Source organism: Falco cherrug, chromosome Z (genome assembly GCF_023634085.1).
Source record: "Falco cherrug isolate bFalChe1 chromosome Z, bFalChe1.pri, whole genome shotgun sequence".
Classification (NCBI taxonomy): Eukaryota; Metazoa; Chordata; class Aves; order Falconiformes; family Falconidae; genus Falco; species Falco cherrug.
In genome coordinates this window covers 45,902,242-45,974,330 of record NC_073720.1, presented here as the reverse complement: position 1 = coordinate 45,974,330, position 72,089 = coordinate 45,902,242, and the positions used below count along the sequence as shown (strand labels likewise).

The following is a 72,089-nucleotide window of genomic DNA, read 5'->3' as shown; positions in this document are numbered from 1 at the left end:
GGAAGACATACTTGAAGGTCTTGCCAGCTGTGCAGGCAAAAAGCTCCACACCAGCCGATTGTTAGTAGCAGTGCACTAACAGTGTTATCCATTACCAGTGCAGGTTTAAGCAGCTGAGCTTTGTATTGTTGACAACAGCAAATATTAAAGGTGCCACAACCGTTAAACATATATTACCTTTCAGTCTGTCAAGCAAACACTACAAGAGGGGGCAGTGGCAATTACAGAAGGTAATTACAGGTGGAGACAAAGCAGTTTATCACAGCAGATGATGAATTGCAAGAAAGGATGAAGGACCCTTGTTCTGTCTGGGCAATTCATACAGATTAAACAATAACTTTAAAATAATTGACCTAGTGGAATGTAATGATTTTTAAGAACAGTTTAAATGGTGTTTAATTTGTTTAAATGAACTATCCCATTAAGACCAAAATTTATCATTTTGATTTGGAAGGGAAGTTTTAATAAGCCCAGCATTTAGCAGAGCTTTAATAACTGTATTATAGATAACAGATGAATATCTGAGGTGAAAAAGATCCTAATACAATGAACTTGTAAGTAGAGCTGGTAATAATTTTTCAGAAAGATTAAAATCAGATATATTGGTAATAATTTTAATGGAAATATTTTGCTATGGTTTTAACTATTTCCAGCAACAGATAAACATACATTTACACTAGGACTGTAAGACATTGTGATCTGTAGGAACAAAATTACAGGCTTCTAACACAGGTATTCAAAAAAGCATATGAAATGCTTAGGTACTACAATGGACATAACAAGAAAAAAACTAACATCAAAAAGAGGAGAGTTATTCAAGTAGCATTGTATAGATAAACATTGTGCTGAAAACACCTTTTAAGAAGGTCCTTTCAACTCCAGGGTCTTTTGAATTTAGTCCTCTACTACTGCAGGCACCATTCAGTGTTTTTCACAAGCTGATCAAACTCCACCAGCACTATTGAGAAAGAGGCTCCCACATCTCATTTTGGAGATGAGGACCCCTCTCCTTATGTCCTACCCATGATTACTCAAAGCCAGTTTGTGTTGGGACAGATTGCTGGGTTGTACAGAGGTTTGCACAGCATTGACCCACTCCAGCACAGGAGCTGAATAAAAGATAAGTTTGTCAGATCCCTTGGCTCTGCAATAATTACCAAACAACACAGGATGCCAGGACTAAAAGAATTATGAAAAATATATACTGTGTGGAAAACAGAGCAATTAAAACTTACATTCCTCCGTACATAAGAAGACAAAAGAACTTAAGCAGCACTTTGTATCTACAAGCACTGGGTACCAAAAAGAAAGGGAGACAATAGGTTGTTTTCTTACCGTCATTGATTCTGAGGTAGTTTGTGTTTTAAGCAGTTTTTCATTAGCTCTGATAAGGCTAACCGGAAAACTGTATTTCAGAGATTTGAGATCTGCATTACAAGCAAGTAATGAAGGAACATGAAAATAAGATAGGTGGTTTTTAAAAAGGTGAAAAGACACTTTGTGACTGATTCAAGTTTGGAGAGCCTTGGGTTTTTTTACTAGTGGAGGACTACGTTAGTCTTCTGCCAGGAGGCAGAAGAAAAAGCTGGGATAAAACCTGCCAAAAAAAGAAGAACATGTACCAGACCTGCTGCAGTCATCTTATATTTTTCTGTGCTCTGGAAATGTATCTCTGCCCTTCTCTTCTGCTGGCACTGGTATCTGCATAGCTCCAGAGACAGCAAGTTAAGGGAGCTAAAGCACCTGGGTGAAAAAATCCATCTTTCTCTGCAGTGCTGGTTTCTGTCTGGTTAACTCCCCACCGGGCAAACCTCAGTCTCAGGTGAGCGCAAACAGCAGCAGAAGGGAGGTGTCTCACACAAGCACAGGTCTAGGGAAGCAGGACCATGGCAAAGCCAACTTAGATCAGTTCTTGGGGAACTGAGGTTTCAGCATAATCTAGGACAAAAAAACACAACTTATTTGGACTGCTGACAAGAGAGCTAATCACTGTACCACTACTAAGCAGATTTTAAAAGAGTCTTAGAAATGCCTTCAGGGACCTGAAAGACAATTCTGGACTCTATCAAAAGATTGTGCATAGATATTTGAAATTCTGTATTTTTAATATTGACTGTTGCCTATAAATATTGATAGGTTTGGCTAAAGTGTGGTTGACAGTATCTTGAAGAAGTTCCAGTAAAAACCGTTGAGAACCACCTGCTGGGCTGTGCTTGTCCTCTGCAGTGATTATCAGTTACATACATACCAGGCAATGAAAGCATCGGACCTTTGCTTTGCTCTAAGTGATTTCTGACCAACGTAACCACAATATCTCTTAGGAACAATTATTTCCCTGTTTGTGCCTGATCCACATGAACAGTCATTTGCTGTCATTTTCTGGTATAAGATTTTGGGAGCCAAATTCAAAGTTTTCCCTATATCTTCAATGATCTCTTCTGGAAAAGAACAGCAAACACCATAGCAGTTTCTGCCTGAAGACCTAAGGTCTGAGTAGCATATACAGTGTCTGCAGGCCTTATTTCTCTGTAATGGCATATAATCCAAGTCTGAATGTAGGGTTTAATGCATGATTTCATGATACAGGGTGAACTGACTTGAAGGTCAATTTCATTAAAAAGGAGAGGTCCTGATGTCGCTGTTTAAGTCCTAATCCTTTTCCTGCTCCCAGCTGGATGCTCCCACCATTTACTTGGTGCCAGCTCTGGCAATCATCAGTTCTTCTCTGTGAGCTTCTTATTAACTCAGAAAAAAAATCTGTTCCGGCAAAATACACTGGTAGTTTTCTGAGACAAATGAGTTTAGTATAGGGTTTCTAGATATAACTTACCAGCAGAACTGGGCTTCTCAGCTGGGAGTGGGAAGAAAAAATGCAGAAAGGCAGAAGGAGATTTACCTTATCAGTGGCAGCAAGTTTTTATATTCATTCAGCAGGATGTGAAACTAGTTTTAAAAAAAGAGAGGACGGGGAGGGAGGTGAAAAAGAATGTCATGGCATTGTTAGTTTTGTCTGAAGTCATAAATGCTCAGTACATTCTTGGAAGAGATGGCATTCACTTTCTCCTCTGAAGTCATGTTACTTCACTGTCTAACTCAGCATCATTTAACACTCCATGTCCAAATCACCCCCTAGGATTTAAATGTATTTCTATTTACAAAAGGAAAAAACTTCACAGCACATTTACTGACACAGATTATGTTGCTTGTTTTTTATATCCCGGCAATTGCAAATGCAACTGTGGCTAAAAGAAAGCAGGAGCTCTAAGTTACTACATGTTTGATACATTCATGGCACCCTGTCATAACCGTTTCCCAAAGAATACAGGAAACATGCAGAGAAAAACATAGTTTATTTTATTCCAGTTTACATAGCTAGCTGGCAACTTAACTTATGCAGTTCCATTGACGTCAGCATGTACCTATTTTTTAACATCTATGAGGCTAATGTAAAATGATAATACCTCTTTATAGATATGAACCATATAAAAAGATGCTGTTGGCCTACTGGCCAGTTCTTGCCCAGTGCACTCACTGGGAGGTCTTAATAATTGTGGGTAAGCATCACACTGCAGATGAGAAAGACTGTAATGTTTCTGACCCAGTCTTTAGGCTCCAACATTCCATATTTACATATTTAGCCAACTCTGTCCCCAAGGTGAATTTCAGTGGGGTTGCTGAGCTGGTGGTGAGCTACAGAGCTTGCTGACAGCAACAGAAGCCATGCTTCCCACTCCTTCCTTTTCCAAGTACCCTTCCCGCTTCCCCTGCTTTTGACCAAGAAACACCCAATCTGTTACCAGTTGAGCCAATTCAAGTCACAAGCTAAAGAAAGAAAAAGACATGTTTTCTTGTTGTTCAATGTGTTTTCTGTCTGAAGGGATGGGAGCAAGTGATCATACTGTGACAAGGAACAGATGACTGGACAGGAGCAGCTCATATGTTCCCTATAAACTGACATGAACTGCCCTTCCTTATCCAGAAAGAACTGCATCACATTCAATAGCAAGGAATACAAAGGGAAGAGAAAAATCTCTGCCCTCACTTGCACACCAGGGACCTTCTGTATTTTCAGCAGGATATGAATGATATCATAACCAGTAAGCTGGCATCACTGTTGAAGCAAAAGCCTCTTCCAGTTCTGGCACAACAGTGAAATGTGCAAACGGCGTGTGAGATAGTATGAATGTCCAGTCCAAAACTGACTGAGCTGTTTGAAATCGTGGTTCGCTGTGGGAAAACTGGGTATATTCAAATGTAAATCTGTCTGAAGGGTTTTAACTGGTTTATATATATATATATACACCTATCCATATAAAAATATCTATAAAAAATATTAATCCCTTATTAATCAAACTTGGAAAGGTTAACACAGCTGAAAAACTCAGGACATTTGTGTGGAGGAGCTGATAACTGCTGTGACTGCCTCCTCATTGACTCTTCATTGGCAGCTTCACATTTCTTGCCGTTCTGCAAGCATCGATTTAAAATGCCCTGTAACACTGCCAGCTCAATTTAACACCAAGAAGCCAAAGCTAGCAAAAGAAGAAGATATGGAAAAACTATGCAAGTGCTACAAAGGAGCCTATGACTTGAAGTTATTTCTCAGTACATCCTAGAAGAGACATTGCTGCTCCCTTCATGTAGATTTCTCTTTCTGTTTTATATGAAAACCAGGGAAATGCGGGAGCATCCAAGGAATGTTGATATCTCAGAGTAAAATTTCAGTAAACACCTATTTATGTTTGGCCTTTAAAGTTTTGTTTCCCCAAGTTACCTAGCAAGTCATTTTGCATTTAGCTCACGTAGCTTTGCACATAAGAAAAAGAGATCCTTGCTTTTCCAAAGACTGCAGTACAGTCATTCTGTTGTGTGCTCAGGAAACTGCACAAATTCTGTGAGATCCATACCAAATAGCTGCAGATGATGGCATACTCAAAACACCAGCAGTGGTTACCCAAGGGGCCACCACTAATTTCAACTGTGGCAGAATTGGCTTATTATTAGCCCCCATATGAAATGACAGTGTTTCCTTAATGTAGGTATGGCTTCTAGACCTTTATTCTCTATTGCCTTGACCTTGTGTTGTGCCCTTGTGTTGCAAAATGGGCACATAAATCCATATTGTCATACGATTTCTCCCAAAGGGCTGAGGCCTTTGACATGGCAATTTATGTATAATTTACAATGCCCACAAAGCTTCAATGACTTGTGTTAGACTTAAAGAGCTTTGGCCACCTGCCTGACATTCACTTGATGATTTGTTCAAATTTAAACTTTACAGGTGCAGATTTCCTTGAGGCAGGCACCCTTGTGCATACAAGGCAAGGTTTGTTTAAGGAGGCTTTTTGTTTTGTATTGACTTGGCAGATCCTTAAGCCTACCTGGAGATACTGTGATTTTATGAGGCTTTGACAGTACTAAAGGCTTGCGGGTTTGTAGCAGCTTTCAGTTCCATGCTTAAGTAATGGCAGAGCCCCTGTTTGGAAAGGAAAGTCAGACATTTCCTTGAATGTGTTACAGATGTGGGTTTTTTTTCATTCACAAAAATCTTTCTGCACTACCTGCTGGCTTTCCAAAATGTTCCTGGGGCAATTATGCCTGCATAGGTATAAATAAATCTTCACTCCATGTATATTAGTAAAATTGCTCCTGCCTCTGACACCTGCTGCACAATGTGTGCAGTACGTGCCAGAAAGGGGCATAGGCTGCCTCTGTCTGCTGTGGCATATGTTCACTCAGGTGAGCTGTGGTGGAGATATCCATACTGGGAGTGAGGGGTAGACAGGTGATAATTGCCTTTCAATTGCTTACTGACTAACTTGCTAGGCAGGAAAGCAGAAGTAGCAGCTTTTAAGTATTACAGGACACAACTTGGAAAGCTGCTGCAAGTTCTGTTCTTGAGACAGATGATGGTAAGCAATGGCTAGGGGGACTTGATGCCTGAGTATGTTGCTACTTCTTCCTTGGTTTTGAAAGGCTACAGAAGGATAGTAAGAGCGTCCCTACCAGGCTAGAAAGGTTGAGATACTCTTTACAGCTCTGTCAGTGTTCTTGGCTGATTTTTTACTAGTTGAAAGGTAGAGTTTTCTCTGTTTTTTCCAGTGGGCTGAATTTAGATAACATGAACATTTGCTAACTAATTTTGTTTTAATCAAATATATGCCTGCTTTGAGGGATTTCTCCACCTTTCCCACCTATGCTGCAACTCATGCCATCTGCTAAGCCACCTTTTATGTCTTAGATTCGCTTGAGTTCTGCTTCTGTTTTCTGGTGCAATGAAACTGGGACTGGGTAACTGGTAAGAGCTTTTTCACTGTCAGTATGCTAGGAAATATTTCCCTTTCTTTTTTCTTACAGTATATTTTCACTTTTTAAAACTAAGAACACAACAGAAGACATCCACAGAACTAGACAGAGAAAATTACTTTAGGACAAGACCACACCTGAGGTATTTTGGATTCTCCCTAGAGCCAATTAATGGAACAAATATATTTTCAAAGGTATATCCTCAGCTAACTGTCCTTGGCCTCACAGCCAGTAAGTTCCTGTGCTATCCTATAATTAAGAAATATGCACTGAAGCAATTTTGCTGCCATAGGAATTGTGGCAACATGGCTGAATAATTCACACTAACTACCTTAGTGACTTTCGTCTCTCCCACTTCTTTTGCTAATTGATTGTGAGCAGATTTCATTCCTCTTCAGATAGTTAGCAGATTTCATTCCCCTTCAGATAGTTATTAAACAAACTAAATCTCCATCTGTATCTAATTTCTAAAGTTTTGTTTGACCACCATACTTGCACTCCATGTTTCAAAACCTTATTTTAGATCACTTGTTTTTATTTTAAAATCATTCTGACATAAATGCTTAGGATTTCTGGGATCATTCTTGTAGGAGAGTATTTCTGCTGCTAGTAAGTTTTCTCACTTTAGAAAACTTAGGATAAAGGAGGACCACCAGTTATGACAATTCACATGTGCAACCTTGCTATGTATTCACTAGCCTCTGCTTGAAGCGGTTAAAAGTCTTTCACGCTGGAAGCCAAGGAGAGCTTGCTGTTTCAAAGAACCTATTTTCCGATCACTTGAAGCAAATATTTTTTTAAAAGGAGAAGTCATGTGAGAAATGAACTATACATGCTGTGCTTTGAAAATAACCTTTCCTGTATTAGAACAGATTTGGTGTTGATAAGGAAAGGCCAGTAATGGGTGAGGGAACCAACCTAGCCTTTTCATGATCGTATTTTAAAACTTTGGCAAGATCCTAAATTTCTTCTCTCAAAACAATTTTTTAAGGTGCACTCTTACTTGAAAAAGACTCACGACTTTTCTCTGCATCCTTGCCAAAGCGATGCTGGCAATAAATTAATACAGGTCCCTGACCACAGCAGACTGGGTTGATTTTTTACTAAAAATGGTTTTAGAGAGACATTTCCTACTTTCACCCTGACTTCAGTCTGTGTTAGACAACAGCATTAGGAAAACATAGTACTGAAAGACAATCCTTTTTCTCAGCTTCTGCTGAAAGAATATCAAGCAATTACAGAGCCACAAAAAATACGGGAGGCAAGGCATCAAGAGATCATCTTATCATCCTGCCCCACGGTCCAGGACAGGACAAAGAATACCCAAAAGCTTTATAGTCCTTGTATGACAGACATTTCCAATATTTCATTTTAAATTTCTTTTTCTTCCTAGTTCGCTCTGTTTCAGTACAGGTGGAGGAACATCATCATTTGTAACTCAGATGATGGCAGATGTAAAAACATGCATATGTGAAGGTAGGATGGTCCACAAGCAAGTTGTTAAAGCTGTTAAATTTTGCTGCAAAAATGAACTTGTATCTTGGGCAGTTTTTTGTGAATGTCGTAAACACTTCTGTGACTGATACCATGACTGATGAACAAAACATGTAAAGGAAATTTTGAAAAGCAGTCTATATTCTACTGGTTTGTCAACACGCTCATTTAAAAAACGCTGTACTTTTCTGTGCTTACTTAACAGAGACTGTGACCTGTTGTCTGTTGTAGAAAGAAAATGACTCCTTTCTATACAAGTGTGTTGTAGGACTCTGCATAGCATAGCACGTATTCAAGATCACTGTGCTAAGTCAATTAGCTTCGGAGGTTGAGACAGCAGATATATAGTATGCATTTTCTTACTAAGAAGGATCCTAAACTGCTAGGTTGCAAAAGGCAGCTGACATCAACATTACAACTAGAACACTAAACATGTCAAAAAGCATATTGGAGAAATCTGATACCACAAGAAAACTCACTAGTTAAGTTAGTTGAAGGGGAAAATGCTAAATCAAAAGCCTGTGTTAATAAAACAATGAAAAAGAGAAAATCTAGGTTTATAAAAGGATAATTCTAATAATCTTCCTAGAAGTCCAAGAATCTGAGTTTTGCCTACCAGGTAAAGAACAAACTGCTGCTCTAGCTTTCCTAGCTGCCACTATCTTCTCTCTTCTGAATGTAACAGTTAGCAGCTATTCACAGCTCCTTTCAAATTTCCTGTGCTCCTGAGTGCCCGCCAGAAATGCATTCCAATGGCTCAAAAAGGTTTTTTGAATAGGAGAAAATGTGCATGTTCACTGCTGAAAGAATTCCTTCGTTTGATTTAGCTTGCAGAGGAAACTAAGGATGAAGAGATTCTCAAAATACTTTCCCCAAATGTTACAAGCAGAAAACATCTGTGTTTTTTTCACACTGCTTGTATCTGCCTTACAGTATGGAAGCAGGCCAGAACATTTCCACTTGTCTTTGGGCTTACAAGTGAGTTTTCAGAGTGGGGTTTTGTTCTTTTAAAAGAAACGTTTTGTAGAACCTAAGTAGCAATATCAGCTTCTCCCAGCTGTTTTAACAGTCCCGAGAAATGGAAGGAGATATTTCTTCTAAAGCTGTGGCTTTCTGTACCTGCAGGGATCTGCCTCTACCACCATGTAAGATGTTACAGAGGAATCAAGCCGACTGTCAGTAGACCTCCAGTCACTATCCAGGGATCTTCACACTCTTTTGTGAGGTGAAAAAAAAAGTGGGAGGAGGATGGAATTTACAAACAGAGATTTTGACAGAGGATGTCATTTTCTGCAAATGTATGGAGAATATATTTTTCCCCTTAAATATCTGTAGTTTTTTCACTGATGTCTAGACAAGCCTGTTAGTTGTGTCGCTTAACTCCCCAGATTACCTTCCTTGAGAGGAATGGAATTTTTTCAGTAGTTTTTTTTCTCCCAAGTACTGCAAGGTAAAAAAGAATATAATTTCTTTAGAAAATATTCTAGGGGTAGAATATACTAGTTTCGGTGACTGATATGAAAGTTAAAATGGCAAATTAATAAAGCAGTACCCACTTAAAGAGTTCAAAAAACTACTTATTAAATCTTTTTTTCCTAGGCAGCTAGGTGACTTTTCTTATGACTGTTTTTCAGATAACTGAGGTGACTGTTTCTCACACCTTGGAAGTTTTCCTTTCTCTATCTCATCAGGAAGTTTAATTTGAATACCACTTAGCCTTACTTTAGACTTTTCCGTGTATACATGTCTCCTATTGTCAGAAACACTCCTGCCATGCATGTGCAAATGTAATGGAAGAATTACAAATCTAATTGTGTTATAACCTTTTATTTTAGCTACCTCAATTTCTGTACTTCAATCACAGCAAAACAAACCAAGCCCATATTTTCCCAGGGACTCCCTTAAATCATTTATCTCTTATCAGAAGCCTACATTTTTAATAAAGAAAAAAAGGCTTAGCATCCTTAGTTTTGTGTTTCCCCTTGTTACTTCTTGAACTGTTAACAATTTTCAAACTTCCTATTTGTCTACCTACTTGTGCTTTAAGAGTATTTTCTGTATAAAAGCATTTTTACAACACAGCACTTGCTGGACTTTTTGCTGAGCTGCAGACTTTTAAGCATGGTTGATCTTGATCTCGGTGTCACCATTTCCTGGTTTGCATAGTTCAGTGAATCAGACTTTTCCATGTGAGTACACAAGCAGTCTCTTCTAAGAATGGCCAAAACGGGCAATAGCTTGTGTTCACAACTGCTAGTAGGCTGTAGTTTTCCATGAAAAACAAATTCCTTGCTGCTGTAGGACAGCCAGTCTTTTTTTCAATCAAAGCATTGCCAAAATATAGCTACAAAGACCTATTGTAGAAGCCCTAGATCCCTAGCTTCCAATAACATCCTAAACTGCTGATTGAAGGGATTCCCTGCAAATTAGCAACTACGGATTTCACATCTATGCTTTACAGTAACACCTCCTTGCCTACAAGTGACAGAAAGATCTCGTGAAGATAGGTCCAATATAAAGAGACGTAGAAACAGATCGTGCTCTTGGGAAGATGACAACTTGTATCAGGCAAAACAGACTAGGGATAAATTAAAATTTGTAATAGTTTTAAAGCTGTAAAACTGAGATCCAGGGACAAAGTCACCCTGGAACAAAACATACTTTTGGAGAAAGTGGCACTAGTTTTTCAAGCACTAGGAATAGTGCCTCTGCCCTAGAGCAGTGGATGACAAATTAAGAGCCTGATGGAAATCCAATTACTGAGGCAGGCTTACACTTTCTGTCATTAGTAAAAGTTTGGAAAGTACATCTCTTAGGTCTTTGTAATCCAGAAAAACTAGTTTTATTTCAAATACAGTGCTCTCAAGAGCTACAGTTAGTCTGTGAGGAGGTGTCACTGCCTTCTAATCATTTTGTACTATCTAGGCATCAGCCTCATTCAGAATCTAGCTAGTACATGACTGTCTTTGGAACACCTCATATCAGCTGGCCAGACTCCCTTGTGGGACATTATGATCCTCACTTCTAGTGCTTTTGTCAAAAATAAGGACCAATATTTTAACCTGCTTTTAAGTTTCTTGACTTTTCTTTCTCTCCCAGTTTCCTTTCTAGTTTCTAATCTCATTATTACTGTAGGTACCATCCGAACAGGTTAATAGACTGCCACTGTGGAGCACTGAAAATCCATCTAGGCAATCAGTCTTCTGTTTGAAGCAGTCAACTATAGCTTCAAATTAAAGATAGGGCCTGAATCAAAATGTTAGGTCTAAGCATCTTTACCCAGTGGGACAGACTGGATATGGGGTCATGCTTTGTGGCCCTTTTCTGAGCTGTTCATTTATCTCACCTTGCACACAACCAACAATGGGGATTTCTTACTTGCTGTTCAAGTGTTTCTAACAGAAAAACAAGTGTTCAAACAGAGGTATATTAAACAGAAATGACCACTGCTAATTAATTAATGTCAGACCTAATCTTTTCAGCAGGTGAACAGAAAAGTTCAACAACCTGTTTATGTAACACATAGAATCACAGGAATGGTTTGGGTTGGAAGAGACCTTAAAGATCATCTGCCATGGGCAGGGACACCTTCCACTAGACCAGGTTGCTTAAAACCCCATCCAGCCTGGCCTTGAACACTTCCAGGGATGGAGCATCCAACATGCATAATTAGGTTCAGATTCTCTTTGGTGATTAGCCATTGGTCCCCCTTCAGTTCAGGAGGAAAAGTAAGACATGTGAATGCCTTTGGGTGACCCATGAATTATATGGAAGAATACAGTAGGCCAAAAAATGTGGAGTGAGAAGGTGCTTTGCATCCCCTGTTGTTCCCTGGTGGAAACCTCAGAAAAAGGAGCAGACACAGACACAAAGGCACTCAAAAACCACTGTAGGTTCAGACTCAGCTTCCAGATGTTGAATGGTAACAGATGGAAGAGGAAAACAGCAGCACTGTTATCCAGGCAGCCTTGCACTGAATACTGAGGGACATGACAGTCCTGCTTGAAATGACACAGTTATTAACAGCATTCCTGTTTTAAACTGAAACAAAGCAGCTTCCAGGGACAGGATGATGGGAAGCCTTCCTTCAGTAATTCCTTTCAGGAGACACAGCTGTAGCAGGAGGTTCTGGCTATGACAAACCTCATGAGAGTCTTCATTAGGTTGTGATAAACTAGAGGAAAAATTGGAGGAACCCCAACTAATACCCCACGTCTCAAACCTGAACAGGACAAAAATGGCTTAAAGCCAAAGTTTGGGACATAGCCCACCTCTTTTTGTTCTTCTCCAAAAACCCTCCAAAAACCTTTGTATCAACAAAGGCCTAGAAGCAGCAAGAAAAAAACACCACACCCCCACTATCAGTATGAATAAGTGACTGCAAGGACATCCAACAGCAGCACAATGCTGATCTTGAAGGGATTTCAGTAGTACAGGTCCAGCTGATGGAACTCTCTCAGACACTTCTCGTTCTGACCCATACATTTTGCTGCCTGTACAAAATGGCCTTCAGCAATATCTATCAACTTCTCCACTGCAGCTTTGACCGCACCATGGATTCTGTATTGCTTTATCTCTCTACTGAGGTAGCTGAAAACACAAGTATGGATTTTGCTGACCCTCAAGGGGAAAAAAGGGAATATTTTGCTAGTGTGATTATACCTACAGGAGATTTTTCTCTTTTCCACATTTCTAAGAAAAATCTCTGTACCAGAAGAACTTTCACATGGACACAGAGAAAAAAAGACAGAAAGATAGGAAAACAATCTTACAGTGTTTTGACTGGTTTTTGTGTGCTCACTTGCGATTTAGGGGTGATTTTTTTTGCTAGCAAAATTCGGAAGTAACATCCTTAATAATGACTCTATGCTTGCCTTTTTGTTGTTTTTGTTGGCTTTTTTCCAATCCCATTTCAGGATGGACCTATATCCTCTTGACAAAGCCAGAGGTAATATGTGTTCCTCAATGAAGGATCTGGAGAAATTCTGATCCTCTTTAGTGTCTTGTGAGTACATGCTGTAGTTTGGAGGGGAAATGCCTGCTGTGCACAGCAGGAGCTGGTGCCAGGCTGCAAGCTCACAGGATATTTTGTGACAAGGTCTGTTTTTTCCCCCATATGTTTAAACTTAACCCCCTCCCTGCAAAACCATGGCAACTGGCTTCATAATTTTCAGTTTTTCATTGTAACAGAATGACTTGCTGATTTAATAATTTGTTGCCTGTGTGGAGTTATTTTTCTTTCTTTCTAATGGGCAGTTACAATTTTTTTTGTTAATGAGGAACACCTTTTTCCAAAATCACGATACAGAAAATATCATCCATCTTATGAGCTGACTGCCTCTTTGAAGAGACTGAGTGATTGTCTTGAACCGCTGATGCTGGTGTAAAGACTTAACATAAATTGTTTGCTTGACCTTTTTATGACTGAAAGTCTTACATTTTTTTAAGCTCTTAGCAATGGATTTAGAAAGAAGGCTTCCCCTCCCTTTCACCCTTTGCTCCAAAATGAGAAAAAGGGATATATGCTGAGGGTTTGTAAGTTATATCACTCTAACTACCTCATTATGGATTGGTTCAGGCTTTCGAAATGAGCAATCCTTCTTGTGAGAGTCATTATCATTCATCCTCCAGTTCTGAAAGAGGTGCCATATTAACTACATAGTTAATATTTATGTGTTACCTAGTCTGGTAGGCTAAAGCAGTACCAATGACTTACAGATCAAGTTACAGCAGTAAATACAGGTTTATAATTATTCCTGAGCAATTCTATAGCATGAAGTATCTTTACTGCAATACAAGTGCAAATTCACATTAAGATTTATATCAGGAAATCACACTCCTTACCACAGTGATTATAACAAAACACTTAAAAGTTTAGGCCAGTCAAAATTATCTTGCTGAGATATCACGTATTTCTTCTCTGTAGGAAAGTTTCCTCAAGGACTTAAGGTTTCTCTTGGAAAGTTATGCATAATGGAATCAGAATTCACCAGGTATTACCCTATGCAATAGCATCCCAAGTGCAGAGACGCTACACTCCTCTCACTGAGGCTGATGTAAGGTGCATTGTTCTTTTCTCTAAGACCTATACATCTTAGGTTTGGAGGGAAGGGGAAGGTTGATGCACCTATTCTATGCCTCAACTGAAAAACTTGAACAGAATTGAAAAGCACGTCAAAATTACTTACGTTTTATGCTATTTTACCAGCCCCACACTGCATGGCAGTTTTCAATACAGAAAGAACTCTTCAGCATATCAGGAGTACCTCAGCTGCTCATAGACTGGGCAAAATGTTGCGTGAAAACATTAGTAGCCTTATTGCTTGTCCACATTTTCCTTTGTTCTGGTCATAACAAGGTTAAATAGTTTGAATAGGGAGAGGCTGAGGACCAAAGTCCCCTTCCAAAAAATGAGATCAACTCTTAAACGTCTCCTTCTGTTGATACATTTATGTCAGTATGTCCCAGTGAGTATGTCCAGGGACTGCAAAAAAAATTGTTCATTCTATATTTCCATCAGTTTTGATCACCAGGATTAAATCATTTACATATCATGGCTTGATAACAGATCTGTGGGAGTACAGGTTTTAGAATGAATGAGACTTGACCTCCAAGCAGAACCAATGTACATGTGCAGAACAGAACAGAATACCTCCAGTTGGAAGGGACCAACTTTGGATCATCTAATCCAAATGCCTGACCATTTCAGGGCTGACAGAAAGTTAAAGGATGTTATTAAGGACATGGTGCAAATGCCTCTTTTTAAGGCACTGGCAGGCATGGGGCATTGACCACCTCTCCAGGAAGCCTGTTCCAGTGTTTGACCACCCCCTCAGTAAAGGAATATCCTAATATCAAGTCTGAACTTCATGCATTGTGTGGCCTCCAGAGAAGGCCCATGTCTTCTAGCTGGATTCTCCTCCCAGGGCAGATCTCTGGCCCTCTGTGCAGCCACAGAGCAGTGGGGCCTGGCCTGCTATGGTTGCTTTCTGCAGAGCCTCATGCCGCTCTGCTTCTCCCCAGGTTCCTGCTGTGTGCCTGAAGCATGCAAGATCACCTGTGGCCCTGGCATTTGGTCATGGGTCTTTCTTTGGGGCCTAACAGCAGCTCTTGGTGCCAAACCCACCATCACCTTCTGTCCCTCTTCTCATCTTGCACAGCCATCTTGGCTGCAGAAGGGGTCCTGTGTAAGAGGAGGGTGAGAAGCCTTGGGAAGCACAGAGAAGATGAGCTGCCTTTTCTGTGGAGTCCACTTGCAGGAGAGAGGAGCTATGTGGGGGAAGTCCTGCAGAAAGCATGATGGAAAGGGGTGATTGGGCTGGTGGTGAGGGGTGCTGGACAACTGATGGTGCCCATCTGCTGAAGGCATGTCCTTTCCAAGCAGGCAAGAAGAAATGTCAGTGTCAAGGCTGGGTCTGGAAAAGCAGGAAGAAAACCTGTGCTCGACGGCAGCAGCATGGTCACCTTTTCATGGCTGCTTTCCAGTCAGGCAGCCCGCCGCATGTGCTGGTACCTGGCGTTGTCCCTTCCCAGGTGCAGGACTTTACACTTCCCTTTATTAAACTTTGGACTCCTGCCTTGGCAGGAGCAGAGAGCACCTCAGACAGATACAGAGAACAGCACCAAGTGGTGACTCTGTGCAGGAGGAGGGATCTGGGCACCGCCGTGGCCAGGCTGCAGCCAGCAGTGCAGGCTGGTAGGGGAGCAGAGCCGCGGGACGTGGGAGAAGAGGCTGCGGTGCGGAGGAGGACGGGCCTGGGGTGATGAGCAGTGGGGCACAGGCTGGCCCTGAAGAGCCCCCGGCTGGAAACATCTGCCCCAGGACCAACTGCAGAGATGGAGGCCTGTTGCTCTGCTACACAGCAGCACAGAAAAGCTGTTGCATGAATTTCAGTGTGCGGTTTTGGAGGGAGACCCCCAGCATCTGGACCAGCAGCTTTTTATCCATCCCATGGATGGTCAGTATGGATGAAAAGTACATGTCAAGTCTAAAAACCTCCCTGGCACAGTTTTGAACCATTCCCACACATCCTGTCACTGGATCCCGGGGAGAAGAGCTCAGCACCTCCCTCTCCACATCCCCTCCTCAGGAAGCTGTGGGGAGCAACAAGGTCACCCCTCAGCCTCCTTCTCTCCAAGCCAGACAAACCCAGAGTCCCCCGCCGCTCCTCACAGGACATGTCTTCCAGCCCTTCCACCGGCTCTGTTGCCCTCCTCTGGACACATTCCAGGACCTTAACACCCTTCTGAAACTGTGGGGCCCAGAACTGCACACTGTGCTCGAGGTGAGGCCGCACCAAGGCCAAGTACAGCGGGACAATCCCCGCTTCTGACCGGCTGGTCATGCTGTGTTTGATGCCCCCCAGGACGCGGTTTGCCCTCCTGCCGGCCAGGGCACGCTGCTGACCCACACTGAGCCTGTGTCAGCCAGCACCCCCAGATCCCTCCCTGCAGGGCTGCGCTCCAGCACTCCTCTCCCAGTTCATACCCGTGTGCAGTGCTACTCCATCCCAGCTGCAGAATCTCGCATTTGCGCTCATTAAATTTCATGCTATTGATATCTGTCCAGTGCTCCAATCCATCTACCCTCTGATAGTTAACAGCACCTCCCAGTTTGGTATTATCAGGAAACATGCTAATGATGCATTCAACTTCTGCATGCAGATTGTTGATAATTGTATGGAACAGAACTAGACATAATGAACCTTTTAGCTCTGCCCTTCAGCCAGTTCTTCACCAATGCACCATGTACCTGCTGAGCTCACACTTGGATAACATATCCAGAAAGATGCTGTGAGATACAGTATCAGAAGCCTTACTAAAATTGAGAAAAACTGTATCCACCACCTTCCCTTCATCCATTAGGTGATTGACCTTATCACAGAAGGATATCAACTTAGTTAAACAGGGTTTTCTTTTTGTGAACCCATGTTGACCATGCCTGATTATTGCAATTTTTTTCTAAATGTCTTTCAAGGACTGTGGCAGCTGCGTTGTGACATACCTTAATTTCTTTTAAACTAGTTGGTAGCTAAAGACTAATATTTTTCAGCTTAAACTGCCCTTTCTTCCTTTGTGTCTCCTGAATTTTGCAACACATATCCTATCATAATACATTCAATCCTTCTCCCTGTTAGGCAATGAACTGAAAATGACAGAGAGTCAAATGCTAAATTCCACCCCAACTAACAACTTTCTTATAGCACCTATAAATATAAGCTAGCTATAGATAATAAACTGGTTGTCTAATTCATCCTTCCAATTACTTTTTCAGAGATCTGAGCAATTACACAAGCATAATAAATCCAGACAGATGTCATTAATTTTATCTCTCAGACTGGACATCCACAAAACGTAGAAAATCTGTCTTTAAATATCTGATATTTACAGTGATTACAGTCTTAAGTCTTTGACCTTTTGTCACATTGAACTCTTACAACCACAGAATTAACAAGTGTTTCATAAATTTCTAGTTCTTTCTATGGTATTTTTTCCTATTTCATGGACACCCCAAGAGTTTCCTTCTATAAAAAGTTTTATACTTATCTTCAAAAAGCCAGAACTAAGTAAAATCATCAAAAAGCTTAAGTCCACAAAAATAAATAAAGGAGAAATTCAGAATTCAGCATTTCAGTTTTCTGAGACAGGATAAGTACAACATAATCTAGCTACAAGATTTTGACTACCTAAGTATACATATGCAAAATAATACAGAAAGTAAATTTTTCATGCTGCTAGTGGAACATTTCTAAAGTGTATTTACTAATAAATCCTTTATATATATAAAAATTAAATTATTGGCTTTGACCTAAAGCAAAAAACCAAAGATCTCTATAATGGCTGTTTGCTGATTTTTTTCACCAAAGAGCAATACAGCTTTTTCAGCACATCTTCAGTTACATTCAGCTAGATTTCAGCAGGTGCTTGCATAAAGGAAGAGTCATTCCACATCTTTCCCACTACTTGAGACCAAATAACTTCTACAGAAGTCAATCAAGGGAGCGGAGACCATAGAAGATGCTAGTTAACAAGCACTAGTCTCTAGCTGAAGACAAGTTTCTTTCTAGGAAGATTAAACTACAATGAAATTATGGATAAATCCATGTTGGGCATTAAATACTGAATGTGAAAAATTACATAAGTGTAAAGAAGAGCTATAATCCATAGTGTAGGTTACCTGCTCTTGACTTCCTTGTCACTATTCATAGGCAAGCACTACCTAGATCAATGTCAAAACTATGTTGTCAGTCTGTACCTACCATATCTCTGTGAATGGTTAACACAAGTGCACAATGGTCTTTAAGGAATCAAGCCATCATACCTCTTCAGCTGACTGAAATAAATTTTTTGATTCTGAGCTGATACCTATCTTTAGACAAACAGCTGTTCATCTAGAAATAAAATATCTATTCTTCAGCATGAGCAACTCCCATACATTTACATTTACTGTGAGGGTCATGAGACACTAGGACAGGTTGTCCAGAGAAGTTGTGGATGCCCCATCCCTGGAAGTGTTCAAGACCAAGTTGGATGGGGCTTTGAGCAACCTAGGCTAGTGAAAGGTGTCCCTATCCATGACAGGGGAGTTGGAACTATATGATCTTTAAAGGTTGTTTCCAACCTAAACCATTCTGAGACCCTATGATTTTTTGATTAATAGATCTTACACCCAAGCTGAAAGCTGTAAGCACCATGTAAAAGCTCAGGTATCAGAAAGAGCATCCTTTACTGCTGCTACTGAAGCTATGCCAGCACACAAGTACACTGGACTAGAAAGAAACTAGAGAGTTATACTTTTGATTTACTCTGGTGTTAAGTGCATTTATTTTCAAAGCAGAGGTCTGGGCTGCCAGTCTCCATTTACAGATTTCTTTCTGATTTACGTAGAGACAGTTGACATAAAAATGCGTACATTTGTCACCAAGAAGTACAAGATTTATACCTCATGTTCTGTATAGATCATGGGGCTCTTTTGTACATATGAACATAGCTTCAAAAGAACAGTTTACAGGTTTAGACCCACTCTCTGCTATGAATTTAGCCTGTAGTTTGGTGGCAAGGTCATTCTCACCAGATATGAGACATAAGTTTAAATTGCTTTGGGCTAGAATATATGTCTCCAGCCATCTACTGCCTAAAATTCTGGTATAATAATTTATCAATAAAACATTCAAAAAGGAGGTGTACAAACTTCCCACAGATCTAGTGTGCTGAATCTCACAGCTCATGAAACACAAGCACAGCTAAGCTAGGGAAGCACTCCAAACCCTAGCTGTATGTGTCACAGGAGCAAATTAAGCAGAAGAGTATTAGAACTCCCTCAGTACTCTCTGATATTTAAAAGAGTGAGTTATTTGTCCTTTTGCATTATAGCTGTAAAGTCTCTCACCTTGTTCCAATAGACACAAAAAGGAACCAATCATTGCCTTCAGACTGGCAAAAAAAAAAAAAAGAAAAGATGAAAACAGAAGTTTTGATTTTCTGTGACTTTTAATAACCTTGCTACAGCTTCTTCTCCTCGATGCAGCCCTGGCATATCTCAGACCCAGTGATCCTTTTGCATTATTAGCAAAGATTTTGTTACTTCTGTGGGAACTTAACAAAAAGCTGTTCAGCTTTTTTACTGCAACAAGGAAATCTTAAACCTTTCACTAGTCAAGACAGTAGCTCATGCTGTAGTTGGAGCTACCTCAGTAGCCCCAACAGATGAGCTGCTGGGAGGACAATCAGTAAAAACAGACATTCAAGCAGAACCTTTTCTTGTGAAGGGACAAACTGATGGTACAAGCTTTGGGCAATTTGTTGCATACTGTGTAACTGCCCCAGCTGGAGCAGTAGGATTGACAGGATTCCATGAGGTATGGAAATCCTTGATATACACACATTCAAATCTATTATCCTTCACCTGTATCTCATCAAAGTATGTGATATAGGGAGCTTCTATTCTATATACCTTCCACCCACCACACAGATCAAATAGTGTGTCCCGGGCATTTTACGCTCACTGTACTTATATTTTGGAAAGTTATTTCCCACACAAAGATGTAGAAGCCCTAAAAGCAGTGTAACAAGTAATCACATGGTAGTTGTTTTGCAGTAATTACACAGATACTTGTTCTGATTGCGCTGTGAATGTGAAGTTCACTGCACTCTGGTGAAATGAGTAATTTTCAATTCCATAAGATAATAGTTTACATATGAGCCTGTCTGTACTTCACAGTAAATATCAGGTTATCCAAGGCAATGTGCAGTTTGCGTCTGTTTAATTTGAAACATTTGAGAAAAGTAGATATTATTAATCAACACTGAAATTTTTAGTGTCCCCACTTTCAGGGAAATCATGGCTTAGAGTAAAATGTTTTACAAGGCATTGCCTGTATAGGGCTGCATGGGTGGAAAACCTGACAACCTGGTGAATTCAGGTTTTTAAACCGAGCACCCAAGTATATTGTGAAGATTATTACAATAAAGGACAAGTTCTACAGATAAGATGTGGCAGGACAGACCAGGCTCAAAGCCAAGAAAGGCATTTACAAGATGTGGAAGGGGCAGCACCTGTCCTGTTTTCCTTCTCTGTGTTCATGCTGGGCTCCCTCAACTCAGACTGCCACTTAGGAGAAGTAGCCTCAATGGTGGAGGGGCAAGAAGAAAAGCCCACTCCAATCCACACTCCACTTTGTCCTGAAGCCTGTGTTCGCTTGTCCCAAACACAAGAAATTGCCTAGAGAACAGACTGGTTTCAAAGAAGTCCCAAGGCTTTGTGATTTGTTTCTACTGTACTTCTTTATTTCCCTGGTGTGAAAAAAAGATATCCCTGGACACCTCCAAGTAATCTAAAGACTGTGGAGGTAAAGTTGCATGGCTGGACTTGAATGTAAGGTTTTCAAATTTATAACAAGGTATTTAAATTTCATTCTTCCCTGTCCTCAGGGTATTTTTCATCTTTTGTTTTGTTCAAGGAAGTTTATTCTCCTCCCACTCTTTTCCAAATATCCAAATGCAAATATGAGTTGAACCTGGATTTCAAAATTTTAGAAGTTTTACTGTCAAAAAAAGTAAAGCTCAGTGAGCATATGTGCATGCACACTCACCAAACTGCACAACTGACAGGTCTTTCATGATGGGAGTGAGGAAGCCTGATGGTTACAGAATAAACAAACTAGTTAATAAAAGTTAGTTTTAAAATTCCATCCTTGGAAAGCAATATCACAGTAAAGAGATAAAAACCTCAGTTCAGGGTCCTGCAGAGAGGGAAACAGATCAGATTTTGTTTCACTTCCTGTAGGCTTTTCTTTAAACTTTTTTCTAAATTTCCAACAAAACTTCATCCCTTGGTTCCTCTGACAGCTTCTGTTGTTTTTCATTATTAATTCATCCTACATTTTATCATGTTTCCGAAAAAAGTTCAAAGCCTTTTTTGTTTTCACAGTTTGTTTACTGGGACAGTGAGTAAAAACCTGTGCTTGTGCTGACTCTGTCCATACATTGGAATTCCTGTAATTTGTCCCGGTACTCACTGCTGAGGCATCATCCTTGGCTTTGCCCAAAAAACACTGCCTAATACAACTCCAGGGCCAGATTCAGCCCCAACACAAAGAGGGCACAACCTTGGCCATCTTCTTCATGCACAGCTATTACATGATAGAACTCTATCTTTAACAGCTGTGCTGCACTACATTTTGCCTCCTTCTGTCTCCCGAAATCTGCACATGGGAATCAGAAAAAAGAACTGGCAGCAATGTCAAACTAATAGCACCAAAAAAGACCCTTGCTAGAAATTTGTCCCTGGATGTGACCTGTCCTACTTCTATCTGGTTCACTGTGACCGCAACACACTGCTTGCATCAAAGCCCTTAACTTCCACCATGACTATGAACAGGTTGATATGGTATTGCTAGCTATTAATGAGATTAATGCCTTTTGTTTGCACTAGGTAGTTCTATCAGAATAAATTAAGAGAAAAAAAATTAAAACCTGCTTACATACAAGTTCAGTTGCAATTAGCTTCTGTGGGAAGAAGTGGCTTTGACTTACCCGGCAAAAGAGCTCTGCATTTCTGTCAGACATCTGTCATGACTGCATACCATCACCACAAAATCATGATCATTACTTTTTTTTCAACAGTAAAGTAAGTAGATAAAAATAGAGCTAAATGATCATTTCTTCCTCACGTTGACCATGCAGCAGAAATAATCTGTCAAGATGCTTGGCAAAGACAATCTACCCATAATGCATTTAATTATGTACAAAGCATGCTAAAACAGACTGAATACAAGTACTGTGCTATGTATGCCCTGGATGCCAGACATGCTCTGACATGAGAAATGCAGAAGCTCAGAAATGGCCTAGAAGCAGCCAAAAATGTAAGCCCACAGTCTGTGCAACTGTATCCTACCCCCTTTCTATCCCTGATTTCTGCAGCCATTCAGCAAAGCAGTTAACTTGAATGAAATACTTGAAAAACAAAACTAAACTCATAATGGAAATAATTGCAGTCAGCACAGTGACTTTTTAAGGCTTTTTTCCTATGTTCTGAATCCAAAATAGGTATAGAACCTATTTTTGGCTTTATGCTGCCTCAGTTCTTACTTTTTAGGCCAGAGCAGATATTTTAGCAACCAGTGTGAGTGTGAGAGTAGAGAGTTAAAAAATGCGACTAAATGAAAGGCAATGGTTGCATTGGGGACTGTGAAGAGAATGGGAGAGGTTTGGATTTTTGCTGCAGAAACATTTAGAACCTTATTTCCTTCTCTGTTTGGAAAAGAATATACTAGTTTAAGTCACCTGGTAACTTTTATTTTGTGTCAGTTTCTTTGCCAACGTTTACACAATAACAAGTAGACATGGGTCAATAAGAGGATCAATAATAAGAATTAAAGCTAATGATATTAAAATTGCCATAATTATATTCCAGACAGAGCTGGGCAGAAAATTGATTCCCTGTCCTGCAAATGTTGAGATGTAAAACATATTCCTGCTTTGCATCAGGACAAAGCCAAGTTTTTTCTTTCTTTTCTTAAAAAATAATAATAATCATAATAATAATTAAAAAAAATAAAATAAAATAAACAAAAAAAACCACCCATACAAACAGAAAAAAGTCTGCAAGACAAAGGACAGAGGAAGGCAGAAACAGATGAACAGAGATGGGCTTCAAAATAGCTAATAGATTTTTAGCTAGGACACTAAAACTAGATTTTTGCAAAAACCCAAGTCCATTCCTTAGGCTAAATCAGAAAAAGCAGGAATTCAAACCTAGGTCTCACAAATCCCAGCTGAGAGTTACAACTGTCAAGTTATTTCCCTTTTTTGAAGGTGAATGCCTGTTCCTGAACAGTGCTCTGTCAAAACAATACATTTCCACAACATCTCATTTGGACATCGGGCCTTTTCCAATTTGTCAACATTTCCAACCAGCCATAGTTACAGGACTGCATCGTGACTGTCAGACTCACAGACTGGTTGCCTGAGGCTACCTCTATGCAAGCCCAGAAACTCAACCTGGCATAAAGACAGAGCATTTTAATTCTTTTTTTCTTTGCATCCAAAGATGAGTCTTCTCTTTGCTAAATGGACACCTGGGAATGGATATAGTTTCTGAAGAGTAAAACCTTGACACTGAATAAGCAATACTGACAGTAGGACTCTGCTTTAAAAACAATATAACCAACCCTTTATTTGAATTTTTGACAACAGATCATTTTTCAATGTGTTTGTGATTTTTCTGTCCTTTACTCCCTACTAGAGGTTCAATTCCCCTTTCAGGAGCAATAATAACTTACCATACTCCCATTTCCTCTTCTTCCTCCAGTCTCCATAGCGGGGTACACCTTCCTCTCAGACATATTACTCAAGTGTTTGGGAGGCTATACTGTAAATTAGATGGGAGAAAGTGATCAGACTGACAAATAAGCTCTAGTGCAAAATCTTTTACGTCTCTACCTCCCTTTTTTTGGTACAGATGCATAGGCAGCTCTCTACAGGACAGAAAGTTAAGTTAGGGTAGAAGCCAGGAGGTTGTAGCACACAGTTTCACTGACGTCTAGGGTGGAGTTGTTTCATGCTAAGGCTGACCACTCCTTTAGAGGCAATGTAAAGCTCATATTCAATCCATGTTGTCCCACAATAGCATCACACCAGCAAACCTAGCTTCTTAGAACTGCATTGAAGCACAGTGTAATCCTATGGTAAAAACAACCCTGCACCATTAAGGCCAGCCAGGTTAGCATTGCCCTGTGTGGTCTGAGCACCACTCACCTAAAACAGACAAACTGTTGTGTCTGTAACAGTACCGTATACAGCCTACAGGTTTTGTCACCTTGGTTTCTTAAGGCTCCTCCTTGTTGGATATACATTATTTTCCATTTTCTTTCTTTGCGTCACTGCTCTGTGATTTGGTTGGGGTTTTTTAAGTGTAATTTCTTAATCAGAAAACTCTTACTGTCTAATATTGCATCCTAGTGCTAAGAGTTTCTAGACAGAATCTTTCTGAGATGACAATCTATGCACAAAAAATCTTTTCACAGTTGAGGAGAAGGGAGGTATACAAAGTCTGTAGAGCAGTAGCAAAACCCTCTAATATCAAATCCCCAACATATTTTTTTGCATATGCTTTGTGTTCTATATTATTAATGTAAATATATATAAAAGCCTCCTGTTAGAAGTAAAGTGACAGGGTGGATGTAAGAGAACAGCTATGGCATGGCTCATTGAGAGGGGTGTTTCATACAAAGTGAGATATTGTTCTGGCCCTTTGACCTGCAGAGCGTTACAGATGCTTCCCCAAAGCCTCTCATGCTGCAATGTCAGCTACCAATGAAGAGTTAGACTGACACATCAGAGTGACTCTGCACTGAGAACTGCCTCTTGTCCCTACTTGGCTGTGCTCCTCTGCACAGCCTCTGGACAGCAAGTGCAGGCACGCACCAACATCTGCCTTCTAATGCACAAGTCTATGAAAGGTGGAAACAGGGAACATCCAGGAGAGGTTAAGCGGGCTGAGGAGTGCACACTGCTACATTAAAGTGTTAACACTGGGGCAAGTTTAAGAGAGAGAGAGAGAATAGAGAGATTCCATGCTAGAGAAAGAAAAACAACCAGACTGAGTATCAGGCTTATCAGGAAGTAGAAGGAGTTGTTAGATCCATGCTTTGAAAAGTAACTGTTCATTTCCCCTTATCTTCTTCGTTAACTTAAAATAGAGAAGCTGGAAGTTATTCTAAGTGCCTAATGATCTATAAGTTTTATGGAGCAGAGACTTTCTTACTTCTCAATATTTGGCTGCACCTATCCCAACAGGGTCTAAATAATGATGAGGCTCTGGCTGACAGCCATCAAATTGAGCAGTGGTAATGCCCAGCAGAAACGTAAAATGAAAACTGTATTGATTAGTGAGAGGTTAGCCTTAGGACATCCTGATGAACTTTCAGCCGCTGCGACAAATTCCTGCCAATCCGCCAGCTTGCTCAGTGCAGGCAAGGGTAAAAAAGCAAAATTTTCCCAACATCATTCTTTTCTTCTTCCTTTGCACAAGTAAAGGAAAGCAAACTCACTTTGATACTTAATGTGTGCAGGAAGACAAAGACTAGCCTCCAATCCCCACACAGAGCTGTCCTCAAGCTCTGCAGAGGATGCAGCTCTGCAGAACTCCAGCCAGTACCCACAGCATTAACACAGCAGTGTGGCTTCACCTCAACAGATATATATGTACTTACTTGTGGTATTTTTAGGGAAAACACAAGCTAACTGGAGACAGTTTCCTTGGAGTAAAATCACAGTGAAGCCAAGACACATAAAAATTATCATGATGTAGTCACTCAAGGTCAGGCATGCATAGATGAGTATTGGTTCTGATGGGTATCTGGGTGCTTAAATATATCTGAGAAAGCAGTGCTAGACTAAATATTCATTAATGTAGCTCTGCATCTAATTAGTAAATTAACTTGATAGATGTTTTACAGTAGCTTACAGATGGAAGTCATAATTTAGGTAACAGCACATAAGACATGCTTATGTAAGTGCAGATTTATCACTGTGGGATTGGTAGGGACAGGTGCTTCAGTGATATTAGCCCCAGCTGCACAAGCCCTATCCCCAGATAATACAACATTTCCATACATCAGAGGGCGTATCATGATGGCACGATTTCCTTCACCTAGATTAGGGATCATGTTCCTCTCCCACAAACATTTCTGGTTTTATTCTTGCGAACAGAACCTGTTCTGTTGAATAGATTTAACCTATTACAAATAAACACATAGCCAGGGAAAGGACTGTGGAAGAAATTTTATACCACTAGAGAAACATCAACACAATTTACTAAAAAAAGAAAGATTTTTTTCTTGTCAATTTTTATGTGTGGAAATGAAGGACAGTTTTCCAAATGATAAACTGTCATAGGCCCCTGGAAATCTGTACCTCTGTAAAAATAGGAAGATTTAGCAGAGGAAATGGTAGATTTCCACTTAAAGAGGAAGTTTATAAGTGTTCCCAGAGCATCCATTAAGCACCACTTGAAATGAATTAAGCTAGGCCAAGTTTCACCATAAATGTTAAACACATACTCATCTCAAGCTGTAAAGTCATCCCAAATTCAGAGATATTTTCCCGGCTGTCATTGCCTGGGATGAAGTTTACTGCTCTCTAGAATTCCCCAACTATTTCTTTTTCATCTTTAGCCAAGCAAAACTGCATTAACAAAATGTGCACACATCATGTTCTCATTTCAGGCCTCTGTGTCCCTTGGAGACTCAGGATGTAGTAGTAATCTATTAAACTGGTTCAATCTATTTTACACCTAAAGGTTCTACCAGCAAACACTGGTAAATCACCATATTTACAGAAGTTTAGTTTTCTTCAGTCATTCAGGTGTGTCATATTCAGAGGAGCTGAGAACACATGCAAAGGTTTTATTTAAATACTGTTATATCAATTCAACTTTTTTGTGAGTTTCCCTCTGCATTTGATCTGTAAAAGGCCCAAATGTAAATTAAATAATTGGAAACCTGAATCTTTTCTCTGCTGTCAATGATGACCTGAACAATTTGGGCAGCACACCTGAGGAGACAGAAGTCTGTGGGAGGAGAAACAAGGCAGGAAGCTCATAAAAATCAGCTTTTCTGCCAAAAAAAGATGTTACATTTGCAAAAATATATGTATGTATCACAGTGTGAAACTGCAGCTGGCATCCTGTCTTGTGTCTTTCCTAATCCTTATTATCAAGTGAAACTTTGTGTTCCAGAAAAGCCTTCTATCAATTTACTGTTCCTGGCTGTCAGAAATTCCTCCTCAGAATGTTTAACATCAGAGCAGTCACGCCATTAATATAACTGCTTACAATATGCCCATGTTAGGTGTCTTAGACTATTTCTACTCTCTTGTCTCCAGGGAATTATACTAACAACATTCATGACATGACCAGTGGTTTCTATGGCAGAGTGACTGTCCTACTATGCCAGTGTTACATCATTCCTAACCTGCAGAATAAACAGAAAACTGGGGTTTCACAATGCATCTCAACAAACAAAAGCCATCAAGCAGAGCTCATCATAACTGGTTATGTCGCTCAACTGTTTCTTCACTTCACTGCATAACCGTGCTTAAAAAAAGGGGAAAGCTTTACTATTTGCAGACACTTACTAATAGACTACGGAAGTACACCAGTCACTTTCCCTTAAATCTGTAATCACTCTTCCCAAGCCAAAAAAGAAAAATTATGTCAGAAGACTAATCCCCAAATCAAGCAGACGTTGAGATGTGCTCTGTCCCGAAGAACAAACCCCACTGTTGCTTTTGCTTTCATTTTCCCCTAGATTAATCCCACTGTCAGGACAGAGCCCTCCAGCACACTGGAGTCAACTGTTGTTGAAAGACAGATGAACTTTTTCCTTCCGTAACCCCATGTGTAATCTACCTGCTTAAAATAACCCTTATATTCCACACTTCACTCATGGGGTTTCTAGTTTGCTCTTTATCATGGGATTTTTGTATTCTCAGAAGCAGTCCACAGACTGTCTCTAACACCCACAGGCTAGAAACTTTTATAACTGCCTTTTGATATGGCAATCCATTCTGAGTGCATGGATGAAGATATTAAAATTTGGCCTCTGTTGACAAATGCAGCTTTCCCCAGGCGTCATTACATATGCTAGCTCTGGTATACAGATGTGTTTTAGAGACACCAACTTATGTAACTGCAGTCCAATTCACACAAGTTCCCCAGTTAGTATGGGGCAGAAATTAAGCCATTTTAATGGCAGAAGTTCAACTTCAACAAACTCTCTGCAGAAAAGAAAGCTGGAGCACAACCCATCTGCAAACAGTGGCATATGCAACATATTTTGAGCTGTTGGGCCAGGGCCAAGCTGGAACCCAGGGCTGGCACAGGGGACAGAAGCCCTTAAGTGGAGCAATAGACTGGAGACAAAAGGAAGGCCTGGACTGCTGACAGCAGCATAAATTATGATATAGTGTTTTGTTCCTATTTTAATTGATACTAACATTGAACTGCTGTTATCATAGATTAAAATAACCACTGGATCTCATTTTTGCCTGCCAGCTCTGGTGCCTACAGGGATAACTCTCCAAGACATGCCAGACCTGTTCCTTACACACCTCTCATCAATATTCAGTTTTGCAAAGTGACTTGTGTACATATATATATACACATATATACACACACACAAGGTACTTTCTACTTTGTATTTGAAATAACGAATGCAAGAAGGAGAAAAAAAAAAAAAAAGAAGGATGAAGCAGGATGCTGTGGTTTAGGATGATCTAATAGCTCAATAACACCTGAAAAGACATCCTGACCAACTCCTTCCTTCAGTGCCTGGCTCCAAGTCACACATTCCCTCACCCCCCTACATGTCAGCTCCAGTGATCACTGCACCTCTTGCAGAGATGCTTCAATTCATAAGCCAGAAAACTAGCCCATAAAAAGAGGTAGATAGGTTTATTCCAGGTTAACAAAGGATTCAGCTCCATAAAAGGTCCGGTGTCACTAGAGTCAGTGCAAATCTCAGCATATGCTTGACTTGGGAATTAGCCTTCTGACATTGGCTTGGCTTTAACAATGTAGCTTCACCTTAAAGAAATGAAGGTCAAACACAAGATGTGTGCAGGGGTTTCCATTCACGGCTGCCTGGGACATGCATCCATGTCCCTGGGTTAGGCTGTGGGATCACCACTTCATCTGAGACTCCTTCAAGGCTGCTATGAAATTCCTGGTTTGTATCATGCCAATAAGCCCAGATGGCTTTCTAGGTTCATATCCTACTGCAGCACTGTTAAGAATAGGTTAAGCCACACTGCAATACTTCTGAATGAAAACAGCAGGGGAAACACCTGACAGCTATTCAGCCTTTGAATTGCTTCTGTCCTTACTGCTGGGGTGGATCACCTGACTGACTGAAAATTTCACTCTGGTTTCAGCTGACAGCACCAAACAAGACTCATGAGCTTGGTTAAAATATGCCATCAAACTCAAGCAATTGCGTTTTGTATATGGAAAAGATAGATTTTCAGATAGATGCCTAAGGTAATTTTGCAAGAGAGATATATCTTGAGTGCATGACTGCACTCATACAGTGTCCCCAAATGGCCCCTTAGTAAGACAGCACAAGACTTGTTAAGCCTGATACAGCCAAAAAGAGCCCATTCTCAAACCTGAAATCTTGACACAGCTTCCTGAATGGTGGACAAGACAAAGACACACACCTGATAGCATGTGGAGGAGAAGTGAATTCAGCCAAAAATGTGGTAGACCTCAGCACTACTAACTCTACAAAAATACTTCCTGGCTCTGTACAGAGCCTGGGGTGATTAAAAGCATCATCTTTTCAGACTTCAAGACAAATAATTGTGCAAAAATTCCTTTTCCTTCAATAAAATAATAAAACTTGTTTTATTTGAAGCCGAAGAGTCTCAGTCTTGCAGTCTCTTGTATTGATTTGTTTGCCAAACAACCTTCCCCTGAGAGGAAGATAACCAGGATTTTCTTATCACTTCCCCTGTGTACTGGCAGAATTATTTTTTTTCTGTACACAAAAAACATGAACTACATTAATTTTCATTACAAAATCCTTTCATTATCATATTGATTTTTTTTCATCATGTTTAATGACTAACCATTAGACTCAGTAGAAGGAAAGCCTACAGGATGCTCTCTTATGAGGCTGGTTTTATTCCATAAATTTATGTCAGTCTGTGACAGAGCACTACATCTTTGTACAATATCTGCATAAGGTTCCCTCTCCAAGGGACTGCTGTAGGTGTTTCCTCTAATTTGGTAATATCACCCCCATCTTGTTTGTACTAACCTTCGTGCATATGCTGTCAGAGAGATGTGGGATGACTGCTCTATTCCTCTGTATTAGTAAGTGCTAATAGGATGAGACCATAGAAGGTGGTATCATTATCATATAGATATATTGGTTGTGGTTTATTTCCTAGGGAGGGAAATACCAGTTTAAATTTATGAACTGAAATCTATTTACAAATTCCACAGTCAATTTAATCTGGTATAAATCAGCTGTGCTACAGAAAGGATCTGCCCATCACACAGCCATGGCTGCTTACCCCTGCCTGCGGCTTCTGCCAGCACTATTGCTCATGTGGGAAACCACAGCAGGGAATGGATCCAGCTGAAAACTAACATTTTTTTTCTTTTTTTTTGCCAGCTGAGTTTTCATTAAGATAAACTCCCTGCTCCAGCTCACTCATGGCTGCATAAACAGTAATGGCAGTGTGAGGGAGGAAGTATGAACAAATAGCCCATGGTGTAAGACAAAGTGGGACTCATCCTTTTAGCAGCAGCAGCCGTTTGTCCTGCTTAAGTTGATCATGGACCCGTGGCATTAGTTAAACTGATGCCAGTCACTATATGCATTCATTATCTTATTTTCCTGCTTCTTATTTCCTCAAGTCAATTAGCAGCAGATTCCAACTAAACTAATGTAAGCCATTTTTAACCTGGAGTGAAACCAGCTGCCCAGGGCATTCATACTGCTCATTTGAACAAGTGCAGGTTCTGCCTGTGTAAGATCTCCTCTTCATACCTACACAGAGATAAAGAGGTTAAAACAGCAACCTGTGCACGATCCTCCAGGAAATTCATGACAGTAATAAGAGCTGGTCTGAGCAGCATCTGTCAAGAAGGTTCTGTGACAGCATAAAATTGTTCAGTCCAACTGTGTTTAAGTTTTACATAGCCTTTAGAAACCAAGAACACCTAAGTAGCTGTCAGAAGTCCTAGTAGCAGCTGTAGCCAACAAAAAATAAACAAATAAAAATAAAAATCTTGGGATGGCTAGCATCAGGTCTTTCCATCCAGAATCCTTACCATGTAATGAGTTATGTACTCTCTGAGAGCTCCCATCTTAGACTGCCTGGGGTTTGCCCTTTCCTCAGGGAACTGTAAGTCACTCAGGCTGACAGCTTTGCTTCACAGAAGTCTCTATTCCCAAGACTTCAATAAATGTCCAGGGGAGATAATTGCTTTCTATTGTTTTCCATAATATTCTGCATAACTGATTTAACAGTGCCCAATCTGGTTAGAGATCTGATTCTAGCCCTAACATGGAATTTGGGAACCTAAAGCTTTTTAGTCAGCAGAAATTTTGGTTGCATTGGCCATCACTGAACTATCCCTGAGCAGGATTTTTAGCTCTCAGAAAGCCTGGGACATGCACATTTTCCTCATCCTTGTTTCTTTTTTTTTTTTTTTTTCCTCTCTTTTTCCAGTGCAACTGCCAGTCCTTAGGCATCTATTGATTCTGAAGCTGTCAGAAATAATGAGTATCTACACAGGAACACAGTTGGTATGAAATACTAATATAACAAAAAACACCTGTTATCCACACTTCATCTTTCAGTGTAGTGGTCCACTTGCATGTTGGGAAAGAGTGCCAGAAGATGCAGGCTACAACCTACAGTTCCCTGGATGAAGACAAGAGGGGTCATGTGGACTAATAAAGTAAAGCCATCTTTTCCTACCACCCTTTTCCGTATAGGCTACTTGACCTGCTGTCAGAACTTACAGCACTGAAGGCCCCCAGCTAATGGTTACTCATCTCCTGTGTACATAGGGCTTGACTGAAATGCTTAGGACCAGCTCTTTGGTTGGCTCCACTCTTATCTTACTTGAAGCTGATAAAGGGGGTGCATCTTCCCTTAGTGTACCTCCTCGCAAATCCCTGGGCAGAAGCAATCGCTTTCTGGCACATTCTGTCAACAACAAACAGCAGCACTTTTCTGCAGTGTCACAACAATCCCACCTCTAGGGCAGCCAGGCAACAGCAACATCTGAGTAGTTTACATTGTCCCCATTCCTATGTGTGCCTTGCTGCTGAGACTGTAGGAAGAAAGGAAGAAACAAGGTATCACAGTGAGAATGTTTACCAACCACTTTACAGTTCTCCAGGTTGTTCCCTCTTGCAGTTAGAGAGACAACTCCTGGTCCTAAACAAATGGCACAGGGTGTGAAAATAGATCAATATTTCTTTATCAGCATCCTCATTTTGAAAGTTACCTCTAGCGTGGGGCTGGGAATCCGATACCCAGGAAAGCTCTCCAGGAGAACTACAGTGACACTGCATTTAGTAAAAAAACAGTATGGGTGATGTTTTCTGAGTTTACTTATCTCTGCTTATTTTTTCTGCCTTGAATCTATGGAAAAGGGAAAACCAACAAACTAGATGCTAAATGGCAGCATTTCAGCATTTGACTGTTGTAGCTCAAAGTGATACTACCAGTTAGACCAAACTGAAAATGAGTATTTTGTTCCTAACATAGTAACAAAAAGCATGAACAAATATAACTACAGATGCTCTTTTTAAACTCAAAATACTAACTCTGTTTTACAGCTAGAGAACTCAAATGAAAGCAGTAGTTGTTTGTATTGTATGTATTTTCCACAAGTAAACATTTTTATATGTTGATAAAGCATATGTGTTTTGTGAATACATGCAAAAATTACATCTCTTTCATTTTGTGTGAAACATCTTACAGTCCTAATTCAGAAAAGCATCTGTTGTTGCAGCGGTACTTGAACATGTGTCATAGATTTTAGGCAAGTACCTAAGTCTTAACACAGGTTTGGTTTAGAAGTTCTTGTGAACCACAGCAGGTAGAGGCAGACAGCATAATGGTGAGAGTAATCTGTCTCTTCAAAACTGTTGCTATTAAAAACAGGAAAAACAAAACCCCTTTCTGAATTAACACATGATTTTTATTGTAACACTCTTTATATTAAATATCTTACCTACCGCATTAGCGTCTAAGTTCTAGCACTGATTTAGCTGAATTACATGTAAATGTACATCACAGACTCTCAATTCCAAAAGACATGGTACTTCAATGCTTTAATGAACACTTTCATTTAAATCAGTTAAAATGAGTAACAAACATGAAACATACCATGAAACAAGTTAACATGAAGCTAAAGGAGTTAGCCTACACCTACAAGAAAACAGAGTTGACTCAATTGGAGTCAGCAGTTGTACCAACATTGGGAATGCCTTATCCACTAAGACTGATGAAGCCCAGCACAGCACTCCCTGCAGAAACAGCCATTCCACATCTTCAGCCACACACTTCTATCCACTTGTTGAAGATCGGTGTCCGCTCAGGAGGCATGAAAGAGCATGTCCTCAGAATACTCCCCATCTGCTTCAGTGCCAAGGGGATTGACTCAATTTGGACAGCTCTCTGTAATTAAACCAGCTTTTGCACTGAATTAGATGAGGGATGTTCACAGCTTCCAAGCCATTAGTTTAAATGGGGCAAATCTGACAAGTGTCAACCACAGGGAGTTACAAACATAAGATGACAATATCTTTAACCAGTACAGCTGCTTCTTCAGTGAAGGTTTGACTCCTACATCTGATAGGATCATATATCTAGACAAGGTGTAATTTGTACTAGCATGGTAAAAGCATCCTTCTCTGACGTGCCTCACCAGACCCCCACCCCCCCAGCAAAACAAAGCTGTATTGCTGCAGTTTCCTGTTACAACTTAGGTAAAGGCCATGTGAACTCTGAGGTACAGGTAAAGCCATTTAAGAAGTCTGCCCAGAGCTGTTTTTTAAGACTGTTCAGCTGCAGGTCTTTTTGTTGATGCTGCTGAGCCATAGTAAAGCTGTATGCGTAGTTCTAGCCTATTTCAGTGCACACAGCAAATTAAATCTAGGTATCTGCTGATATTGCATGGACTCAGACCAGGAACACTCACCAACGGGTCTAATCTTACCAACAGTAAATAAGTTTCAAAAGGTATTTCAAGAGTTTACAACAAGCCTCTGTCAGCAACCGTATACTGCTTCCTGTAGTACTTTTGCTAGAAATCTCTAGTGCAGGCTCTGAGGATTATCTGTGCTGCAATGTGGTACAATTTTATAAAGTAGAGCCCCCTGTGGGAAACACTGGTAGAGACAAGGCATATAGATAGAGTTAAGACTTTTTAACCTTTGTTCCATACTTGATACAGTTTATTATATACCTGCTACAGCTCCACAGAACAGTTTTTTCTTCCCCGTGCAGCATGTTCTGTTGCAAGGTTTTTCATGTTAAGAAATAAACTGGAGTTGAGATCTTCCTGGCTTGTGCTTCTTGTGGTCATGGGCCCTCAAGTCTCTTCCCAGTAGTAGGTGCCCCCACTTCGCTCCACCCTTCAGCAGTGCATGTAAATCAGGGGCAGGCCAGGGAGTCCCAGCTCAGAGGGATGGTCCCTGCCTACCAGGACCTCAGCGAGGGCTCCGCCAGCAGCACGGCTGGCAGCTATGTCTTTTCGACATTGTTCTAAGCTGGACAACAAGCGAAAAGTTTCATCCACCCTACTCTCTCCTTTTGCTGTTGCCGTGTGTGGTGTGAGGACTGCTGCATGCAACAGCCCTCAGTAAGGGGCTTTGGACCGCTTCCTTCTACTCAAGCTTTCCTGGAAGATCTCACGGGTGTTTCAGGCTGCAGGAAAATGTATTGGGGAAATCATATTAGGTAAGCCTGCCTGAGCTGCCAGGGACTGTCTCTAGCCACGGATGCTTTTCCTTGTAGCAGTGGGTTTTTTTGGTAGTTAATCGGGTTTAGAAAGCCCTGAAAGGAACAAATGTACCTGCGGAACAGAGGAGCTGCGGGTGAAGTGAAAGCTGATGTTTTCCTCTTGCTTTTGCTGCCTTTGTAACTGCTGGCAACAACCTGGTTGTGGCAAAGAAACGTACAGAAAAAGACATTGTTGACTGGTTGTCAACCAGCAAATGTATGGAATCTGTAGCTTTCTGGAAGCAAGCCTAATCTGTATGTCTCTGTTCTCCCCCCTTTCCCCTCACCACCACTCCCCAGTTTTCAAGCTTAGTTTGAGACTTTTGTTAAATAAAATTACTGCCGTCATAAGAAAAACATCTCATTCACATCAATGGTTAATAATGCTTCTCCCCGTCCCCTATCTTCGTTTTGGTGTTTGTATTTTATTAACACAAATTTATTTTAGCTCTTTGTGGTTTTTCGGGGGTTTTGTGTTTTGTTGGTTTTTTTTTTTTTTTTTTTAGAATTCTTTTCACTGTGACTCTGGTCTGGCAGACTGTTCATTTAGGAAAAGGTAAGGAAAATTTCGTGTTTCCCCCACCCTCCCCTGTTTCTTTTGTGCATTTACAGTATGCCTTGTTTCATTACAAGCTATCCTTCTCTTCCATACTTGCACTTCTTGTCAAGGCCATGAAAAGGAAGAACATGAAGATGTCAAAAGTCTCAATGCCACAGCACAAAAGCAGCAGCCCAAGAACGAAGGGACTATTATAAATGCTCTCAGTGACATGAATCAGAGTTATGAAAGCAGAAAACAACAGAATTTCAGGGCATTGGTACCTTTCACTGGGATTACAGAGAGTAGGTAACATTTATTTAAACAGTGCCATAAAATTGCTTTTTAAAATACTATAGCACAGCAATACTTTGATTGTTGTCCTGGGAGATTCCAGCCACTTGGTTTCCCGTGGCCGCTCGCTCGTTGAAGTTATTCCTGTGGCTACTTAGGAAATGGTGATAAACATTTAAGGTAGAACCGGGGATCTCTTACCTGTAAAAGGTGGTAACCGAAATCAGGTCCCTTGGATTTGCAGGAGTGTTTGTAGAATTTTGTAAAATTCTGGTAATTTTTTAAAATTCACCGTTTTTCATGACCAAAAATTACTGAACTTAAAAATAATTAAAAAATCATTCAGTTGTATGAAAGCAACAGTACAAACAGGAAAAACACCAATGAGTGATTTATGTTTCCTCCTACATCTATAAAGTTTTATATTGGGAGTATGAGAAAGGCTTAAGGGAGTGCTCCCCTCCCCTCTCAAAACTAAGCAACTCTTCCCAATAACGGAAGCCTCCTTTCCTCAAAAATAAGAACCACTTCCCAGTAATAATGCCCCTTTTCTTAAGTGTGACTGAAAACTGACTCTGTCAAAGTGAAATATTTCACTTGAATATATGCTGCTACTACGGGACTTGCCAGGCGTTGCTTCTTGACCATCCTGTAATCCCTAGCAGTTGGTTTCTAATCCTTAACTAAACAAACTGGGTTTAACAGAACAAACACTCCTAACAGGCAGATAATTTTATTGTCTCTAAAGGCAATAAAACTAGATATCCTTAAGATCCTTTGGCAACTGGAAAGACCTGAGAGAACAAGTGAGAAAAAAGGGGAGGTCCAAAGCCCCCGGGATGCTTGGTAACCTCTCTAATATTGTCTTGCAGGTAAAAAGCTGAACAGACATTGCTGCCAAAACGGAGGGACCTGTATCCTAGGGGCTTTCTGTGCCTGCCCAAAGCATTTCACTGGCAGATACTGTGAACATGATGAGCGGAAAAGGTAAAAAACCAGAAAGAGTAAACAAGCTGCTGTGAATGTTTTATTTTCTGTGGTGGCATCAGGAACATACCAAATGTCTCCCTTGTCCTTGACAGCAACTGCGGCAGCATTGCCCATGGCACCTGGGTGATGAAGGGCTGTTGGCTGTGTCGGTGTGGCTATGGTACTCTGAACTGTCTTTCAGAAATAATGCACGATAACTGTGGTAAGGAACGGTGTTAAATCAACCATTTTTATCTTGCCTTCTGCAAAGCTGGGGTACTCAGACGATGCTGTATATGCTCTGTTTAGACTAAGGTAGTGGCCTGCCTTGCTTCAGAGAAAGCATGAGAGAGACAGTAAATGATACTCCTGTGGCCTGTATAGTATATCACAGAAAATACTTGGAGATCTTTATACTCCTGTGCAGTAGGAAACTTCCCCCATTTTAATGGAAAATTAGAGGGATTAGAGGGATTTCTGTTCTGCAAAACCTGTACACATATACAAATTGTCCTGGTTGAGTGGGAAGTCATACAACTAAACCACATCCAAGCCTACAAAAATCTTTCTTAGATGAGGAAAGAGAAAAAACAGTAGCATAAGCTGGTGTGGTAAAAAGTACAAACCAGTATTACACTAGAGAAAAAAGTACTGAAAATATGCATGTTCTTGCATAAGCTATTTAACACATAAATAGCAGCAAACTAGTCTGAAACTTATTTTAAGATCAGTATATTAATCGTCAAAATATTCTTGTATGGAGGTCTAAGACTGAGAACACCACCAAAAAATGCCTAGCCGTAGTCCAGATCAGTGCAATGTAGTGGCACCTCGTGTCCTCAAAAGACTATATTACTTCAAGACAAGCCTTTGTACATCAGCCTGTGAAAATCCCTGTATAAAGGTTTGAGCATTTTGAAAACAGTATATCAACTAGCATAAAAACTTGAAGGATTGCTTTATAGGTACTTATTTTCCATTGAAAACTGGCTGCTGAGATCCAGACTGTTCTCAGTACTTTGAGATGACTAATAAGAGTTTAATATTATTTTCTCTCCGGTGGCAAAGTTAGTGCAAAATACTCTTGCCCTTCATGAATGATGTCTCAACACAGCCGTGTGTTGTTGTTTACTTTCCTTCAGTTTTGCCAACAGCACTAGTTAGCAGGGTAAGAAAAACAGCAGACCTAAATAGCTTCAAGATTTGTTTGCACCGTAAGGAACTATTAGCCTCTTCTTTTCTGACCAGACTCCTGTCTGAGTAGCAGTGTGTTGAAGCTGTGACTTCTGAGTTATACCACCAACTCAGAAGTAAATACAAATTTCAAAACTTGAGCCTCCCAGGATGTGCCCTGTTGTGTGATAAGACCACAAATCCAAATAAGTGAAATGCAAAAGAAAGGTGACATTCCTATCTTTGCAACCACAGCTAAAAATAAATAAATAAATAAAATTTAGCGAAAACCCACCACCAAAACCATTTTTGCCTTGAAGTCTTATGTATTTACTCTGGCAACCAACTTGCTCGTTAAACTCTTCAAAAGAGTTAAATGCTCAAGTTACCTTGGGCGTTCACCTTTAAATCAGCCCTATTGTTTGCCCTTACTGGAGCAAAAGACCTAACAGGCCTCAGCCACGTTCAGTGAAAACAGTCTACTGCTTACTAATTTTGAGCTCAGCTTAACAAAGGCAATAAAGGTGGCAGTGGAGAATCATCTCCTCATCCTCTCTGACTCAGCAGCTTTCACAGGTGTGAGGGTATGGCTTTCTGCTTCTGCTAGTATAGTGAAGCCCCTTCTTGTTAAAGGAAGGGTTAAAAGGCTACATGCAGAGCTGAGTGCATACCTCTTGTGAACATCTTGCACTTGCTTTTGCTTGGTATTTACTTTTGATTATTCTGAGATTAATGCCTGCCAGAGCTGATAAGTGCTGTCATTTGCTCCTCAAACGATCATTGATGGGACATCTATTCAGATCTCTCCACTGAGAATAGCCTCTTTGATTGGCTTTAACAGCTGATACCTTTAACTTAAGTACCTGTGAGATGTCAAAGGACTTTAAAAGTATGTTCAAAATGCTTCTTTTACAATTTGCATATTTTACTCATTACCAATTTTATTTTCTTGATACTTTTTTAGAACTGAAATCAGAAAAGGAGGAAATGAGGAGGCTATATTCTAATGGACTGAAAATACAGCAAACAGTGTTTGCACTGACTTGCCTGCTCACTGTCCTCCTGGAGCTCTGCTGCTGGCAGTTGTGAAACCGGACAAAGGCAAATATTTCAGGGCTGATGTAACCTTTGCCATGAGTCACACAACTTTTTTCTTCTGTGAGCTACAGAAGACACTTCTGCCTACATGCTGGAGACAGATTAAGATGTATTAGTTAATGGTGGAATGCTTGGATTATTTTAAATTCAGATGATATGAATGTGAAGTATTTATTATTATATTATTATTTTATTACTACTACCGATGTCTGATTCTAACGATACTAAAATACTGTTCTTCCAGTGGAAGCAAAAAAGCCCCAATGTTCTATGCCTTAAGTATTGTAAAATATAGTAATTTTCTTTGTACACAGTACAACTATTTAACTAATAAAGCTGATTTCATTTCTGAAGAGCCTTTCTCTTGGGGATTCTTTAAACTTGAGAATTCTTATCCACCATTTGTCATTGTATTATATCCTGTAACAAAACAGTAAGAAAAGGGCAGGGTGGAATGAACAATCAGAAATTTGAAGAGATAAGAAGAGTGTTAAGGGTAGGTATATTTCAAACCCTAATATACAGAATAACTCTAAAAGTTGTATGGTCTTTCAGTTTTTTGTTATAGCTAAATTGTAGGTATGCATAATCTTAGGCAGGAAATATCTGTTTCTTAAGAACACATAGCTGATGTTTATTTGTCTTTTGACAGGTTATTTTATTTCACATCCTAGAAATATAAGAGTTTTTCTTTTAAAAGGATGGCAAAGAAAAACTTTTTAAAGCTTTTTCTATAGGAAGCCTATCTTGACTTATATACCATTTAAATATGAGTATTTCTAGGTTGTAAAATAAAAAAATGTTTGGAACGTGTAACTGCATTTGCAATGTAAGACCATAAAACATGAGAAACATGTTTGTTTTTAAAAAAGTTGCAGAGAAAAGCCTAAAATATATCTTCATTCTTAGGCTGTTGAGATACCACACAGAAACAACCAGATTTATAATTTTGTTGGTTTACAAGGAATTAGTGATTTATAAAAAACCTTAATGACTTTAAAAAGTTCAATATATTTAATTCTTAAAATTTCTTTATTCATTTCCTTGGCCACACAAGCAAAGACAAGGATCCAATTATAAAGCAGAGATGGATGCATCAACAACAAATTATATGTAATATTGTGGCTGCCTTTGAAACTATGACTATTCAGTAACAGATTTTTATAAGTCATTGTGTAAAAACATTCATTTTAAGTATTACAAAGGATTCAGACTATTCCTTTCCACACTCTGGACTTGAGTGGAAAGAGTAAGGTTTTTCACTCTTCACATAAGATAGACTAGACCAGAAACTGCCCTTTTATCATTTCCTGCAAACTCATCTGCACCTGTATGCCTGTGTTTCCACAGACTTTGAAAAGGAGGTACCAGCCTGGGACAATTACATATCAAAGAGACCTGGAGGAAAATAGTCATACCTTTATTTATCCAATGTTGAAATTGAAGGCATTCTTGAAATGTGAGCAACATCTTGGCTTGCCATAAAGCATACCTGATAAGTCTGTCAGCAATACACCTTGTAACGTGCTTCAAATAGACATTGCTTTTTGAAGGAAAGCAGCAAGATATGTAGACAATATATAGTACAGTAAATATTAGAAGTAACACTTTTTATCCCTACAGAAAACATACAGAGCCATATAAGATTGCAATTAGCAAAAGGAAAGGGTAGTCTAATATATGTTTTATAACAGAAGAGCAGTTTCTGTTGCAGTAACATCCACAGAAGACTTAATCAGAAAAAGCTGATCTGGATAACTCCTTATGCGGATGAGCCTATGTGCCTGCCAGAGTCACCCTGATGGAGCTATACATTATTGGGTTGTTATGACTTGAAGAATTAGAGTAACTGAAAAATCTAACTGAGCAACATTTTCTTGCTATACCAAAACATCAGTCCAAGGCATCTAATTAGAAGCAGCAAGGTACAGCTTCTACAGTTTTGAAGCATTGCATGGGGAACTTAGCTCAGTAAGTGATTGTAATTAATGTCAGTGTAAATCATTACTCACTCTGAATGCTAGGATTTGAAAGTTTTTTCCTGTGTACCTAGAAGTGATAAAAGGGTTTTGTTTGTTTGTTTTTAAGATAACCATACCTTTTCTATCTTATGCCATTGATTCTGTTACTGAAAAATCTGAAAATGATTGCTTCAGGACTGTTTTACAGCTACTATACTATGGCGAAACATATCCGTAGTGATGGTTAGCTGTGGAAGATGTTTATCTGGTCTTTGCATCAGGGCCCTGGAAGTTGCCATGAGTAGGCAGAACAGAGCAGAGTCTGTTATCCTTGTACACTTCTGAAGTAGAAGTAGCCACAGGAGTTGAATTTGAGGAGAAACAGGTATCTCCTTAAGTTACAGAAAAAAAGAAGCAGCATTCAGAAGCTGTCCCATGCATAGTCTCATTTGCAAATAAAAATATAACTAAGAAGGAAGAAAACAGAAAGCATTGAGGAACAAAGGAAAGCACACAGTCACAATCTTTGCTTAGGTTAAAAGTGTCTCCACTTTTATCTGTCTCCAGCTGTTTGCAAGAACAGATAAAAGAAAGCATTATTTTCCTCCCCTGCTACCATGTAGACCTGGCCAACCTTCTAACACTGCAATTACAGGCACTTTGGTAAGGTTTGTTTACAGCAAACAGTGGTGTTTGCTCTCCAGCCTCCCGCTAACTCTTGGGCCATGGCAGTCACAGCAAAACAGACATTTCTTGCCACAAGCTCATGCATGTGCCCTCTCTATGTGCAGCAGCAGGGCAAATACCCTCAAAGAGAAAGATCTATCAAATGCTTCACAGGACCCAGAGTTCGCTCCTCACAATTGGCTCCAAAACTAAAACAAATGGTGCAGCCCATGACTGGCCTTCTCCACTTCACCTCTGCAATCACTCCAGCCTCCACCACTCCTCAGGGCATGCCGCTGATAAGGACCCCAGATGGGTAGCAGTGTGTGTGTGGGGGGGGGGGGGGGGGGGGGGGGGGGGCTGCCTCCTCTGCAGCCAAGAGCCGCCAGAGCTCCAACACCCAGCACAGCCCCACAGGGTGATGCTGCCATCTGCCCTTAACGTCCTGCCTATTTAAAGGAAGCAACTCATTTTGCATAGGCCATTTAGTCCACAAGGTTTCCTCATACAAACCTGAAAAACTAACTTGCAGGCACCAGGTGCTGAGAAAGTGTCACTCATTCAGCTCTTTGCATATCTGACTCTTATCTCTCAAGATTACCTCATTCCTAGCAAGAAAAGATGAATTTCTGTTGTCCCTGAGGAGTGTTAATGCTGCCTATAGGTGCCAATAGCCTTCCTTCACCTAAAGAAAATGGAGGCGGGGGGAGGCTCTGGCCAGCCAAAACAGAATCAGAAGTAATTTCCTGCATTTGTTTATCCAGTTATGTTTTTTGGGGTTGTTTATTATTATTATTATTATTATCATCATCATCATCATCATCATGCATATTTGAAGTCGCTGAGGTCTACCTTCACACGTTTAATTATTTGGCTTTCGTTGACACTGTGTGTGTGGTGAGGCTGTGTCTCGATCATTACACTCAATTTCATGTGCCTGAGCAAGCATATAGCAACTTCATACCTTGCCTTCCTTTTATTGGAAGGGTGACACAGTACAGTAGGCTGGCTTACGTACTGAGCACCCTGTGAATTGCAGGTTACAGCTGTGTCTTGTGGAGGCCTAACCGGTCACCCTAAGATCATCACCTGTAATTCACTGCCTGTCTCACCTTTTTACAGCAGTCATGTAGGAGTGTGAGAGACTTAACAACTGAGCAGCTGTATACTCCATGCTGCAAAATTACCTGAGTACTCCTTGTGATTGCAAGGCACATTCTTGGTCAGAGAAGACATTAAAACATGTAATTCCCTTCACATTTGGCTGATTGACCTTGCACCTGGCTGATGCTGCTGTGAGGGTAACTTCTTGTTAAGGGCATGAAGCTGCCATATGTCACTGGAATACAAGCAGATGCCTTATGCATGTTGGGCCTAGCATTTGTCTTCAGGTATATACGCTGGCACAGCAATAACTTTCATTAGCAGCTGTCTTCATCTGTTGCATCCCAACCACATCTTTACAAAACCACAATTTATAAACCAGCCTGTCAGGCTTCAGTTCAGTCCTTATTTCTATGATAACATCTGCATGAAATGCTGGGAGTGTACCATCAGGACTGAAGCATGGGTAAAGTTTCAAAAGCAAAGAGCCAGAAAGGCATCGACATTATAGTCCCACTAGTTAGAGAAGACAGGTTGTCCTGGCTGAGCCTCCTGGCAGCTGGCCTTGTGGACTTAGATCTCTTTCTGCCAGCTAAGACACTTCTCTGTGCTTCACACACTGTCCGGGACATACCTGGTCACCTTTCACTAGGCACAGAGACTTGTGAACAGAAGTAGATACACAGCCTGTGAGGCAGCAGATCACAGGACTGGGTCTGGCAGGGCCATGGGAAACATTTTCAACCCATTGATACAGAGTTTTCTGTCATCAGACAGCACAATAATGCTGAACATTAGGCTGAACATTAGCTTCCTTTATAGGCATGACACATTATATCCTGCATCTCTTACCAGCAGCATGTCTTTCGCCCCTTCTCTTCAACATGCTGCTTGTATCTGCCCACTAAACAGAAAGCTTTATGTGATTCATCCCGCTTATAAAGCATTTCAAAATATTTCAATTAAAAGGAAAACTCATACATAGACCAATGAAACAAACAGTTCTGTCTCCTGTACTGACAGAAACTATCTAGTCAAATTCTAGGAAGTTTTGTGGGGAAAGCTGCGTTTGTTTTGTATCACCAAGATTACGTCTTTCCAAAAAGCATGGAAAGGAGTATCATGAAAAAATTAATTAAAGCTTAAGGAAGTGGTACAATGCTGGAAGGACAATCTTTGCAAGAGCATCTTTAAACAGAGTAAGCAGAGAGCCAGGATAAAAAAAGAATAGGTGTCAAAGATCCTTCCTACCTGACTTTGTACATCAACTCTTCTGAATACTGTTTCTTGGACTAAAAAGTTTGAAAAAAGATTAACAGACTTGTCAAGGCCCATGCTTTACACATCAGCCTTGTTCTCTGTCACAGCATTATGTTCCCTCATGTCAAACCTCTATGATGCAGCACCAGTAACAAAGCTGTTTCTTGTTCACAGAAGAAACCCCAGCTGGAAAACAAAGTGTCAGTAAATACTGCCTTTAGCTTTGAAGGTAGATTATGAAGGCCATGTGATGCTGAAAATTAGTTGAGGTCTGTTTTCCTATCTGTTATGCTGGCATTGGTTTGCTAAATTTAGTCAGTAACATTTAAGATGCACATTGATAACACAGCTGGAAATTTCCTATTGCTTTTAACATCAACTTTCAGAGGAAACAAAATACAAGAGTGTGCTCCTTCCTCTGTGTCTTTCCCTTCCACTGCTCTTCATAGAGGCTATACCCCAGCTCTGTCTGTGTGGACATGTAATAACTCAGTGGAAAAAAAGATTTGTGCCAAAATGCTGTGCAGCACAACATCTCCAGCAGTGCAATGTGCGACAAAAGCCAATTCAGTACATTCCTATACTGTGTTCTCCTTCTCTTTGAGCACACCCTCTCAGTGATATACCTGTCATGAGTGATACACCTGTCATGAGTGATACTAACCAAAAACAGCTATGCAAGTTCAACAGTAAGCATCATTGCTAAAATATATATAGGCCAACCTCCAGTCCAACAGCTCCAGCAGGGAATCATCTATGCAGATAAAACTAGGTAGCAAATGCAAATTCCAGGTGTGTATATGCCCAATGCTGCAACTTTCTCAAGTAGTTTGAGGTGATAACAATACCACAAAGACATCTGTTTCACCCTCCACTCTGTACTGGTATTAGGCACAGCCATGTTGTCAGCCAGATATACTCACCCATCCAAAATTTTCTCTTCTGATTTTATTGGCCTAGTTTCCAGCTAGACCATCTTCATTGACACAGAGATGTGGCACAGACATGCAGCAAAGGTAAAGGGGAGTCCAAAGGTAGACAAGCTGAAACTGGTTACATAATCACTGCTTTAATGCTAATAGCTTAGTTAGTTAGAAAGATTGTAGGTCCTATCTTCAAGAGGAGACAGCAACCTAGAACTAATAGAAAGACAATGGAAAGAACTAAATGTCAATGGGCAGAAAATCTGCTCATGAATTCCCATTACAGTGTATAAGCAGTAACAACATCCCACAGGGACAAGAGAAAAACGTAATCATGTATTTGGCAGTAAAGACACTCTTAATGGAATGTTACATGCCATTTGTCATCTTCACTTTATAAAGGATATTTAAATTTGTAGAAGTTCCAGGAAAAAAAAGATGTAGGCATCACTTTAAGATATGCAAATACACACAATGAAAAATGTAGCAAGTTCAGTTTATTATGAAGGCAGGAATAACCCATAACTTGATCCCCCATAGGATCACATGGGAAGATACTCAGTCCCTACGTTGTTGAATTGACAGAGATTGACAGAGCCTTTTTCACTGTTTTACACAAAGGTGCCCCAATGCAGCCAGTGTACCTTTCAGCAGGAGACAAAGATGCCACTCATTACAAGTATTAAAAATTTAGATTAATCTAGTATTTGCAGAAAGGCTGCTGATTAGAAGTCTATCAAGCCAATGAACTGGCACTATTGCATGCACGTTGGTGTGTGTACACACATGCCCAGTGAATGAAGGCAATTCTGGAGCAGGCCTTGGTGCCACAGTCACTGAAGGTGCTACAAGCAAAGAAAGAGAAAGCACAAAGAAATGGAGTGAAAAAGATGAGACATTATTAGCAATCTGTGCACTGATTCAATGCAAGAAATAACATTAAAAGCCATGAACATGAATTCAAAGCAATATCATTCCCTTAAAACATGGCTATATTGTTAGTAGAGTGCCTACAAGCCCTGACCAAGATTGAAATTTTGCCATGCTAGGCACCATACAAGTGCATAGAAAGAATGAACTGCCCCCAGCAATTGACAAAAACTGATGGGTTATTTTCTGACAGTTAATAAAGTATGTGTCACCACAGAGTCTGGCTTCATATTCCAAGGCAAAACTCTTAGTGTGTGCACACTCCTACTTCAGTCATGTTTTTGTCAGCCCTGTTGATTTTGCTGTTTATTTTCCATCTTCTCTGTACTGCTCCTAGATCACAACTGTAGCACAGGCGCTGCTCACCAGGAGATGGCATCATTAGAAGTTAGTAACACTGACTCAACTTTGCAGTCAGATACAAGTGTGAGCCTGAATATAACACTAATGAATGACTTCCTGAGCCTCACACTACTGATGAAACCTAACACACTCAAAGCAAACCACAGCTAGTATTTAAATGCAGGGTGTCAGGTTTTTTAAATGTAATTTTCAAAAGATGAAGCTGCTATTATCTGCTACTTTGGCTACAAACTATATAGCTCCCGGTATGTACTGAGGCTGAGCATACTGTCAGCACTCAGCAAAGGATGTTCTTGCTCTCACATTTACTGTAGAATAAATGACAGACAGTTTTTCCTAGGCAATTAAGAGAAAGAAAATCTTAGGCTGGTAAAAGGACCATACAATTATAGAAAGGTTATCACAGAACTAAAGTTACGGGCAAGAATACATTATTTTTTCAAGTGGTTTTCATATCACCGTTCCACTTGTGTTAAGTCAAACTTGCAGTGAGCAAATAAGCACGATCCGACCTACTGCAGGGATGAGGAGTGATTCTTGTATCACTGTGCGAAGACTTACAGAAAGTGAAATAATTACCTTTAATCTTACTGTTCTATCAAAGAGACCAAGGAACCCACTTGCTGGGTTAAGTGTGTCAGAAAGACAAATTATACCAGCCCTGCGTGCATGTATTCTGAATACTAATTTTAAAGGAGCTTTATCAGATAGCCAGATGAAAAGAAGTAACAGGGACTTGTTACTTTTCAAGAGTATATGCTTTGCCTGACTGCTGGTATTCAAAGTTTGACAGTGTGCCAAGATACGCATGTGAAATAGGCTTGAAAATATTTGTTCTCAAAAATCACTATTTTGTATAAAGATTCAGATCTTGGAATATTTTATAGAGCAGAGGGAGAAAATAGACTATTGTATTTTGATAATATAATTTGGGGACACCATAAATAAGTACATGATGATAGCTTAATTAGAGCACTTCACAGAACTCAGACTTATAGATTGATGCTAATAAGGAAAATGTGTCAGTGCGTGAAATAACATTCCCAAGAGATAAATCAGTTATCTGCTGCATTTACTGGTTTTCCTCAACAGTCTCATGCACTGACCTTGATATGCTGCATATGTTATTGTCTTAGTTACAATAAAAATATTTCTTTAATAATTCAAAATCTATTGAAACAGGTACTGTGTTATAAGCTGCCTTGTCTCCTTCACTGTATCATTCTGCTCCTGAATACTGATGAGAACTGCTGCTAGGCAAAATAAAGAATTGCTTTAACCTGAGAAAAAGCTATAGGTAAACAGCTCTGCTGTGGTAATGTTCTCAGGAATTAAGACTAAAAAGAGACTGGTACTTTAGTTATGCCACTGTACCCCAAACCACAGAAACACTAAGGTCAGGAAACATTGTACGGTTGTGAACTGCCTTCTATTAATGACTTGAGGAAAAGTCTATGCGGGATGCCCGTTTTCCAGCTTCATAAAAAATCCTTACAGTACAGCTAGGCTGACACCAGACCTGTACCACCATTAAACAAAAGGCAGCAAAAACCTGCAAGTATGTACCTCTTCTGCCAAGAGTCTTCTGCATATTGATACAATACTGTCTCACTATCTGTTCGTTCCCTGCCAATATCTACCTGCAAAACCATATACATTCCACAAGCGCTACCTTTTCATTTCCTAATAGCATAGTCAACTTACTTTCATTTTCAAAATATAAAAGTGTTTTCTGCCCAAAAGGCTTCTAGCTGGCACACAAAGCAGACAAACATTCATGGATTTGTGGAAGACCATCTCCCACAGTGCCTACCCTCTACTACAACTTCACTTTAAACTTCAAAGATCTTCTGTAAAGAAAAGGCACCAAGAAGAGGCAAGGGAGCTTAGTTTCAGGAGCAGCCTGGAGATAAGGTAGGCAAAGATCGGCTCTGATAGCCAATTGATCGAACAAGAGATTTGAGTAGCTTTTCTTTTAAGGGCAGGTCTAAGGAGCAATCTAGATGAGATGAAATGCAGAAGCAGTAACATACTTCAAAGCCTGGTAAATGCTACTCCCCATAGAGTACCACCAACAGAAACATAACAGGAAGGGATTCTTCAGCTATGGCTGATTATTGCGACAGATGTTTTTATAGAAATATAAATCAGGGGCTAGGATTTCATTTTGGTTGAAGGGTCGTTGCTTCTCCATAGAATGGCTTACAGCAATCCTTTTAATTCTCCAGAAGCATTTGTGATTCAGGCAGGAGTAACAATGGAGAATCTATGACTACTAAGGTTTTTTAACCATTTTTGCAGTTACCTGATTAAAAAATAACCCCTAATTTCTCCAGCATAACTGTTGGTACAGTGACCCCAATCCATTCCAGAAGATGGGTCTGGAGAGTCCAATTTCCCCATAGTATGTGATGAACTAACTCCTGCAGCATCCCTTTCTGTTGTTAGTGAGGTTCAGGAATGCTGAGATATGTAAAAAACACATGGGAATATATCATGGGGACAGATGTGAAGTCACAGGGTATAGGGTATATGTGATTTAAAGAAGGAGTCATTAACATGAGTGTTAGATTAGCACATTTCATACAGCCTTACGTTTTGCCTTGTCCATGCAGTTACCTACAGCTAGCTTAAGGACCCAGCCTCACACACTGTTAGTAGGTAACTTCAGCACCAGCTAAAGGGGAAACCATGGCAGAAAACGAAGTCATATAAGAGCAGCCACTTTCAAGGAACATAATAGGAGTTCACCAATGTGAAAGGAAGGTACCTCCAATCAAATTTCCCAAAAAGGTTCAATGTCCTGAAAATAAATGGTCACCTCCCTTAAAGTCTTACAAAAGTCAATTTATAAAGAGTGTCAGGACCACTGGAAGACACCTGCAAAGGATGAACATCAACAAGATCTATTTTTGTGATGAGTATCACAGATGTCTCTCAACTGCCTACACATGATTGTGAATATGAAGTCAAATGGGGGAGTTACAAGGGATTCAAGCTGCATTCTCAGCACTGGCAGCCTTCTTGCCAGGATCAGAGGAGCCATTGGTACTGATTTCATGGGGCTTACATTATATTGAAGGAGGTTACTATTTCAGGCCTATTTCTTTTATAGGGTCATCACTTTACATAGTTACCTTAACACTGACACTAAGGGAGTTTTTGCACTCCCTGCATCAATGGTCTCCTTTGTCCATGTGGCTTTTCATTTTCAGAGGTGCTAAGCACTCATGACTCATCAAAGTGTGTTCTGGCTGCCAACCCCAAGGCCCCAGGAATATCTACATGGCTTGTGACACAGTTTGAAAAAAGAGCAGATGCTTGGCCCAAGATAACAGGACAACCCACTTAAGGACTTCTCAGAAATTGCCACACTTTCAGGTCTTCTTCACCCTACTAGACCAAAGGTCTCAAATTAATGCACTTCCATTAGGAACTTCTACAGTCATCCAATGCTTTCACCCATAAGGCACCTCCCTCACAAGAAAGTCAGGTGCTGATTCATCCCTGAGATCTTCTTGAAAGTCAAAATGTATAACATTATTTAAAGCCGGAAGGCAACTTATACATAATACAGTCCACTAGGGCCAGGTTCTCTTGTCACATCACAATAGGTAGCGTTCCCAGAAAAGATTGCTCTGGTAGATTTGTATGTATATGTACAACATAACAGCCAGAAACCCTGCATAGTTAGTCTATAGAAAGGATTAGAAGGAGTGGGGTGGGGGAGAAGACTTGCTTTGAACATTAAGCAAAGTAGAAAATGTCTTCTTTGCTGAATGGTGAAGTTCAGGGGGTACTGGGTTGTTCTGATCAGAAGTGACAATGACATGAACACAAATAAGAATAGTCTTCCCTTCAAGACAATTTTTAAAAATGGGTGGAAAGCAAAAAGTATATTGCCTCCTGCTGCTTATATATCTTGTTTCAGACGTAAATCACCTTTCTGTACTTAGAAGATTCTAATTTAGCAAATTCATTTAATGATGTTATTAATTCTACTGCAAACCTAGCAGAAGGTTGTCCCTATCCTCAGCAGTCAGATGGAATCATAGAATTATAGAATACATTAGATTGGAAGTAACCATTAAAGGTCAGCTAGCCCAACACCCCTGTAATAAGCAGGGACATCTTCAGCTAGATAATGTTGCTCAGAGCCCCAGCCAACCTGACCCTGAATGCTTCCAGGGATGGGGCATCTACCACCTTTCTGGGCAACCTGTTCCAGTGTTTTGCCACCCACGTCATAAAATTTCTTCCTTATATCTAGTCTGAATCTACCCTCTTTTAGTTGAAATTCATTATGCTTTGTCCTGTCGCTACAGCCCCTATTAAAAAGTCTGTCTCCATCTTTCTTATAAGCTCCTTTTAAGAACTGAAAGGTCACAACAATGTCTCCCTATAGCCTGCTCTTCTCCAGGCTAAACAACACCAGGTCTCTCAGTTTTTCCTCATAGGAGGTGTGTTCCATCACTCTGACAATTTTTGTGGCTCTTCTCTGAACCTGCTCCAACAGGTCCATGTATTTCCTGTGCTGAGGACTCCAGACCAGGGGGTATCTGAAGAAAGTGTAGTAGAGGGGTTGAATCACCTCTCTTGACTTGCTGGCCATGCTTCTTGTTATGTAGCCCAGGACACAGTTGGCTTTCTGGGCTGCAAGCACACATTGCTGGGTCATGTCTGGTTTTTTTACATCAAGATCCCAAAGTCCTTCTCTGCAGGGCTGCTCTCAGTCCCTCAGCCTGTATTGATACTGAGGGTTGCCACAACCCAGATGCAGGACCTGCACTTGGCCTTGTTAAAACTCACAAGGTTCACATGGGCCCACTCCTCAGTCTTGTCCTGCTCCCTCTGAATAGCATCCTGTCACTCAGGCATGTCAACCACACCACTCAGCTTGGTGTCATCTGCAAATTTGCTGAGGGTGCACTCAATCCTACTATGCCATTGATGATAATATTAAACTGTACTTGTCCCAATATGGATCCCTGACGGACACCACTCACCACTGATCTCCATCCAGATACTGAGGCATTGACCACTACCCTCTGAATGCAACCATCCAAGCAATTCCTTATCTACTGAACAGTCAGTCCATCCATCAAATCCATACCTCTCCAATTTACAGAGAAGGATGTTGTGGGGGACCATGTCAAAGGCCTTACTGAAGTCCAGATACATGACATCCATAACTCTTCCCTTGTCCACTGATGTAGTCACTCCATCACAGCAGGCCACTAGATTGGTTAGGCAAGACTTGCCCTTGGCGAAGCCATGCTGGCTGTGTCAAATCACCTCCCCATCCTCCATGTGCCTTAGCATATCTTCTAGGAGGATCTGTCCCATGATCTTCCCAGGCACAGAGGTGAGGCTGACAGGTCAGTAGTTCCCAGTGTCCTCCTCCTTTCTACCCTTTTGAAAAATGGGTGCAAGGTTTCCCTTTTTCCAGTCACTGGGGACTTCACCTGACTGCCATGACTTTTCAAATATCATGGAGAGTGGCTTGGCAACTACAGCAGCCAGTTCCCTCAGGACTGTGAGATATGTCTCATCAGGTCCCCTAGATATGTACATGTTCAGGTTCCTCAGGTGGTCACGAAAATGATCTTCTTTTATGATGGGAGGGACTTCGCTCCCCCAGTCCCTGCCTGAGGTCCATCCACTCAAGAGGTGTGGAAAAAGAGGCTGACAGTGAAGACTGAGGCAAAAAGGTTGTTGAGTACCTCGACCTTCTCCACGTCCATTGTTACCAGTCATGTTCATCAGGAATGGGATCCATCCAGATTTGTAGCTAGAGTAATAATGGCAGACTGGTTGGTTTCTTCTGTCAAAGGTAATCATGGCCCACCTCCTGGTGCTTTCATCTGTATCTAAACTGTGTGCTTCATCCATCAAGACTTAATCTCCACTCTGCAGACAGCAAGGTTCTCAGCTGCAGAGTAGCATCACAAGAGGGGAACAAACACAGGCCAGAAGCAAGGCATTTAGTGACTACCACCCATGTCTCTCCACTAACACTTCTGTGTACATAATGTACAGGAAAGGAAACAAGACAATATTCCAGGGAGCAGAGCTCAACTGAGTCCAGGGATGTGTGAGAACATCCCTTCAAACTGACATGGTTGTGAAGAATTCTCTGAGCCTATTCAATCTTGTATTCAATTTCCCATGAAAAGAGATTTTAAAGGCTTGCTCAGCTAAGATTATTCTCTTGATAATTCAGCTCCAGAGGAACTTTAGCACAGCTTAAACTGAAAAACTTCTGCCTTCAAGTTAAAGACATCAGATAATACATTTTATTAAGGTACTTTGCATACTTGCTAGATATATAATGGCTCTTTAGATTTATTTGATTGGTATGTTTGACACATTAAACATTTTAAAATTTCATCAGCAATCCATGTGTACACAAAAAGCAAGGAAATAATTTAGTCTGCTTTTGTTCAGAAAAATGTCCCTAGCCAATGCAATGTATTATTTTGGGGGTTTTATTACATTTGAAGTCACTGTGGTGCTCTTGCAACAACTATGGACAAAAAATTCAGTTCTTGGTGCGTAATATTAGGCATTTAAATCCATACTTAAGAAGTGGTCTAAGTGGTCTAATTGGCCATAGCACTCACACTTAAAAGTACTTACCATCTATACTAATTTGCATTAGCTATAGGAAGGACTGAAAAAGAATAGGAGCAGAAAAACATTCCTATTTGCTTTTATCCATCCTTCATGTTTGGCTGTTTCACAACTGGTAGATCTTTGTCTCCAAACTATTTACCTAGCTGGTCTTGCAACTAAAGGAGCAGAGCTTTTGCAGTGGTCTGAATGCCCATGTCTGCTACTATGTAATGGCCCAGGCCATTCCCTGCTGTCATGAATATGTGATCTTAATCTGCCATGACTTAAATCTTACTTAACACATAGCTGGTACCTTTGTAATCTTGCTAGCAATCTTTGCTCACTGAGAATTGATTTAGTCAGAGACTTTTATAATGGTAGCTTCTAAGAGCTAATGGTTGGTTTGGGTCTCAGTGTTTACATGAAACTTGATGGTGACAGCCTTTCACATCTGACATTACTTTTCATTACTGGATTGAGTGTAAGAGTTAAAATCAGAGCTCTTTCCAGTAAGCACACATATGAGACAGAATGGGCCCTGAGATCTCACATTCAGGTTCTCCTAAGTCTCGAGCCATCCAGAATAAAGTCTGGGCTGTCTTTTTAATACTAAATGATAGAACCTTAACAGGAGCCAAGAAGCAGAAAAACAAAGTCTGCTTCTAGTTTGGTTAATTGGCCATAATAAAGCACAGTAAGGCAGCACAGAGGTGCCCCGAGATGTAACGCAGTCACATCGCTTTCCTCTGATACACTGGTAGAAGGAAAGTGAGTACATCTATGTGCATCTATTCTGGGTACTTGGCTGAGTTTTAATTGAGTTAAAACTGGGGTTCAGCTGGGGTACAGCTACACCAACCCCTGATGTATTTACACTACCACAATTTACAATTTATGTGGTAATTTACAATTACAACAGATTTATTCATAACCAAATTTTACTTTTAAAAGCAAAGAGGGATGTATAGCGACCTTAATCACCCTTCTTCTTACCTTACCTTCCTCCCAAGTAAAGTTGTTCAAACTAATCCAAAGCTGATCTTGAGGAAAACTTGAGCTTCCATGAAGAAAAGAGTGAAGCAGTATTTGCCTCTGTCACAGGCACAGAAAGGTCAGATGCTTAAGTTCTGATAAATATTAAAAGAAGATAAAAAGCCATGCAATTAATATGCTGCCTTAACACTCTGCTTCCCAATCATCAAAGTATCTGACATCGTCCCATGGAAATTAATACCAATAGCAAAATCTCTGTGGATGTTCATTAATCTTCCAGCAGCAAGTCTGAAGTCTCCAACAGCTTCAGTTCATACCATTTGACTGAAGCACCTCAAGTTTGGCTATATAGGGAGCATAATGTTATAAAAAGACACTGAAGACTGCGTTACCTGCTGAAATATTGTCCTCTCTCCATGGTTTGTATGGAAGTAGAACAGCCCCAATCCCAGTTCAAACAGTATGTGCACTGGAGCATGCTCTGCACTGGCTGATTTTAACAGGGGATCAAAACCCTCTTTCCTGCACTCATTAAATTGATGCCTCAGGGTGTCTAGAGCAATTGAGTTCCTAACTCCAGTGACATAGTAAGATGGAAAAACATTCAGGCTAAATTTGCAGGCAAATGCAACACATCATCTTGTGTGGCCTTTCTGGACAGGTCCCTATAGAAGTTCATTTGATGTGGACTTTAAGGTAGTTTGAAACACATGGAAATGCTGAGAGAGAGCAGGTGACACCAGCAGCAGCCTTTTCCTTTCTTTGTAGCAGAATTCCCCCCTGCAGTGCAAGGAGCCAGGCTAATTACACTTACATGGGAAAGCATCTGTGTCTCTAGCAGCTCCAGCAGATAAATTTCAGCCTGATGCAATTTAAACTGCCTGAAAACTTTACATTCCTGGAAAAATAGGATCATGAAAAAGCTGCAGGCAGGCAACTAACAAGAGAATTACCGAGAGGTACCAATGGATCTTACATATCTAATTTTTCTGTTCTGTATCACAAAGGCAATATCACGATTGCAATAAACACTAAACGACCTCTATAAATGTTTCAGATGTCATGTAAGTGGTGTCAATAAGAAATTTCATTTGGCTAATAAAAGACGTCAGTTCTTCAATTTGCTGCTTTACTGACCTTGAGACTGTCCTATAAGAGGTATTACAAAGAAAACAATTATGTGTCATAGACGTGGATAAAGTGATGTATGCACCATCCAGAATGCACTCAGAGGAAAAATCCAGGGTACATAAGTGGAATTCCAGTCCCTACTTAATCCTGAATTTTTTTCCGTTATTTAAAAAAGTCCCTGATGCCTTCTCACTGCCCAGTCCAAGGCTCAGCCCAAGAGAGGAAAAATGGTTTTGAAAACCGTGGTGAAATTAATTGACCCATTCAGTTTTCCAGGAATTACAATTTTTGCCATATACTTTAATCCAACAATCAGTGTCATATCCAGCAGGCAGGGCTAGAAATTTCTAAGCAGACTTGTTTTCTCCAGATGCATTTTCAGAGGTGCCCACACAGCATAGTAGGGTTCAAACCAATGCATGTGAAGCAAGGAAATGGAAACGTCGTTGGCCCTCTGCACAGATGCTCAGCATCAGCTGCAGGACAATCCATTGAGCAACCCCCTGCCTGCTGTGTCACTCTGGAGTACTAGACCAATAAAGGACCCAGTCTGGTGGTTTTCAAAAGCAGATTTTAAAAACCTCGCACTGTAAATATTTACAGAAGCATCAACACCAGTTATCAACCAACTTTCATGGGAAGATGAAAAACCAATCAGGCTCTTACCTACGGAGTCATCTGCTTCATTCTGGAATTTCTGAAACTTGGAGAGGGCTGATAAAACTGTTGTTACCAGTGCTGCTCCTGGACCAGGGAGGACAAGCTCCAGGAGGGACCCTCTTCAAACATTTTCTAACTTCCATTGCATCAATCAATAATGAGAAGGATGTGAATATCACATGCACAGTGACTGCAGAAGGCACCCCAACAACATGGTACATTATCTGCTTTAAAAACTTACCTCTCTGGATTATATTTTCTCTAACATCTAGGAGAAAAGAGTTATGGCATGTTTACTTAATTAGCAAGTTCTTGTAGATTTTGCTGTAGATTTTGCATAATGTCTTCTCCTTTCACTTCCTCTTCTTTAGCATCAGATGTAAAAACACACACAGAAGGAAGGGTCCAGACTGAGAAAATACAAGCAGAATATACTAGGATTATTTGTGTAAGAGTAAGAGTTGGTTGCTGCTTTTATTTCTGACTCTCCTACACAAGAAGAACAGCGCACAGCCAGAACACTGAGGCAGAATTTGATCACTGCAGATAAGTAACACCTCAGACCCTCCAAAGGTTTGCACTTTGTTAGCCATTTTACAGATTCTTTTGTGGTCCCTGCTAATGACATTAGCCTAATAATGTTAAGCAAGTGTTTACAAGAATTTTTGCAAACTAGAGATGAGTGCTGTCGTACATGCAGGTTGTGTTAAGCAGCTCTGACATTTGCTTATGAAGTAAATGAAGGTTAAGGTGCTCAAACAGCCTAAATAATTTTCACTGCATAAAAGCTTACTTGACAGCTGCATTGCTTTTGATGGTAACCTATGTCTTTCCAGTCACCTGACTGTTTCTTTAGACATGGGTAGTCCAGCAGAGTACTAGTTCTGTCCAGGATTTCTGGATGCTGGGTATCCGTTAATCTTGTATGAGAAGCTACTATGAATGCACAGATGAATTATTCGTTGTAAATACAGTCAGTGTGTATCATGCAAGATGTATCTAATCTACTGCTGATGATCAGTGTATATGCAATGTCTGTCACATTTTGGCTGTGCTTTATATAGGGCATCTAATCTGCACCAATGCAGAAATGTCCATGCATCTAGAGCATATCAGACCAGAAATACATATTGTGGTCTGATGAAGCCTGGACACTGAAGTCCTGTCCTAAAATAAGACATTTGCAAATGTTTAGAGAAGGCATTGCCTACATGATAACATTAAAAAAAAAAACAAACAAAAAAAAAACCCTCCTCTGATTTATAGTAAATTTAGCTAGATGTGTTTAGAGAGAAGGGGAAGTTACTCAAACTCTGAATTAAATAGCAAGGAAGCATTTATGCTGCTCTGCGGCACTGCTGCTGTATCAAGCCTGGGCACCAACCTATCTTCATAATGCTGTATTATTTTAATATTCACCGAGCAGATCTTATCCGCTTGTGATTTCCAAACACAGCCAGAGTTTGATCTGGTTTTCCAAAAACGGAGGAATCAACTTTACCTATGATTTTTTTTTTCAATGCCATGTGTGAATCTAGGATCAAAAGACCACATTACCTTTTTTATTATCATATGGGTAGAGGGAAGAGTTAATTTTTGTGGTTTCATACAGTATGAGATGGGACAACACATTGAAGAAAACTACTATCCTAATGCTTTGAAGGAGTTAAACAAACTGACCGGTATTTTGAAGAGCTGAAATTTTCCTTTACAAACAAAGGCTGCAGCTGCTAGGTTTTGCTCAGGGTTTTCTGCTGTAAAGCTGACTGCAGAATAAATAAATAAATAAATATAAATTACAGAAAACATCCATCTAATGGCTGCTGCTTTACCTACTTGGGGTCTGAAAAATTACAACAAAGGAAGATTAAAATAATCAGCAATGGTATAAATACTACTTAAGCCAGCAGTCACATATGGCGTATTAGCAATGTATATGGATTTAATGAAAACTGAGATCAGTGCATACATCTGTCATCAACCAAACCCACAATATATTTTCTTGAGAAAATGAAATGTAATGATATAAATGTTCAGCCGTAATAGAGTTATAACAACTCCAAACGGAAAACTAGTGCTGGTTTAATGCATTTTGTCGGCTAATGTTAACCAAACAGACAATTCCTATGACGATTGCCTTGAAGATAACAGATTGTGTGATAGGTCATAATCAAGCACACATCCTTAGATTAACAGCTCCAGAGTACTGCATACTTCTGTAAGTCACCCTGTAATGCAAAACCAAGCGTGATCTGTTACACCATTTCAACCTCCATCACAGCTAAGACAGTAGTGCGGAATTTTTCAAGCTTCACAGGAGGAATATTAAAACGGATAATACTAGTACGTGTTTTAAAGAAAATCCTCAGCACTTGCCAAGTCATGCTCTCTGAGGTATCTGCCAGTGTGGGAGGGATGCATGCTCTCATAGGGGCCTGTGTTTCATGGTCATCTCAGGCAGGGGGCTGCAAAGTTCATTAAATGATCTTATCTCACTGCTGGTTCTGTTCAAAATAACCTTGATATGATGAAGGATTTATGTTACCCTCTCTCCAAATAAAAAGTACTGAGGGATGCATTTCATTACTGCCCTGTGACACTGGAGAAGCCAGGGCTGCAGTAGTAATATTCCTCATTTGTGTCACAAAGAGGATTTCTTTCCAGGAAGAGCCCAACTCCAAAGGTAAGTAAGAATTTGTTTTTTGTGGTTAGATTTTCATAATAATGTCAACAAGAAATGTGTTTCTTCTCTAACTTTAATTCTCACAAAAGTATATTCTAGGAAAGATGAGAGCATGAGGAAAATGCCAGGGAAGAGTGCCCAGTTTAGCAGCATTCTAAGGAAGCTGAGTAGCATTGATACAGAAAAAATATTCATGAGCAATTTCCATGCCACAACCCTGGATAAAATACCAGGAGATGCGGCTGTACATTCTCAACTGATGGGCTAAAGGGTAGCCAAGGTTACACACACACTGTTCACACAAAGGTTTTTTAACAGCAATTTGCTGCCGAAAGTTTTTTAATTTAGTGGTAGACATCTTCAAATGAATCAGGATCAGTTTCTCTTGTATGTTTTGTCAGAATCAGATGATTTAATGAAGAACCTGAGCCCTAGGCAGGATTTATTTTCTTTGATCCTAGACCACCAAGTCCTCCTGTACTTAAAAATAAAACAACAAAATAAACCATGTCCAAGATCCTTGACTAAAAAATATTAATTTATGCTATATACTTGATCTTATGAACTCGGCAGTTCATCGGATCAGGTATCAAATGTATCTGGCAGTGGAGAAAATCTAGTGATCAGAAACAACATCTGCTCAGACAAGCAGACTACAGCCACTTTAAATACACCTTAGAGGTTGAAAGTTAAAAGTCAGTAAGAGTTGGACAAATCTATGGAAAGCTCAAGAAAGGCACTTGGACATTCTGTGTTGCACAATGCTTGCGAATGCCTGTTCTCCTGACACTTGCCTCTGTGTGACTGCCACCACAGTTCTGTTTCTGTGTGCCAGTGGAAGGAATGCAAGCAGCCACCATGGAGAGCCAGGCACAGGGAGTGGGAGAAGCTAGGGAGCAGAAGGGCACTGAAAACATGCTTCAGAGAAAGTTTGGTGAGATTTGCTTGAGCAGTCGGGGAGAAATGCAGTTCCAGCAAGAAGTAGAGAGAGATTTTTCAGAGGGAGCGGGAGAGCCGGGGAAATCAGTCAGAAAGATGTTTGAAAGCAGAGGTGTGAGTCAGCCAGGTTAGGCTGGAGGGCTGCCATGGGGAGAAGCTCAACAGAGATGAAGGCAGAGAAGGAGAAAGTGAAGGGACATCTCCTGGAAGCCCTTGGCGGCGGGCTGAGGGAGGAGAGTCAATGAGGACCACAGAGTGAGAGCACGTATCTAAATAAATAAACAGGGAGCAGAACTAGGATAGCTGAATGGATGACCTGGAGGGAAATGAAACTGTTGATTCCTCAAGTGTTTTGCTCAAAAGGTTTTAAGAATTTTAACCCTCAGCCTGAGGACTGCTGAGGCCTCTGGTACAGAAAAGCAAGGCAGTGAATCAGTTCCCTTCAGTTCAATAATTCAATCATTCAGGTGTCTGGTATCCAGGGAACAGTGAAAACAGATAAAGAGAACTGAGGCCAAACAGATGAGGACAGAAGAAAACACTGTACCTGGCATTCAAAGGCATTGAAACTGCCACTGTAGCAGCATGAGATGCAAAACCCACATAGCGGCCACAAGCCTTGCCTTAATACATTTCTCTGTCATAAACATATCATATGAGAAAAGACCCAAAATTTTAACAACTCAAAACATTTCGAGTACAGCTCTTCTCCAGATTAGAAGAACAGACTGAGACCCATCAGCTTTTCACAGAAAAGTAATAATGAACTTTGAGTATTAGGAACAAGGAGAATGATTGAACAGAGACTACTGCATAGTGCCTGAGTGCAAACATTTTAACTTGCACGCTAAAATTACTTAACCTGCATGTTAGACTTTATTAGCTAGATGCACACCTGTAACTCATGCACTCAGGTAACTCCTACTAGTATTGCTCAGTCACATGTCAGTATCATTGTCATTTTCACAAACAGAAAATTCCCATTGTGTGGAAAAGTCCAATTAATTTGATTGGAGTTTATATGCAAAGAACAACCTCCTGACTGTGCACACATCCTAGTAAGAGCACACACTTCAAATTCTGGCAAGCTAGGAAATTCTTCTAGCAGAGTAAATCACTTGCCTAGAATTCCTTTATTTCATTGCAATCTCCAGACAGTGCTGTTTACAAAAGCATAGATTGATAGTAATGCCAAAGTGCAAATGGAAAGAGAACAGTGCAGTATACATGCAAAGCCACACATCTTTGCTGATGAGACACTCTCATGAATTTTTGAAAGAGATCAGCACAGTGTTGGGGACCTTCTTGCACCAGAAGACTATACTAGCCTTCTCCGATCCCCAGGCTGGTGCTGCAGGTCAGCTCCAACAGGTGCAGCTCTGTACCTGTGCACCAGTGAGGCAGTCAGAAAGAGCTGTGAGAAACCTCTCCTCATGTTGCTCACAAGCAGCACTGAGGCTCAGGGTGTTCATGACATAGATTGCACCATGTGACCTGCCACACAAACTGAAAGGTACAGGGGGTTAAAATAAAGTGCTTTCTTCTGCCCCAGAAGAGTTTTACCCAGGGTCTGAAGACCTAAGTTAGACTTGAAACTGGTGTGCTTTCCCAGGCAGGATTTCAAAGCAAACCTCAATCAGCCCTTTGAGATGTGAATTGCTGCCAGGTGCAGAAGCAAAAGATAAATGATATATCCAAGATGCAAGGAAAAAAGAGGGAAATCATGGCTGAGATTACTAGTCTCATTTTCTAAAATCAAAGCAGATTTCTTATTGTTTTGAAGTCAAATATCAGCCTTTGCATCAATAGTCTATTCTCCTGTACATTGTGCAATTTTATATTAATCCAATGCATTTATATAATAAGCACAGTCACCAAGCAAGGACCATGAAAAGGCAGATGAATAAAATAGTACTGTATTATTTCTAGGAAGAAGCGTAACACTCTGAAAACTCTGACCAATTGTGCTATGCAAGAAGCACAAGAAGGGGAAAAAACAGCTTTTCTGACTTGTGTAGATGCTTTATAAATTTAAAACCTAGTTAAACTAACATTCAAATTAAAATAAAATCATGGTCTGCTACGGGAAAAAAAACACATGCTTTTCTTTACATACCATTTTCTAGCTAAGAAATTTGTGACTTCCAGTTCTCTCTATGAAATGGTGTGTTTCTTCTGGTGGTAATGTTTTCTCATAGAATCAATAAGATCCACCCTCAAACCATGGATTTTTTTACTCACAAAAAAGTCAAGATGTCACATTGAATGGATCTTACTTTCCTCTTTTTTTCTACCAACATAATTCTTGAGTTCTGGATAACAGTGCTAGTGTCACATCTTCCCTGCCTTTGTAAGATCGTCTTTAGCAAATTGGGTCTAAATAATATCAACCTGCTCTAAAATTATTAAATATAAAAATAAACAATCATCTTCATCTTGTGTAGGACAAAGTCTTCCTAGCGTTTATGCAGCTATTCCTTTTGTTTGAAAGCAGCTACATTTGTTATCCAGCTTGCAACCAGGGCCCTGTCAAAGATGATTACCAGAAAGAAGCTCTTGTTATTGTCCTCTTGAAGGATTGCCACTGGAGGCTTAAATGACGCTTCATTTAGTCCTAGCCGTTGCAGGGTAGTTTAAGTCAGACCTAACTGCAAGATCTATAAAAGTGCTATTACAAGTGCCTATATGCTTTAACAGTATATTTCTGACCAGTTGTTGTACTATACATAGAGATTATTTGTTTAGGCTGCTTTGGAGGCTGCTTCCATGAAGTCTTTTTGATTCTTCTCTTTCCCTGTTAAATAAAGTCCCTTTTGCTGCTTCAAATGAGGTTCGAAGGCATGAAAATAAACTGTATCCAGGTGATAACTCCTTGTGCAAAGCCACAATACAGGCTTAAATCCTACTACTCCATTCTGAAAAAAGCTGAGGTAGGAGGGGAAAATACAGTGTTTCCACCACTGAGAAGATTTTAGCTCAAAAACTTTGTCTTAGGGCAAGTGAAATACTGACAGACTGGGTTTGATATCCTTGATTGCCCATACAACCCTGAAGGTCTACGACAACGGTTTTAAAATGGATGGCAGGATGGAGATGAATTCAAACACCTATGCACACAGTGTTCAGGCAAAGGAAACCAGGTGGGTTATTTTAGCAGAGTTATTGTGCAGTTCCTACAATCACTGTGTGAACAGGCTCAAATAGAGGGCTTGAAATAAAAGGTAATTTAGGGTAGAACGATTCTATAGTTCAGAGAAGCAAATGTTGGTGCATTAACACACTGGTGCTTATCAAGGATGTACGAGGATCAGTAAATAATGATGCAGAAATTCTAAGTTCAGTTGCTTTGATACATATTTGAGTGTTCTCCAGTATTAGAGGGAAGGAAAATAAAGAGGAAGATTAAGGGCTGAATAAGAGACAATTCAGCACCAAGGCATCCATACATTAACACAAAATAAAAGGTTAGGAAAGAAGGACAGGCTCAGACAATGTTTTCAGTGTGCAGAAGCAAGCACACACAAAGAAAATTCCACAATAATACACAAAGCACTAATTCACACCCCTACCCAAAAGAAATATCAACACCTCAGCCAAACCTATAATGTTTAGTGCTATACACACTTTTAGTCTCAACGGGGTTCTAACAGTCTTCTAAATACTGCTGGCACCAGGTGTAAAGTGAGAAACAATAAAAACTAATTCTGAACTTTTCTTTTACTGGGTTTAAAACTTTTTTCTTGGGATTTTCTGCTGTAGGGAGGGGTGTTGGACAGATACATATATACAATACATTCAAGGCAGCACCAAGAACATATGCAATCAAACCAGGAGGCGGAGTATTTAAAACGAGTAAAGGATATGTGTGTTCTGAAATTGTATACTTGAGCTCAGTCATACCTTGTGGCAATGAGTTCGATAACTTTGACTTATTCAGAAGAGGTATTCACCCTCATATATACAGAAAAGACACATCACCAGTATGTTAAACAGGAATTCATAATCCATAATCTTTCAGAAGGATCAAGTTCTTATGCTTTGGAATCCCTTCTGATTAAAGAAAACAGAAGACATTATTTCCTGGCAGTTTATTTTGAAGCTTCAGGAATACCTGGGAATTTCGCTTGCTGCACTTCAGCAATATTGTTATTCTCAGAGATTAACTCCTGGAATGGAAAGTCCATTAGTTTGACCCAAAGGTTGTTACCACGTCTTTTTCATATATTTTTAGATAATAACTCCTGGTACACAAGAAGTTTAAAAGGGTAGTGACTGTTGTCTGGGAACAGAGATTTGGGTTGGCGATGATATATATGGGGATATTTATAGACTACATATGCTTTATGAAAAGACCTACTTGTATTAAGAGAACTTTTGACCTGGAATTGGTTATCCCCTACCACAGATGGAGGTGTTCAGCTGTACTTGCAGTTCATATTACAGACTGATGCCAACACTTACTTATACAGTTATAATTTGCATAGAACCTGAAAAACATGCTCAGTAAATCTCTTCTGCAGAAGTCAGGCTCAGATACTGGTCTTCTATCATTTGGATGTCATGAGGAGGTTTTACAGGGAACCAGAGGGTAGTCACAGGGAAATCCCAACAAGAAAGGGACCTCTTTAAAAGGGCTGCTTTTGCTCTATTTATATGCACATTATAATAACTTTTATATTACATTAAAAGTCTTTATAATGTGTCTCTCAGTTTTTCACAAAACAGCCAAATCTCCAAAAGAAATTATGTAAAGATTACCAGTTCCCAGTTTTGCTTTTCTTATGATGCCTGGCAGGGGAATGGCAGCAATTTCTTCAAGCTTTTCCAAGCTAGCCTTGAGGGGCTTGTTTACTAGATCTCCATGGCTCTGATTAAAATAAATTACAAATAATTGCCATGAATTCAAATAACGCATGAGAGGGCCCTAAATACTTGCTAAAAAAATTAAATGTTCTGGAAAATATTATAATGGCATGTTCAATGCAAAACCACACAGTAATTTGGAAGGCAGCATAGATATACTCATTCCATATTTAATGAAGTTTTGAAACTGTATGATTTTCTGGCTGTAATGTGAGATACATGGACTTGACTGTTAGCCCATGAAGAGTCATCCTGAGTAAGATACTCCTTTCCTAGGAAAAGATTCACTCTAAAATTCACTTTTAACAGGACATTAAACGAAGGGGGAGTTACAGAGTGGGAATTGATATATAAATACATCCAGTGAGTTTGCTCTCTTTTGAAAATTGCAGAAGAGGGAGAAATATTTAATAAGCAAGGGGACTTTTGTAAGTCAGCATCTTACAAAATTATGTACATACTTTTATACATATACATTTTCCTCATTCCCAAATAAAGCTAAGGTAAGCATTATAATGACTAACAGCAAATCACCAGACCTCTTTTTCTTCATTGTTCTAGTCTTAATCTACAATGGTCCCTTTATCATTTTATAGACATGAAAACAGAGAGGAACAATCCCATTAGATCTGGTAATTTTTATATTTCTCTTCCATTTTTTACTACAGTAAAAGGTAGCTTAATCATTAGGCTAAAGAATACAACAGAACTGTACTGCATTATGAGCTTAAAGATCACAGGCAGATGGAGGTGAGAGATATTTGAGGTGAACAAGTAAGAATTCATATCACTGCAGACAGCGTATCCTCAAGTGTCAGAGGTAGAAATGAAAAGCTTGGTGAGTCATGTTATCCTGATCTTACAAAAGAGAAACTGTGTGACCCTAACACTTTGAAAATCCAAAATAGCAGAAGTGTGCTTTATCCATGCAAACAGATGAGGAACCAATAACTTGTCATATGGTTCTTTCAAATTTCTCCTTTAGAGAAAATGAATAGCCAATATATACGTCATGAAGTCCGGGGATGTGAAACCAGTGACCTGAGGAACTTCTGGGAAAAGACTATTGAACAACAAACTCGGTATCTGCAAATTGAAAAAGAACGTCAGCAAAAAAGTGCTCTGACAAAGTGCGTAGTTTGTGTCTGGAAAGGTTATTTGAGTTTGGATTGTAATTCTTTTTTAAAGAAAAGTGATACCTATATTTAAGTCATGCAATGAAAGCTGAAAGTATTTTTTTTACATTTTTAGAAAATAATAAAGCTTTCCAAATTTACGTGTTAATGCTAATGTGTCTAAGCTATGGCTTCATGGGACAGAGACTAACTCACACTTGTTCCATAAACGGGTCCAAAATGTGGAACTTTCTGGAGTTATCAAGACAACATCTAGCAATGCAGGCTTGCCTTGAATGTCAAGGCTTATGTTCACAGCAGAGATAGCACAGATGTGTGCCTGGCCCGCCTTCTTTCTCTGTGGCCTTCTTTTAGATTTAATTAATTAAGGTGGCCTAACTTCAGTATGGTAAAACCATAATAAAACAGACAGTCCAAGTATGCTAACTGACCAAGGCAACCATCATCCATAGCCATATTTACCTCGTCAGTCATATTTACCCCAAAGAGAAAGGCCAGTATGTGGCAACATCGGTACAGTTCTATTTCACATGCAGTCTCCATAAGTTGAAGGTGCATGCAGAGATGGCTATTTTGGCTTGAGATCATTCAAGGAGCAAGCATTTTTTCACAATCTCCCTCATACACCTCTTTGGAATAGATGTTTGACAACATAAGAGCAAGGATGGCCTTGCATTAATAACCATGAATGAAGGAACACTGGAATTAGTCCCTAGCATGTTTTACCCATTTATAACTAACCTGGTTTCAACACCTGAACTCCTCAGCTGTGAAATTCCTGTCTTTTCTATTTGAGGCAGTCTTGCTGTGGTACCTAGATACTACCAAAGAGAAAACAAAGTGCCACCTATCACCTAAAGATGTCTACTATGTGTCTAAGAGAAGTTTCAACATGCATGGTGTTTCCAAGTCAAACAGTGCTCAGGAGCCTCTATGCAGTATGTTTTTTAAATGTATTTCTAAGAAGGAGGGGGACTGGGGAAATGTTGGGTGATGCTACCCAGCAGCTGGCAGCAGGCAATGTCCAGCGGAGATCACAAATCATTCCAGCACACAGAGAGGCATTTAAGAGAGAACACACTGGAGATTAAACGAACCACAAAGCTCAGGTGAGCCCTAATTGGAATTGAAGAGCTGGTCCTGAAGTGCCATCCAGCAAAGCACTCTGAAGGGGCAGGACAGTTTGCATGAGAACTGGGAAAAAACACGAAAGGATAGCACCGATGGAAAACATGAGAAGTATAAACATGGTCCCTGTAAAAATATAGGAACAAACTGATCTGTGTTTCTGTCCTTAGGCTCAGAAATGAATGGATGGAAAGGCTGGAAAAAAGGATAAAGATGTTGAGGACCCAACCTGAAGACCCGTCTAGTTGAAGATCCCACACTTCACATGTTTGGGGGAGAAAGAATTTTTTTTTTTTTGGTAGGAAAGTATGATGGTGTGATGCAAAAGCTGAGTCAACTTTACTTTGTGCCTTAAAGGAGCTATAATTAATTAGCTGTCATTGTTAGAAGTTTCATATATGAAATCTCTGTTGCTGCTTTTAAAATTATGTACCCATCCCTTCATTCGATACACGGAGACTGAAGTACTTCAAGACTAATAAATCATGGTTCACTGAGCTGTAGATACCTGGAAAAAGTTTAGTTACACACTTAGTGCTCAGCAAAATAATTTCCATGACATTTAAGTTTCTGTGTAGACTGCTTGTAATCTAATGAAGTTATTTTCTTTCAAAATTGTTTAAAAGTAGTGGAGGGTTTGTTTTGTTGTTTTTTTTTAACACAGCAGAACCCAGCTCAGACTAAGGAAGAGGGGACATGTACAAACAATGCCATCACATCCGAGATCACTAGTGGAGCCAAATTTGGTGGGAGTTACAGATCCTGGATGCCGTATTAAAAGTCTGTGAAGTTATTAGTATGTATCCTGAGAAACAGGCTCTGTGAGAAACCAACAAGAGTTGCTTAATTAGTTAACCCACATTAGTTAACTTGAAATACTGTATCAGCAAAGACAAAGCAACTTGAAGTTTTGAGGCTTCTTCTGGTACCTGACCTGGCTTGTCTACAGCTGGAGTGGTATCTCTGTTTCACAGAGCAGCTTGATGCATTTTTACAGTTGTCTGTCATCATGAGTAACAAGCACACTTTTTCCTTTAACACTTTTTCCCTCTCAGACCCAGTGTATAGTCCTTAACAATCAGTACCTTCAGAAGCATGGCAGGTTTCCTCTCCCCCATTTGCCATCAGTCAAAAATGTTTCTCTTTCCCTTCCTAATGCTTCATTAGGAAACGTGGCATTTCCTCCAAGAGTATCAAAGCATTTCAATGGGCTGGTGTAATAGAATTGCTTGCTTTTTAGGGTGACCGCTTTGTTGCCACCAGAATGCTTGGGGTAATGCACTGCAAAATTGATTGGTTTGAGCATGCCAAAAACCTCTTCCCTCAATTGCTTAACCTTTTAATCCCTTTTTATAAGACTGTTTCACTACTTCTCTGGTAATTTATATCATTTCAGAAAGAAGATTTGAGTTGCCAGTGGGGTGAGAAAAGAACAGCGGAAGGGTTTGGGGTTTTAAAATATTTAGACCATCTGTTCTTTTTAAAGCAAAACAAAGATTTTAAGTGCTAATTTTTCTTTCTTTATCCATCACCTTTTAAATCCACTTTTGTGTGTCCCAAGGTCAACCCAAACCTATTACAGGAATTTAAACATGTAAATAATGTTTGGAAAGCCTGGGAAATCCATGAAAGCCTGAAAAATAGACAGCCTTGGAACGTGTACTCAGAAATCAAGTCATCAGCAAGTATGTCACCAAACTTGAGAGCAGAATTTGCCTGCCAGCTGACAAAAGCTGCTAAACTCATGTTCTTCAGTTGATTCTTTTTTGTAAGCAATTTTTAAAGTAACACAAACTGGGAATATGCAGGATAACAGTATAATTACAATAGAGCTATGCTTTAATAAACAATCACACAACTTAATATTGGGATTTAGTAAAAACTAGATTTCTTTGAAAGCCAGTTCACACACTTCAATTCTCCCATCATCTGTCTGTGCCTTCTGCTTTCTGAAGCTCCTAAACTCCATTGTGAAACAGCATTGATTTTTATAACATTTTGGCTGACATAGAGCTTGAACTGAGTTAAGGGAAACATTTTGCATCCCCTCATTCGTTGTGCAAGTGACTGCACAAGGTGCAAAACAAAGGGAATCAGAGCTGATAGATTTTAAAAGTGAAAGAGGTACTCCTGAAACAAGGGTTTTTTTGCATTTTACATAGTTATGATCCTTCTTCTCTTCTTCTTTTCTTCTCATAAAGACAGAATGAGGAAAATCCATGGAGAGCCAAGAAAAGACATGCCAGGAAGTGACTCCCGTCTGAGTCCCTCATTGCACATCTCATATGGTTACATCACTTAAGAGTGCTTTGGAATAGGTCCCTATCAAGATAGGACACCCCAAAGTCATCTCTTTAAAATGATAAAAAGCAACTTGCTTTTTATGGACTGCATCTATTCCAGCCCAGGGCCAAGAGGAGTTCTGAAAATATATTTCTAGAATTAAGCCACTTTTCTTCTGAGCTTTGCAGTTTCACCTTTAGTGTCTAGATAAATTATTTCAGGGTCAGGTTCCTCAGCATTAGATTCAGGACTTTGGGCCATGTAATCTTTATTTATCTAAGTGCTAGCAACATGTTTTGATACAAAAGCCACCACATTTGTAGAGGTAATCTACCTCGGAGTTTTGTAATTTACCACCAAAAAAAGAATACATATCCACAGAAATAAATATAATCTAGAGTCAATCAGCAAAAATAGTGTGATAGCATTAAAATTCAAATCTAAATGTCAAGAAACAATCTTAATCAGAAGTTGGAGCAAACTCCAAGATGAAAATGGTTCCGGCAATTTGAAAACACAAAAATATAAATCTTTAATTTACGTTGAAGGTCATAAGAGAAATGAAAAGGAGACAAAAAAAAGTAAAGTACAATTTCTGTGAGACTTGGAAATAAGCCATAATGTTATAAAAAGGAGTAGAGAAACCTGACTGTAGGATTAGAAAAGTCATCAGCTAAAACCTGATAAAATCAGCTGGGTTTTATAAAATCATTATGGTTAGAGAGGGTGCTTTGATGATCTTCAGACTATTTTTCACCAATATGCAGTTTTGGAATGTAGTATTCAGTTAAACAGGTTAACATCAGTAACTCAAATATTTATAAAATAGTTCCTTGAAAAAACACTTCATTTCTATTGATTTTTTCTATCCATATTTTCACACAGGTTTTGAGTATAACAGCAAGATATTTTGAGTTATGCTAATCTAATTTTATTAGCTTTTGTAATTAACGTGTAGTAGATACTTGCTTATTTCCCTACCTTTCACTATTTTACCACTTCTTTGCTTCATCCTGTCACTAAGTAGCAAAAGAATTTATGTTGTTTTCTCATTACGAATGCATGGTACAGAGCATTTTGAAAAAGCCTGCAACAGTGACAAAAGTAAAATGTAGTCAAGTTTTACCATCCTCGGAAGGTAAAACACTAAAGAATCTGGACCCAAGGCCTTTTAAACAATATTTATGGGAAGTATATTGCATGTTAGCACAAGAGCAACAGACACTACATTTTAGCCATAGAAATGATTATTCTAGCATGTGGATAAGGGCTGACAGCTGTGAAGAATGGTTCTGTCAGTAACTTAACAGACTTCTTAGCAGTTTAGCCCAAACTGTGACAGCTTAAATACAGTTCTTTGCTCAGTACTCCTTCCTGACCAGTGTCTTTCTCTAACCAAGGAGCTCCTCTCTGGAGCTTTCTAATTAAGAAGTGAATAAGCATAACTCAGCCACTGTGACCAGGTTTTGAATTTGAACTGATACAAGTTGGGCAAAAGGTTAGATGCCTTCCTGGTAAGATGGTAGAGAGAAATCAGGGATATGGTTCAGGTATACCCAGCTGAAGCTCCCCCAGCTGCCACAGCAGTTTCTGCAGTGAAGCCTGTCCTGCAGCCCAGTGCAGGATCACCCAGCAGACTGTCTTCAGTGTGACACCCAAAAGTTATGTGTTCCCTGCTGCACAACTACATCATGTCCATGCAGCTATGCCTCTGGGCTTCTGGCCACATTCACTGAAGAGGAGACTGATCTATTGGCCAATTCTGCAGTGCCTGAAGTTGTTAGTACTGAAATAAACCCACCATACAATACCAAGTTCACCTACCATATTCTGTGTTTAGTGTAGCATTAAGCACAGATAAGTTATTTTGCACTGTAGAAAAGCCTACTTGCTACCTCCAAGATTTTGATCCCATGATACATAAGCAATATGAGAGATAACCCCAGCCACACACAGCTCACTGTGTAAAGAGGACAGAAACAGTGGAGGGGGAGCGGAAAGGTGGGCCAAAGACAAAGGTCAGGGAAGAGCCTTGGAGTGTGGGCTAGGTAAGAAGTCAAGGTCCAGTTGCTCCAGACAGCTGATGTGATCCATGTACACAGTAGCTGTGCTCCAGCTGCAACAGAAATCCATACCTAGCTCCTTCTAATAAACATGTGTGAAAAATAAAAACATCCTGAACCAATTCATGGAAAGCGCCGTAACTGTGGCAAAATACAGCACATGTTGAGAGAACTGCTACTCATGTAACTGGATTCTCACTGTAAAATTTTGAGGGTAATGAAGAGCCAGATGCCACTGGGATGCCAGATTCATTAAGAGAACAGGGAGATGATAATTGAGTCTGGAGAAACAGGATAGATATCTCTGGGGAGGGAAGTCAGAGAAGACGAAGAAGGGGTAATGTCTTAAACTGAAAGGGTTTTGAACAGATTCATTTGAAGGCCTAACATTGATTACAGGTTTCACTGTTTTGAACTCACCCTCTCCCCTTTCCGTGTTACACACGGAGCCTCTCCCAGACGTCACTGCTAGTATTAGCTCAGCACATGCACATAAACCACACATGATCTGCAGCGAATGCTCAGTGGAAGTCACATTAGAGTAGATCTGGGCCTAAGTCATGGTGTTGTATGAGCCTTTCTACACTCACATCAGACATTTCACCATGCTAAAAGCTGAAACCACCCTCTTATTCCATACAGCGGACACAGTTTGGGTCAAAATGACATATCCCACAAGCAAGACCAATAAGAGCGTCTTGAAGTTTCAAGATTGATGAGGAATGCTCATATCCATTATGAAATATGTCAAAATATAGGTAGCTTTTGCAATGATCTCTGAATTTACAGGGAAGAATTTAACTCCCTTGGCCTGAGAAGTCTATTCTGAAAGTGGCCCTGTGGGTCACAGCAACAGCTGCTATCAATACAGACTAGGGGATGAACGGGTTGAGAGCGCCCCTGTGGAAAAAGACTTGGGGATGTGAGCCAACAATGTGCATTTGCAGTCCATAAAGCAAATTGTATCCTCGGTCCATAAAAAGGAGCGTGTCACGCAGGTCAAGGGGGGTGATTCTCCCCCTCTACTCCAACCTTGTGAGACATCACCTGGGGACCCAGATCTGGGATCCTCAGTACAAGAAAGACATGGACCTGTTAGAGCAGGTGCGGAGGAGGGCCGCAAAAATGGTCAGAGAGCTGGAACACTTTTTCTATGGAGAGAGGCTGAGACATCTGCGGCTTTTCAGCCTGGAGAAGAGAAAACTCCAGGGAGACTTTATTGCAGCTTTTCAATATATAAAAGGGGCTTATGAGGAAGATGGAGGGAGACTTTCTACCACAGTCTGTAGTGACAGGACAAGAGCTAACAGTCTGAAACTGATAGAGGATAGACTTAGACTGGACAGGGGGGAAATTTTTTATCATCAGAGTGGTGATACACTGGACCAGGTTTCCCAGAGAAGCTGTGCATGCCCCATCATTGGATATGCTTAAGGTCAGGTTGGATGAGGCTTTGAGCAACATGATACAGTGAAAGATA

The 72,089-nt window shown here is 40.1% G+C and overlaps 2 protein-coding genes across 2 annotated transcripts; both read left to right on the top strand.

Annotated features, from left to right (window-relative positions):
* The first annotated feature begins 34,423 nt into the window (after nucleotides 1–34,423).
* Nucleotides 34,424–39,159, top strand: LOC102055846 (cryptic protein). The gene is made up of 6 exons (XM_005446370.3): nucleotides 34,424–34,794; nucleotides 35,343–35,392; nucleotides 35,506–35,679; nucleotides 36,541–36,655; nucleotides 36,751–36,860; nucleotides 38,775–39,159. The coding sequence occupies exons 1-6, from the start codon at nucleotides 34,682–34,684 to the stop codon at nucleotides 38,897–38,899; spliced, it is 687 nt and encodes a 228-aa protein (XP_005446427.2). The 5' UTR covers nucleotides 34,424–34,681; the 3' UTR covers nucleotides 38,900–39,159.
* An 18,934-nt stretch (nucleotides 39,160–58,093) lies between these two features.
* Nucleotides 58,094–66,773, top strand: LOC114017868 (protein FAM240B). Its single transcript, XM_027815461.2, has 3 exons — nucleotides 58,094–58,197; nucleotides 64,985–65,129; nucleotides 66,434–66,773. The coding sequence occupies exons 2-3, from the start codon at nucleotides 64,990–64,992 to the stop codon at nucleotides 66,510–66,512; spliced, it is 219 nt and encodes a 72-aa protein (XP_027671262.1). The 5' UTR covers nucleotides 58,094–58,197; nucleotides 64,985–64,989; the 3' UTR covers nucleotides 66,513–66,773.
* Nucleotides 66,774–72,089: the final 5,316 nt, after the last annotated feature.

Coding starts and splice junctions, on each gene's coding strand:
- LOC102055846 (XM_005446370.3), top strand. CDS start 34,682: ATGCAACAGCCCTCAGTAAGGGGCTTTGGACCGCTTCCTTCTACTCAA. Junction 34,795..35,342: donor TATTGGGGAAATCATATTAG/GTAAGCCTGCCT, acceptor TTTTTTTTTTAG/AATTCTTTTCACTGTGACTC. Junction 35,393..35,505: donor GACTGTTCATTTAGGAAAAG/GTAAGGAAAATT, acceptor CTTCTTGTCAAG/GCCATGAAAAGGAAGAACAT.
- LOC114017868 (XM_027815461.2), top strand. CDS start 64,990: ATGAATAGCCAATATATACGTCATGAAGTCCGGGGATGTGAAACCAGT. Junction 65,130..66,433: donor CAAAAAAGTGCTCTGACAAA/GTGCGTAGTTTG, acceptor TTCTGTCCTTAG/GCTCAGAAATGAATGGATGG.